A 72,089-nucleotide genomic window follows, 5' to 3' on the forward strand; every position below is an offset into this window, starting at 1 on the left:
AGCCCCACCTCCCATCCTTTGGGAGAGTAAAGGGGCTGGAGATTGAGTTAATAATCCATCATGCCTACGTGATGAAGCCTCCATAAAAGTCCCTGTACTGGGGGGTGCATAGAGCTCCCCGGTTGGTAAACACATCTGTGTGCTGGGAGGATGGTATACCCCAGCTCCCTAGGAACAGAAGCTCTTCCGCTTGCGATCTTTCCAGACCTCACCCTATGTATCTTTTTATCCAGCTGATCTTCCATACCCTTTTTCATATCCTTTATTATGAAATAAATCAGTAAACATAAGTAAATGTTATCCCAAGTTCTGTGAGTCATCCTTGAAAATTATTGAACCCGAGGAGGAGGGAACTCTGATTTATAGCCAGTTGGTCAAAAGTACAGATGACAACCTCCCGGAATTTGCAATTGGCATCTAAGGTATGGGACTAGGGCCCAGGTGCAGTGGCTCACGCCTGCAATCCCAGCACATTGGGAGGTCAGGGCGGGAGGATCACTTGAGTCCAAGAGTTCGAGTCTGCAGTGAGCTATGATCATGCCACTGCACTGAGCCTGGGTGACAGAGTGAGACTCCATCCCAAAAAATAAAATAAAATAGAAATAAATGAAAATAAATAAGTAAAGTGGAGAACTAAGCCCTTAACCTATGGGGTCTGCACTAACTCCAGTTAGTGTTAGAAGTGAAGTGAATTATAGGACATCCAGCTGGGGTTGGAGAAGTGCTTGGTATGGGAAAACCTCACACATTTTAGGGACCGGAAGTATTGTGAGAGTACAGAAGAGGAGAAACAGTTTGTTTTTTCTATATGCACACACATTACTTCATTCAAGTATCACAACGAGCCTTTTCAGAGAGTTACATATATTATCCCCATTTTACAGATGTGGAAAGCTGGGGGTAAGGAGGAATAAGTAAATTTCTTAAGATCACAGACCCAGAAAAGGGACAGACGTGAAGTTTGAAAGTGAGTAAACTTACGCCAGAGCCTGCAAAAACTACATATATATATATAACAATTTTTAATTGCACCCTTATTCAACTTAGTTCATTAAAAATGTATAATACTTGTTTTAAAGATCCTACAAATAAAGTGAACCACCCACGAATGTGGGATATAAGTCACTATGTTTCACCTCAGAACGTTATTTTCTTTTAAAGCAGTATTTCTTATAGGAATCTTACTTATCACACAGTAGTTACAATAATGTCAGCTATAATGATGTATACAAGCGAGACAGACAAGTTAAGAATTTATATAATGGGAGGGAGAGCATTAGGAAAAATAGCTAATGTATGCAGCGCTGAATACCTAGGTGATGGGTTGATAGGTGCGGCAAACCACCATGGCACACGTTTACCTATGTAAAAAACCTGCACATCCCATACATGTACCCTGGAACTTAAAATAAAAATAAAAATTTAAATTAAAAAAAATATACAGCAACAAAATTTACATAATGTAAAAATATACATATGGACCAGGTGCAGCGGCTCACACCTGCAATCCCAGCACTTTGGGAGGCCCAGGCAGGCAGATCGCCTGAGGTCAGGAGTTCAAGACCAGGCTGGCCAACATGGTGAAACCCTGTCTCTACTGAAAATATAAAAATTAGTTGGGTGTGGTGACACATGCCTGTAATCCAAGCTACTCAGGAGGCTGAGGCAAAAGAATCGCTTGAACCCGGGAGGCAGAGGTTTCCGTGAGCCAAGATTACACCTATGCTCTCCTGCCTGGGCAACAGAGTGAGACCCCATCTCAATAATAACAATAATAATAATAATATAGTTGCCAAAAGTGAACATACTCACTGGGAACTCAGTTTTTCCACTTGAAATACAAATCCAACTTCTCCTAGATGGGAGCACTACTGTTTGATGATCTGTGATTAGATGAACTGATCTATGTCAGTTAGTAACATCCCTTTTTTCCCTTGGTAACAGTTTTTAAAATTCTAGAATAGATGCATTTTTCTAGTTGTTTACTGACAATTTCCTTCCAAACATCTCCTGGGAGGCATAGACCATGTACAGGAATCCATCTTCATCCTTCTCACCCTCATACACCTCTGAGGTTGGTGTGGAAATACTCACCATGCTGGGTCCATTCACCAACAGGAAGAAGGCTTGATTAGCATTGAGCCGCAACTGCCTTCAATTATCTTGATGAGTTCACTCACATTGACTCGATCAGGTACAAGAAACTTCGTTTTATCCAGGACAGGAAGCTGCTTCTCACCCTGGTATCATTCTATCGATAGCAACAAGAGGCAGATAGGGGCGGGTCCCCAGTGAAGCCCCACCTCCAAGCAGAAGACAGTTTAAAGCCTGAAAGCCAAGCTGCAAGTTAAATCCCCAGACCTGGTTGAGAAATTGTCTTCCCGTTTGGAGCGCTTGCCTCTGACTGATCCCCACCCTTCACTTATTTTACATATACCTACCCTTTCCTAATTGGTTTTCTACACTGTCATGCCCACCTCTGAGTGGTGTCTTCACTTTTAACTCTTTTGCATACTCACAAACCAATCAGTGCACCCTCCCTATTCTAAGTCCACAAAAGGCCCTGAACCCAGCCACATGGGGGGAAATTTCCCGCCTTTTGATAGGGGGACCAACCCCATGTCCCCTCTCTGCTGAAAGTCATTTTCATCACTCAATAAAATTCTTCTCCGCCCTCCTCATCCTTCAATGTCCAATGTATCCTCATTCCTCTTGGGTGTGGTACAAGAGCTTGGGAACTGCTGTAAGCTGTAATGCAGGCAAGCGGGGGCACATCAGTGTGACTGAGCGAGGCTCAGGCCCGGATAGGGCATCACCATCCAGGGGTCCGTGGCTTGCAAGTTGACCGAGAAGAAAATTCCTACATCACTATTATCACCGGGATTTGGTTTGGATGCTACTATTGGATAAGTCAGACATCTACTCTTTGTTTGAAGGTGCAGCAATGCTTGAAGGTCTTCTCTGACAGCATGGTATGGGGATCTGGGCAGTGGCCACGGATCCAACTGGCAACAGTGACTGCCCTTCAAAAAAAATCTTTTTGGGGGGCCAAAACCTGGGAGCAATTTTTTTTAATTTAGTAAAGTAGCACATCTGTAAGGTTTTAAAAGGAAGAAATAGGGTAGGGCTCAAATGTCAGAATGAGAAAGAGAAAGGAGGTAGCTCTTTGCCCCACTTCTGTCACTTCTTGTTCCCAGGGCAACAGTCTTCAAAACTCTTAGCAGCTTTTATGCCAAATTTTCAAAATGGTTAGGAAGCACTTTCTTTCAGCTAAATATGAAGAAAATCAAGGTGCATTTCCGAGGGTCTCTCTTGGGCTTGCAGATGGCTGTCTTCTCACGATCTCCTCACACAATCTTTCCTCTGCAGATAGATGCCCCTGGTGTTTCTCCTTTGTGTCCAAACTTCCTCCTCCTATAAGGACACCAGTCACATTGGATTAGGGCCCACCCTAACAGCCTTGTTTTAACTTAACCATCTCTTCAAAAGCTCTGTCTCCAGACACACTTACACTCTCAGGTACTGGAGTCTGGGCCTTCAATATATGAACTTTGGGGACACAAAATTCATCCCAAGCCGCATAGTTTGGTGGAAGTCGGCAGAAACTGAAATGGAGCTGACAAGTTGAGCACCTACTGTGTGCCCGCCAAGAGTTGTGGGCCCCATTCCCAGTGTGTCATGTAATTCTCATGCACCCAGAGAAGCGGCTTTGATCGTCCTTCATTTTTAGAGATGAGGAGCTCAGAGAGGTAAAGACACTTGCCTGTGCTCACACAGCAAAGCTGGGCTTTAAATCCAGGCCTATTGGGCTCCAGGTTTTCTGGTCCAAGGTTTTCTTCCGTTTCCAAGCTGGAGAGTGAGACTTGAACAGCCAGGAGCTGGAATGAGGCAAGAGGGTACCAGGCAAGCCGTGGTGGCTGCTTCATTTTCATTTCATTTCTGATCCTAACCAACTCTTCTAGTCTGCTCGGGGTGCCTGTGAGGTACCGGAGATCCAGAGATGGAAGGGCTTGAACAACAGGAATTTATTTTCTCCCCCTGCTGGAGGCTGGAAGTGCAAGATCAAGATGCCAGCAGGGTTGGTTCCTTCGGAGGCCTCCCTGCTTGGCTTGTAGATGGCTCTCATCTTCCCGCATCTTCACATCATCTGCCCTCTGTACCGTCTGTGCCCAGATTTCCTTTTCTTGTAAGGACACCAGTCATACTGGATTAAGGCCCACTTCAGTGACTTCATTTTACCTTCCTTACCACTTTAAACACCCTGTCTCCAAATACAGTTACATTCTGAGATACTGGGGTTTAGGACTTCACTGTATGGATTTGGGGGTTGCTGGCACATTGACACGAGTCACAATTACACATACTCAGGAAGCTGAGGGGAAAGGATTTGTTTGAGGCCAGGAGTTCAAGACCATCTTGGGCAACATAGCAAGATCCCATCTCTAAATTTCTTTTTTAAAATTAGCCAGGAGTGACAGTGTGTGCCTGTAGTCCTAGCTACTTGGGAGGCTGAGGGGGATCACTTGAGCCCAGGAGTTGGAGGCTGCAGTGAGATGTGACTGTGCCACTGCACTTCAGCTTGAGTGACACAGTGAGACTTTGTCTCAAAAAAAACAAAAAACAGAAAAACCACCACATTGAGGAGGCACGTAACACCAACCTTGCTCAAAGCACTTAGCGGTGGAAATGGAGTAGAAATTGGATGGTAACAGCCTCTCTGCTCATCTTCCACCAGTCTTGGTCCCCAGGCATCCACAGGACTCCCAAGAATAACAAAGGACTCAGGTACCTTCCCCTCTATCCCCATTACACCTGACGGCACCTGTAGCCCACAACAGGCAGATTTCCAAGCTTGGAACCTTTCTGTTTTTTCCACAATCACTTTATATTGTTTATTATTACAAAGTTAACAATTCTTGCTGTACAATAAGATATAAATTAGAACAAAATCTGGCACGTGAAAGGTATCTCTCAAATCTTCACCTTCACCCTGTGATAGGCCACCATGAGAGTTTGGTGGATGTGTCTCCAGACTGTCTTCTACGCATAAAACAATACATCCATTGTAACATGGGGTAGTGTGAAAATTCAGAGCTTGGAAATGGGAGTCAGATCTCCTGTCTGGCCCTGAATGGAGTCTGCTACTCATGGTCCCATCTTGGGCAAGATAATTAACTGACGGATTTCACCGTGCCTCTCTTTCCTATCTTACCTTGCAGAATCATCTTGAAAATTAATGAGTGGGGAGATGGAAACTGCTTAGACCAGGTAATTACCCAACAAATATGGGCAACCGTGGAGAAGCACAGCTCAGATAAACCTTATAGAAGGAGCTAGCTGCACAGCAGCGTGGAGTGCAGGGGGCTGACAGGCTCCACCTGCAGCTCCTTGGTACTGTTGACTTCCTCTTCCGCCGTAATTGTAAGTTTCCTGTGGCCTCCCCCGTCGTGATGAACTGTGAGTCAATTAAACCTCTTTCCTTTATAAATTACCCGGTCTCAGGTATGTCTTTATTGGCAGCATGAGAACAGAATAATACCGATATCTTTTATCCAATAGATTTTATTATTTTTCAAAATATGTAACCAAAGTAAATGCATTCAGATATAAGTTTGAATCATATGAAATGGCCTGTCTTCAACCATTTTGCACCTATGAAAATGGCAATTTCATATGGTTCCATTTAATAGTTTAAAAAATAATATAGCACCTAAAAATCTCAAAGTAAAATATAGCACTCTCCTCCCCTATCTGTCTCCATATGGCCCCTTCCTAGAGGCAGCCACATTAAATACCTTTAGCTGATCCACTAGGCAACTACTTCTACATGTCTAAATGAGATGCTTCCACTCCTATTACACAATTTACTAACATTAACTGTTATGTATTGATTTCTGGTTGGGATAGATGTAGATTTAGCTCCCTTTATACCCCACTGTCTCTTTTTTCATTTTCTCACCATTGTTCTATTTTTAGTCAAAACATTAACCAATCTCAACATCACTCTGACCATACAAATGACATGAGGAGATTTTAACCAAGGTGAACCTTGCCAGTAAAGCCCTGAATGGGGACTTTTGAGCAGCTGCAGCTGCAAGAATTCTACTCCTCAGCTCTTGGCTTTGCTGCTCCCTGGTCACCTTTTACATCATGTATGCAGACAGTGCCAAGTTCCCCTGAGAAGATGCTAAGGGGACCAGCCAGCTCGTGGGCCCCTCCCTGTACACGCCAGGTGGTTTTGGAGTGGCCCTGCAATATACTGTGCATCTTTTTAAAAAAACAGTTATACTGAGATATAATTCATATACTGTACAATTTATCCATTTGAAGTGTACAATTCAATTGCTTTTGGCATATTTACAGTGTTGTGCATCCATCAATATGATCAATTTTAGAAAATTTTCACAACCCTGAAAGAAATCCTACCACTCATAGCCCTCATTCCTAAATCCCCACTGCCCTCCCCAGCCCCAGGCACCACTAATCTTCTTTTTCTTTCTATAGCTTTGCCGGTTCTGGACATTTCTTATAAATGAAATCTTATATTGGGTCCTCCTGGCTTCTTTCACTTAGCATAATGTTTTCAAGGTTCATAAATACTGTAGTATATATCAGTACTTAATCTCTATTTATTGCCAAATGATATTCCATTGTATGGATATAGCACATATTATATAACCATTAGTCAGTTGATAGGCATTTGGGTTGTTGCTACTTTTTGACTGTTATGGATAATGCTGCTATGAATATTCTAGTGCAAGTTTTGGTGCAGACTTGTGTTTCATGTCACTTAGGTATATACCTAAGAGTAGAATTTCTGGGCCATATGATTGTTCTATTTTTAACCATCAGAGCGATGTTCAGTCTCTTCCAAAGCAGCTGGACTATTTTACATTCCACCAACAACGTACAGTTAGCCTCCATATCATTGGGTTCTGCATCCAAGGATTCAGCCAACTGCAGATTGAAACATAAACCAATAAAACCAATAAAAATAACAATACAGTAATAACATGATAAAAAGGAAAATATAACAATTATTTACATAGCATTTACATTGTATTAGATATTGTAAGTAATCTAGACATCATTTAAAATATACAAGATGAAGTGTGTAAGTTACATGCGAATGTTGTGCCATTTTATTTAGGGGACTTGAGCATCTGCAGATTTGGGTATCCTCAGGGTATCCTGGAACCAATCCCCTAAGGAGAGGGAGGGACAACTGTATGAAGGTTTCCATTTCTCCCACATTGTTGTCAACACTTGTTATTATCTGACTTTTGGACTGCAGTCATCCCAGTGGGTGTGAAGCAGTATCTCACTGTGGTTTCGATTTGCATTTTCCTGATGGGTAATGATGTTGAGCATCTTTTCCCAGGCTTATTGGATGTTGTGGCAGGTTTTTTTTCCTACCATTTTTACTGGACTAGATGTGGCAGATTTTAACATTTGTCTGAATCAGTTCAAACATTTGCAAGGCAATCGTGACTGTCTTGATTTGCCTCTGCTAACCCCCCATCTAATGACATGACTTGAAGTGGCAGCCCATACTTCCACCCTTGTACCAAGACCGCTTTTCTTACCTTCCTCTCTGGGCTAGTCAGGCATCAAGAAATAGAGACTTTCTTTAAAAAAAAAAAGAAAGATTTTTAAAAAGTTGTTTTATAGTAAAATAAACACAGTTATTTAAAAGACGGGTGTTTGTGTTAGTTTCCTGTTGTTGCTATTTCTCTCTAGCAAAATACCACACACTTAGTGAGTGGCTTCCAATGCCATCCATTTATGAACTCAGAGTTTTGTAGGTTAGAAGTCTGGTACAAAATGACTGGGTACTGTACTTAGGATATCCTAAGGCTGAAATCAAGGTGTCAGTTGGGCTATGCTCTTGCCTAGAGAATCTGGGGGAAAGTCTTCTTCCATATTCATTGCTTTGGGTGGTGGGATTCAGCTTCTTGTGGCTATAGATCTGAGGTGTTTGTTTCCTTGCTGGCTATCAGCTGGGGCTGCCGTCAGCTCCTAGAGGATGTCCCCATTCCTTGCCAGATGCCCCCTCCATGCTCAACCCAACATGGTGCACTGAAACCTTCTTTTTCTTTTGTGAGACAGTGTCTCATTCTGCTACCCAGGCTGCAGTGCAGTGGTGCTATCACAGCTCACTGCAGCCTCAACCTCTCGAGCTCAAGTGATCCTCCCACCTCAGCCTCCTCAGTATCCAGGACCATTGGCACTTGACACCACATCCAGCTAATTTTTGTATATTTTGTAGAGATGGGGTTTCACCATATTATCCAGGTGGGTCTCAAACACCTGGGCTCAAGCAATCTGCTTGCTTCTCAAAGTGCTGGGACTACAGGTAAGTCCCACTGTTCCAGGTCTGAATCTTTCTTAAGCTTCTATTCCCTGACGTCTCTGACCTCTAGACCCAGATTTAAAGAACTTACCGCAGGCCCATTGGGTAACTCTCTTTATTAAAGGTAACTGTACCATGTAATGTGAGCTAATCATAGGAGTGACATCTGTCATATTCAAAGGCCTGATGAGTAAATAAGGCATGTACACCTGGACAGGGGTGTCTTGGGGAACCGTCTTAGAATTCTGTCCACACAGCCAGCATATGTATGCATTTTAGAATGATGTTCATAAGAAAATATAATTGAAATGTAGGAGTGGCCTTTGAAAGAGCTAACTTTAGTTATCCGGCAAATGTACTTCCGTGGAAGTCTTCACCTCCTGATAACATAAGGCAGATGAAGTGTCATCACAAATGAGAAGACCCAGCATTTCAGTGAATTGATGAAGTTCATTAGGCAGCAAGTGTATTGACAGAGCTGTTTCCTTTGGCAAGAAATACCAGCAAAAATGCGCAAGAAGTGAGCATGTACAACAAAACTGAAGGTTTAATTAAGCATAAATCTTTTTTGACCCTAGGGACTGAATATTTTCCTAAAATATGATGCACTTTTCTGCTTTCATTTACTAACTCTGAATGATGTTTTAGAATTCTGCAGAGCCTCTGGGTGTTTGCTATTGGCCATTTAGGCATCTGTCAAATTCCTAAAGATGCAAAGCATTAGGGAATTACAAAACACAGGCATAAACTCTGTCCAGCAGAGGTGCAAGGTTGCCTGGATGCGGATAGACAAATTTATAGAGATAGAAAGAAGATTAGTAGTGGCCAGTGCCTGGGAGGAGAAAGGAACAGGGAGTGGCCGTTAATAAATATGGAATTTTTGAAAGAGAGGATCTAAATTAGACAGTGGTGACAGCTGCACAACTCTTAAATACATTAGAAATGATTGAATTATATATATATATTTAAATTTATTTGTTTTTTTCAGACAGGGTCTCACTATGTCGCCAAGGCTGGAATACAGTGGCAACATTTTGGCTCACTGCAAACTCTGCCTCCTGGGTTCAAGCGATTCTCATGCCCCAGCCTCTGAGTAGCTTGGATTACAGGTGTGTGCCCACTCCCGCTTAATTTTTGTATTTTTTAGTAGAGAGGGATTTCACCATGTTGGCCAACCTTGTCTCCAACTCCTGGCCCCAAGGGATCCACCTGCCTCAGTCTCCAAAAGTGCTGGGATACAGGTGTGAGCCACCACACCTGGCCTAAATTATAAACTTTAAAAGAGTGAATATTAACAGTATGTAAGTTATATCTTAGTAAAGTTGTTATTAAAAAAGGAAAATTAGCTGGATATAGGAAAAGAATAATTCCAATAACAACTTTCTAAAATAAATTCCCAATCCAATGTAAATTCTGCAAAAGCAAGGCAATTGTAAAAAATGCTTTATATGTACCTATCTAGCCTGTTACCCATCTGCTTAGTACCTAGCACATTGCTGAGTACACAGGGACTTATATGATTGTAAGTATTTATCAATGATCTGGACCAAAATGATACCTAATAAGTTAACCCTTGTTGTCAAATTGCATATGGAACAATTTGTTTGGGGGAGGAAAGGCTATCACTGCTATGATTTTAATGGGCATCATTTATTTATTTAGTCACTTAGCAAATATTTATTGGGCACCACCATGTGTCAGGCTCTGGGGATACCATGGTTGATAAGACAGTGTGGTACCTGCCTAACAGGGGGCCACAGGGTAGGTGGTGAAAAACAAGAAGGATATTCTAGAAGCATTCTATAAGCAAGTATTTCATAATATTAAATGATGCCATCTCATGATGGGGGATAGAATAACTGGTCCTCTGATGAATTGCAGGTGAATGGGCAAATGAACTTTGTGGTATAAATAAAAATCCTTAAAAGCACCTTTTGCTTTAACAAAATTCCTTTTGGAAATCAATTACTAGAAAGTCAGCTGTGCTCAGTACTATACCACTGACCACTTGGAGACAACTTATCAGAAAATGGCATAAGGATACAGAAATGAACAATCAAAGAGTTCAAAAATATTCTTGACAGAAACAAACCAGTGTTGGCCAGGTGTGGTGGCTCACACCTATAATCCCAGCACTTTGGAAGGCCACAGTTGGCAGATTGCCTGAGCTGAGGAGTTCGAGACCAGCCTGGGCAACATGGTGAAACCCCGACTCTACCAAAAATACAAAAATTAGCCGGGCGTGGTGGTATGTGCCTGTAATCCCTGCTACTCAGGAGGCTGAGGCACGAGAATTGCTTCAAACCAGGAGGCGGAGATTGCAGTGAGCCAAGATTGCACCTCTGCACTCCAGCCTGGGTGACAGAGCAAGACTATGGCTCAAAAAAGAGAGAAACAAACCAGTATTCGTTAGGGAATTGGTTAAATATGTTTAATAGATCCATGCGATGCAGTACTAAGTAGCTGTAATATTTTCTGAGGGCTTGCATAACAAATGACCACAAACTGGCTTTCCAAAAACAATGAAGATTTCTTCTCTCCCAGTTCTGGAGAGCAGAGTCTGAAATGCAGATGTTGGCACGGCCAAGTTCCTTCTGACAGCCTTGAGGTAGGACGTATTCCACGCCCCTCTCATAGCTTTAGGTGGTCACCGGCAATCCTTGGCATTCCTTCATGCTGTAGTTCGGTTTGTGTGTCCTTCAGTTCTCGTGTTAAAATTCTATCCCCAGTGTTGGAGGTAGGGCAGAATGGGAGGCTTCTAAAGCAACCTGATTTCTAAACACCCATGACCATCGGTCACGGGGATGGATCCCCTCATGAATGCCTTGGTGCTGTCCTCGCAGTAATGACTGGGTTCTTGCTCCATCAGTTCCTGCGAGAGCTGATTGTTCCAAAGAGCCTGGAACCTCCCTCCTCGGTCTCTTTCTTGCTCTCTTGCCGTGTGATCTTCACACATTTCAGCTCCCCTTCACCTTCCACCATGAGTGGAAGCTTCCCGAGGCCCTCATCAGAAGCAGGTGTTGGTGCCATGCCTCCCACACAGCCTGCAGAACGGTGAGCCCAATAAACTTGTTGCCTTTATAAACTACCCAGCCTCAGGTGTTTCCTTACAGCAACATAAATGGGCCGAGACACCTGGCTTGTAGCTGTATCGCTCCAACATCTGCCTCTGTCTTCATAGGGTCTTCTTTCTCCTATGTCTCTGTGCCCAAATTTTCTTCTCACAGGAACGCCAGTCACTGGATGTAGGGTCCACTCTAATTCAGAGAGACCCCATCTTAGCCTGATTCCATCTGCAAAGACTCCATGTGCAAATACGGTCACAGTCACAGGTTCTGGGTGGACATAAATTTGGAGGAGACACCATTTAACCCAGTACAGTAATTCTCAAAATGATGTTGAAAAAAAGTCCAGTTTATTAAGTGAAAAAAGCATACTACCACATGATATAATTTTGTGTAAAAAGAAAAAAAGTTGCTTGTGTGAGCGAGCATGTTACTTGCTGTGTTCTCCCAGTGCCTGATCCTTATCATCCGAACTCAAGGACACGCTTCATGAGATAACAGAAAATTCAGGGTCTTCTGATAGTCCCGAAAAAGCGACCACATTAAAAGCTATAGGCCAACATGCTGAATCCCTGTCTCTACTAAACATACAAAAAATCAGCTGGATGTGGTGGTGGGTGCCTGTAATCGCACCTTCTCTGGAGGCTGAAGCAAGAGAATCGCTTGAATCCCAGAAGCGGAGGTTTGCAGTGAGCTGAGATTGTGCCATGGCACTCCAGCCTGGACAACGAGAGCGCAACTCTGTTTCAAAACCCACCTCTAATAAAACTATAGGAGATCCTTTAATACAAATGAATTATGTACTGGGAAATGATTGATTCTGATGGGGAAGGTGTGGGCATATTCAGAATAGACAGCTAAGTAAAAATTTTAAAATCAAGAAGGGGCAATAAAAGTGACAGGACAGGCCACGCGTGGTGGCTCATGCCTGTAATCTCAGCGTTTTGGGACACCAAGGCAGGTGGATCACCTGAGGTCTGGAGTTTGAGACCAGTCTGGCTAACATGACGAAATCTCGTTTCTAGTAAACATACAAAAATTAGCTGGGAATCACGATGCATGCCTGTAATCCCAGCTAATTGGGAGGCTGAGGCAAGAGAATCGCTTGAACCCAGGAGGTGGAGGTTGCAGTGAGCCAAGATCGTGCCATTGCACTCCAGCCTGGGCAACAGAGCAAGACACCATCTCAAAAAATATGTAAATAAATGAAAAACAAAAGTGACAGAGACATTGATGGATAGCTAAATAAAGAGGAGCTAATGAAGCATCTTTGGATGATGTAAGCAGAAACAGGAGTAAATGACAAGGCCTGGGCATTGTCGTAGGGGTTTGACACGAGGCCAGCTCTGGATGTCTGCGCTACCTGACATTTGGGAGGAACTTCCCCTCCCTTTGCAGTGTCAAGCTGAGTTGGGCAGCAGGCACTGGAGCCTTCAGTTGGAGCTGCCAAAGTTCTGTCACTTTTTGGTTCCCTGGTGGCATAATGGGAGTTTCCTGAGCAAATTAAATTTCTCCAGTGGAGGAAGGTAGGAGAAACACATAGCATTAGAGGAAAGTTGCTGAGTTTTAAACCCAAATCTCATTTCTATGATGGCCTTAGCAGACATGCAGACTTGAATTTTGAAAGACACACACCTGTGTATATGCACGTACACACACACACACACACACACACACACACACACACACACACGTCATCTTGTGTGATTAGTATGTGCTTAGCCCAGCATTAAGGAACCCTCATGGGCCAGACCATGTGGGTTCTAATCCCAGCAGAGCCACTTGCTAGGGTTTACCCCTGGGCAAATTACTTAACCTCTCTGTGCTCTAATTTCCTCACTTGTAAAACAGGGTTAAGATTATTACCCTCTGCACAGGGTTTTACAAGTCCTCATTAGCTTCCAGTATTAATGATTTTAAGTGGCTTCATATATTTAGTTAATTTTTTCTTTACAGCAAATATTCAGCAAGGACAAAACAATTGGGACTGGACATGGTGGCTCACACCTGTCATCTCAGCACTGTGGGAGGCGGAGGCAAGTGGATCACTTGAGTCCAGGAGTTTGAGATCAGCCTGAACAACACAGTGAGACCCTGTCTCTACAAAAACTACAAAGTTAGCTGGGTGTGATGGCACCTGCCTGTAGTCCCAGCTACTCGGGAGGCTGAGGTGGGAGGATCTCTTGAGGTTGGGAGGCAGAGGTTGTAGTGATCTGAGATCACATCACTGCACTCTAGCTTGGGTGACAGAGTGAGAGCCTGTCTCAAAAACAACAATAATTTAGATTTAGAAGAAAGAATCTTAGGCTGAAAATCTGGAGTGTTGAGATGAGGCTGAGTCTTCAGCCCTGTTACCCCCTCACTGTGTAGTGAGCACAGGTCACCCTCCATCTCTGGGTGGGAGCTCCTCGTTGCCAAATGCAGGTCTTGGAGTTGACCTGAGGTTTCTTCATGGTGCTCTAAGGTACTCACTTCAGGGAGAAGAAAACAAGGAGGAAATGAGTCCCAAACAACTTCTAAGGCAATTCTGATTTTTTTTTTTTTTTTTTTTTTTTTGAGATGGAGTCTCGCTCTGTCGCCCAGGCTGGAGTGCAGTGGCCGGATCTCAGCTCACTGCAAGCTCCGCCTCCCGGGTTCACGCTGCAATTCTGATTTTTAAAAAAGCTTTCAACTTTGAGATCAGCATTGATTCACATGCAGTTGTATAAAATAATACAGACAGATCCCATATATACCCCTCACCCAGTTTTGCATATTTGTACAACATCACGACCAGTAAATTGACATTGATGTGATCCACTGACCTCTTCAGATTTCACCAGTTTTCCATGTGCTCATTTGTACGCATGTGTGTGTTCAGTTCTATGCAATTTTATCACGTGTAGATATGCGGGACCATCACCGTAAAGATACAGGACAATCATTACAAGTATACCTTGGTGCTACCCTAGTAAAGCCACACGTATTTCCCAGTGTCCTCGCCTCCCTAATCCCTGACAATCCCTATTCTGTTCTCCATCTCTATGATTTTGTCATTTCAAGATTATATCAATGGGATCCTGCAGTACAGGACCTTTTGAGATTGGTTTTTCCAGTTAGTTAAGTTCCCTTGAAATTCTTGCAAATCGTCTTGTATTTCAGTGCTTTATTTTTCCTTCTTATTGCTGAGTAGTATTCCAGGAGCTCTTATTTTTACTGCTACACATATTGGTCTTGCTTGAGAGATTTCATTTAAAGAAAGGCTTCCTCAGCTCCAAAGAAATGTTTGAGAACCATTGAATAGAACAATTAGATTGCAAAATTCTAAGACCCTGGTTATGAAGATAAAGATAATCTCTACATTAAAATTTGTATAGCTGTTTCCATTTAACAGTGAAATAAATCCCCTGACCCTCATAGGCATAATTTTATCTAACCTTGGACAGAAACGAGAGAGAACAGGATTGAGAGAGAGAGAATTTATTCCTGGCAGAGAATTTAAGACTTCCCGTCTTTTAAACTTAGGAGAAAAGAACATCTTTAGTTATCTCTGTTAGTATAACTTATGTTCAATTTTCCTTCTCTTTTCATTCCATCATTGCCTGGTGGCATTTTCCCTCGATTCCCCAAACGCTGTTCCAAAAAAAAAAAAAGTCACTTAAAAAATTTTTTATCTCTTTTTTTTTTTGAGACAGAGTCTTACTCTGTCAGCCAGGCTGTACTACAGCAGCACAACCATGGCTCACTACACCCTCAACCTCCGGGTGCAAGCGATCCTCCCACCTCAGCTTCTCGAGTAGCTGAGACTACGGGCATGCACCCCCACGCCTGGTTAATTTTTGTATTTTTTTGTAGAGAGGGTTTTACAATGTTGCTCAGGCTGGTCTCAAACTCCTGGGCTCAAGCCATCCTCCCGCTTCAGCCTCCCAAAAGTGCTGGGATTACAGGAGTGAGCCACTGCCCCCAGCCTCAAAATGTTGAATTGTAAAAGCCAGGAATACATTTCATTTCTTGACCTTCCAGTAAGAGAAAAGCCTGCTGTGTATTTTGGACGGGGAAATATAAAGACATATTCTTTTCATGGAAATGAAGCCTGGGCTTCTTGTTAATCACTTGAGATGACTGCAGAGCAAATTATAAGCAATAAAAATAAAACTATTAAGTGTTTATGTGCCTTGGTTCTTCTCAAGTTCCTCTCCCGAGCATTTAAGCTCTCCAAAGTCTATGAATGAGGATTCAGCATTTGATTGTGCAAACACCAGGACATCAGATGCTCAGATAGAAAAGGAATGGTGTCCCAGAGGTCAACGCAATTAATATGCACTTCATAACACCTCATGCCTACACATTTCTTGTGGCCATTATGACTGCTTGTCAGAACACGAATTATGGGTTAGGCCTAGTGTTGTGAGGAAGACAGATCATTTCTCCCCAAGGTAAGATTTCTGCTCTAATTTCTTTCCTTTGGTGCCTCTGAGTTATCACCCTCTTCCTCCATGTGTGCCAGCTCTTCTGGACTTTCCTCTTTGTCTTTCACCTCCCTGTTCTTCCTTCCTCCAAATGCCCTGAAAGGCAAACTTGAAAGAAATTAACAAGTATTCAAGAGTTTAGAGATGCCTGCCTCCCTTTTATTTTTATTTTTTATTTTTTTGAGATGGAGTCTTGCCTATTGCCCAGGCCGGAGTACAGTGGTGCGGTCTCGGCTCACTGCAACTGTTATGAGTTTGCAATTTGCCTAAATTTGGATGGGTTTCACCATTGGCTCCCAAGGGCAGGAATTGTTGTGTGTATACACACACACACACACACACACACACACACACACACACATATATATAGAGAGAGAGAGAGAGAGAGAGAGACAGAGACAGAGTTTTGCTCCTGTTGCCCAGGCTGGAGCACAATGGCATTATCTTGGCGCACTGTAACCTCTGCCTCCTGGGTTCAAGCGATTCTCCTGCCTCAGCCTCTTGAGTAGCTGGGATTACAGGCGCCCACGACCACGCCCAGCTAATTTTTTGTATTTTTAGTAGAGACAGAGTTTCACCATATTGGTCAGGTTGGTCTAGAACTCCTGACCTCAGGTGATCCACCTGCCTTGACCTCCCAAAGTGCTGGAATCACAGACATGAGCCACCGTGCCCGACCTGTTGTCTTTAAATGTATTGCCCTATTTTCAGTGTTTATATGCTTGTCACATCGTAGGCACTAAATATTTATTACATGAATTTGTTCAATAAATTTACCAAAAAACATGCAGTTTTGAAAGAATGTTTTGGATGTGAAAAGAGACACTTTCTATCAAAAATATCAAATCATTTCTCGACACATTTCTATTTGACCACATATTCTGTGCCAGGAATTTTAAATGATAGAGCAATAAATAAACTCAGTCTAGTACAATTAAGAATATATATTTTAGCACTCTATTTCATATGGTAACCTTGATGCAGGGCAGGCCAGCCCCAGATTGGAGCTCAGCCCTGATGTGTTCTTTGCTTCGCCCAGGAAAGAATTCAAGGGCGAGCCAGCGGTAGAAGAAAAGAGCTTTACTGAAGCAGCAGTGTTATAGCCCAGGCTGCGTCACAGCTCTGTCACTCCTCCTGCAGAGCAGGGCCACCCCATAGACAGCGTGCTGAGACTAGCAACTCAGTAGTTCTATAGTCATACTTATACCTACTTTTAATTACGTGCAGATTAAGGTGTGGATTATGCAGAAATGTCTAGAAAAAGGGTAAGAATGTCTGAGGTGTGGAGTCATTGGCATGGAAAGAATGGTAACTCCTGGATGTTCCCATGGCAATGGTAAACTGAAACGGCACCCTGGTCAGTGTGTCTTATGGAAAGCTGCTTCCGCTCCATCCCTGTTTCAGCTAGTCGTCAACTTGGTCCAGTGTCTAAGCTCTGCCTCCAGAGTCGAGTTCCACGTCTTACATCATCCTCACTTAACTTAATATAAGTTATTCTAATCTGCGTCTTCCAAGTCATTCCTCAAGGTGGGAATGACTCTCCCCTTGCCTTTTTTCCTTCAGATGGAGAAACTGTGACTCCGAGAGACTGTCCCCTACCAGCAAGTGGCAGAGACTTCCACCCAGGTATTTAGAGACCAGGCAAGTGACAGGGACTAATTTAGAGCTTTGCTTAAATGTTAGAGCCCCGTATACAGCCAGTTCCTTCCCATATTGGAACACATGCAGATTGTGATGGTTAATTTGATTTGTCTACTAGACTGGGCGGAGGGGTGCCCAGATACCTGCTCAAACATTATGTCTGGATGGGTTGTGAGGGTGTTTATGAAAAAGACTGTCATTTGAATTGCTGAACTGAGTAAAAAAGATTCACCATCGGTCACGCACCATCCAATCTGTTGAGGGCGTGAATAGAACAGAAAGGTAGAGGAAGAACCAGCTTTCCTGGTTCTCCAGCTTGCAGACAGCATGTTGTGTGATTTCTCGGCCTCCACAATCACATGATAAATCCCCTGCTATGTGTCTGTCTATATCATATTAGTTCTGTTTCTCTGGAGAACCCTGTATACTCTCAGTACAGCCTCCTGGAATTATCACGCAGATACCAACTGAACATTCACTAAAGGGTTAGGTGCTTCGTGGAAATTCATAGATAAGTAAGACATGACCCGTGCTCCCAAAAAGCTTACAGACGAGTAGTGAACCTGACAGATTCAAAGGCAAATTTGCTACAAAGACAGGATCGACATGGAGGGGAAAGTGAATATAGCTTGGTGTTTGTAAACAATGTCTTGAAGGTCGGATGGCTCTGTGACTTTAGGTGAGAAGCTCACTCTCTGAACCTCAGAAAAGTGGACTTATTGAAAATGCATAACCCCTATGGATCACTGAGATGATGATGTCACCCACTACACAAGCTGATGTAAGTGGCACACTTAGCACAGCACCAGCCATACTTATAAGCTCATGATAACTGGTATTAGAAGTAGTCTGGAGAAAGAAGCCCTCCCTCTTTTTTTCTATCAGCAAACCTAGTGTGTATTAGATTGAACTATATATAAACGTGCTGCTTTTGTAGCTTAAAAGCATTCAAATGTCAAAAATTTCATGTGGTTCAACCTAATCAGATTATTCATTGGGAGCAATTGATAGACAAGTCTATAAACAGGGAACGAAGTGTCTTAAAACTCAGGAAAACCAGGGCACTCTGATTTGCTGTGACCATTTGGCTCAGTGTCCCCTGGACTGGTCACTACCCTGCCTCCCTCTCTGAAACCTCCCTCTCTGCTCAACTGGTGAGTTCCCAGCTACAAAACTTCAAGAAAGGAAATACCAGTAGCTGTAAGAGTGTCACAACTTGGTTTTATGTGGCAGTAACCAACCCCTAGCCAATTGTAGAGTTTGGCTAGCAGTATACTCCACACCTTGTTAAAAAAATCATATAGAAACTTCTGTGTGAGTTCATTGTACAGCACTTGCTACTTAGGAGGACCACTTGCTGACAGGGCAGGGAGGTTGGGCTTTTAAAAGCAAGTTTCAGTAAGGGGTTGGTTTCTAATTGACCAGCAAGTATCCCTACTGAGGTCAAAGAACAGATGTTGGGCAAAGAAGGTACCTAGGGTGGAGAAAAGGAAAGGAAGTGGTGCACCGTTTGCTAAAACTTTAAGAAGCATAAAGGTCTATTTTCTCATCCTGGCTTTCCCTGGCTCACTGGGTGATTTGAACAAGTTGTTTCCCCTACTTGAGCCATTATTTTCTCTTTTTCGTAATGGAGCTAAAGAGTAAAATAGCTACCACAAAGGGCTGTTGGAAGAATTAATTAAAATAATGTGTGTAAATTACATGGCACATTCGTGGTTAATATCATTTTTCTAGTGTCTGATGTATGCCAAGAATCATACTAGGAACTTTACATTTATTTTTTCAATTAATTCTTGCAGCAACTCTATGAGGTGAACACACTTATATCCATTCTGCAAGAAGAAACTGCATTCAGGCTGGGTGCAGTGGCTTATACCGATAATCTCAGCACTGTGGGAAGCCAAGGTGGGAGGATTGCTTGAACCCAGGCATTTGAGACCAGCCTCAGCAACAAAGTGAGAACCCCATCTCTACAAAAAAAATTAAAAATTAGCTGGGCATGGTGGTACACACCTATAGTCCCAGCTGCTTGGGAGGCTGAGGAGGAAGGATTACTTGAGCCTAGGAAGTTGAGGCTGTAGTGAGCTGTGATCACACCAGTGCATTCCAGCCTGGGCAATAGAGCAAGACCCTGTCTCTCAAAAAATAAAAAATAAAAAATAAACTGCATTCAAAAGGTTAAGCCACCTATTGGAAGTCATACAGCAAAAAAAAAAAAAAAAAAGAAGAAGGAAAAAAGAAACAACTAACAACTAGAATTTGAATCATAAAGGAAGATTTGGATTTGGATAACTTGGAGGGTTAACAGAAATTGCTGTTTGATTGTCTCTTTAAATCCCAGTTCCAATTCAGTGACACTTGGCACATATTTATCATGCTCAGACTCATTGCCGGGTGCTCTGTTAGGTGAACGCAACATGATCTCACACTCACCTGTTGAAACTTTCAGTGACTTGTGACTAAAATTTTTAAAAAGTTAAAGACAGCACCTAAATGAAAATAAGCATGAGGGATGTCCCGACTTATTTCTACAGCTGCATGAAAGAGCTTCTGGAACATTCTAGGAAGGGAGTGTCTGGTGGCCTCTGCCACCCACCTGCTCCCTATGGACAGATAAGAACAACTCTCTGGGCTAGTGGAGAAACGTGTAAGTTTCAATTAGCTCACTTTTATAGAGCATATTTCCAGAGGCATACTTTTCGACACAAGTGGGGCACCCCCCATGTGCATGTGCAGACCCCGGGTTTTGGACGGTCGTTAAGGGAGGAAGCATTGCCCAATGCAGGCACTAAAACAGGCGGAGACACACGGGCTAATTCTCCTGCCCTGACCCCCACTTCTTGCACCTGGAAAATTATAACCTAGAAACAACTGGCTCTTTAGTTGTGGGGAACCACCCACAGGTTGAAACAGCTTCCTATGCCCAAGGCTGACCAGTCACCCCCTCTTTCCCCAGCCCTCGCCCCCAAGCAAGGAAGCAGACTAGCTGACTCTGAACTTTCTTTTAGGTGTCCGAAGCTAAGATACACCCTTCTAGCATTAGGAAGAAAGACCATTTCCCTCATCACCTGTATCACACCTCATCACCTGTATCACACTGCTGTAAAGAACTGCCTGAGGCTGAGTCTCGTAGCTCACACTTGTAATCCCAGCACTTTGGGAGGCCGAGGTAGGCAGATCACATGAGGCCAGGAGTTCCAGAACAGCCTGGCCAACATGGCAAAACCCCATCTCTACTAAAAATACAAAAATTAGCCAGGCATGGTGGCTGTAATCCCAGTTACTCATGAGGCTGAGACACCAGCACTGCCTGAACAAAAAAGAAAGAAAGAAAGAAAGAAACTGCCTGAAACTGGGTAATTTATAAAGGAAAGAGATTTAATTGACTCACAGTGCAGCATGGTTGGGGAGGCCCCAGGAAATGTACAATCATGGCAGAAGGCGAAAGGGAAGCAGGCACCTTCTTCACAAAGTGGCAGGAAGGAGGAAGCAAACAAGCAAAGAGGGGAAGAGCTCCTTATAAAACCATCAGATCTCTTGAGAACTCCCTCACTAACAGGAGAACAGCGTGGGGGAAACCACCTCCATGATCCAAACACCTCCCACCAGGTCCTGCCCTTAACACTTGGGGATTTTGGGGATTACAACGTGAGATGAAATTTGGGTGGGGACACAGAGCCAAACCGTATCACCACCCAAAGATATCAACCGTTAGAATGCTACCACTTCTAGGTTTCTATATTTTCTTTTTAATTTTGCAATACATATTTTCACAAGTCATTGTCTTTTTTCTTTCAAGATTGGATATTCTTTCACAAAGATAGTATCTCTGTTTCTGATTATTAAACATTGCACTCATCCCCACTAACAATGACACAACATCCATTACATGATGTGATACTACTTGGGGCCCTACAATATTAACAGCAAACACTTAAATTCTTTATATTACTATGTTGAGCATGTTCTCAGCACTCTACACTGAACATAAGGACTTACTTAATCCACACGGCAACTCTATGATATGACTTTTACTATTATACCTAACTTACTGGTGAGAAAACCGGAGACAAGGTGATATATCCAATACGTGACAGAGCTGGGATTTGAACCCAGGGAATCTTCCTCCAGACACCATGCTGTCAACTAGGATTAGACTACCTCTCAGATTGGCAAACTTAAACTAGTGATGATAACTAGAGTTGATGGGGGTATGGAGCGACATACCTTCGTGAATACAGATGAGAGGACAAAGTGGTAGAAATTTGTGCAGGGCAGGACAGGCACAGTAGCTGACGCCTATAATACCAGCACTCTGGGAGGCTGAACAGGGGGTGGATTGTTTGAGCTCGGAAGTTTAAGACCAGCCTGGACAACACGGCAAAGCCCCAACTCTACAGACAGTACACACACACACACACACACACACACACACACACACACACACACAAAGTAGCCGGGCATGGTGGTGTGTTCCTGTAGTCTCAGCTACTCAGGAGGCTGAGGAGAGAGGATCACTTGAGCCTGGGAGGTTGAGGCTGCAGTGAGCTGAGATCCTGCCACTGCCCTCCAGCCTGGGCGACAGAGTGAGACCCTGTATCCAAAAAAGAGAAAAGAAATTTTTGGAGGGCAATTTGGGAGAATTTATAAAAAATGTATACATTTGTTTCACCTAGCAACTTTGCATTTTAGACTCAACATCTAAATCATAGATATCCACCAAAAAAATACACACACACTGTCAAGGTTCACTGTAGCATAGTTTGTATAGGGAAACTTTGAATAATTAAATTAGTGAATATATGCCATGAAAAATTGATGGCTAAATCTTGACAAACATATATCAAAACAAAGAACTCAGGTATAAAGAAAAGGACTGATGCTCAGTGCTGTGCCCATTTAAATATAAAATTAAGATCAAAGAACTATGCTAAGAGTAGATTTTAAGTGTTTTCACCTCAAATAAATCAGTGAGGTAACACATATGTTAATAATTAACCTGGTTTAGCCATTTCACAATATATACATATTTTGAAACATCATGTTGCACATCATAAAGAGATATAATTTGTATGTATCAAATAAAACTTAAAAACTTTAAAACTTTAAAAAGAGCTATGAAAATCATGATTACAAAAAATAAAATATTCATGTTACAAACATTGACAAAATAAAACAATATAACTAAGAGGTCAGGATGGAGGGAGGGAAAGTGAGAAGTAATAAAGAATACTCACTTCTTAATCTTTTCAGGGATTCAAACTGTCAAATATTGCAATTCGTCCTATTTATTTATTTATTTATATTTTAGAGGCAGGGTCTTGATCTGCTGCCCAGGCTGGAATGCAGTGGTGTAAACATGGCTTACTGCAGCCTCAATCACCTGGCTTAAGCCATTCTTTGGCCCCAGCCCCCTGAGTAGCTAGGACTATAGGCATGTGCCACCACCGCTGGCTACTTTTTTTATTTTTGTTTTTATTTTTATAGAGATGGGCGTCTCTCGATGTTGCTTAGCCTGGTTTCCAACCCCTGGCCTCAAGTAATCCTCCCACCTTGGTCTCCCACAGTGCTGGGATTACAGTGTGGGCTACTATACCCATCCTGAAGTTTGTTTCAAACATGATTCTAAGAACTCAATATTTTTCATGACCTTATTGTCTTTATGTAGATTTTTTAAAGAAAAGGCTATCTTTTGTGGTAAAGAAAGTTGTACTAAATTTCTTCCCTTTTCTTTTTCTCCTGTACAAGGAATTATTTTTCTTTAATTAATTAAATAAAACATATTGAATGTTTTGTATTGAAAAATTTCCCATTATGCTCAGATTGTGGTCTCCAAATACTAATTTACACTGAAAGGAACCAAGGCTTCTTGGCTAAATGACTGATTACAGGTTGGGGGAAGGAAATGGATGGGCAGGGGGCATATTTTTATACTAAAAGGCTGGGAAGCTGTTAAAAACTCCTGAGATCTGGACAAAGGACTCGGAAGCTGATAGGATAGGCTCTCACTGGCTAAAAACGAGAGAATTTGAGCATAAATAAGGATAACACATTGAAATACATTAAATACATTTGAATTCAAGAGTTCATAATGACACTCAAGAATTCACTAATTCCTTTTAGGGGATGCTAGGAAACCAACTCATTATTTTGAAAATTGGAAAATAAAGGAAAAGAAATGATCATTTACCCTGCTTTTCATGTAAGAATGATACCTTAAGGTAACAAAAGAGTGTATGTTCATGACAAGCCAGAGCTACACAATGAAATCACTATCTGTACAAAAAATACAAAAATTAGCGAGGTGTGGTGGCACATGCCTGCAGTTCCAGCTACTTGGGAGGCTGGGGTGGGAGGATTGCTTGAGCCCAGGAATTTGAGGCTGCAGTAAGCAATGATTGCACCACTGCAATCCAGCCTGGGTGACCAAGTAAGAGTGTCTCTCTAAAAAAAAAAAAAAAAAAAAAAAGGACATGAACAGAAGTTTCTCTTCACAGAAGTACTCTACACAATTAATGAAGATGCAATGGTGCAATTAGAATATCACCATTTTGCACCTTATGAAGTAATGAGTTTTGGCACTGATGGTCAGTGTCCATTAACATCACAAAAGATACACAAGCAGGTGTAATGTACCTTCTAATGGAAGAACAGACACCACCTGTGAAGTAGTTTTGCAAACAAAAACAAAAATTGGACTTGAACCTGATCAAGCCACTAGGCTTAACTATCAATTCATAAAACACGTGGGGGTGAAATGACAGCGCAGAGATTCAGTCAGGAACGTCCAGACTGGGGAAAACTCTATGGACAAAAAGAAAATAACACAATAAATACAAATAAATGGAATCGTATTTCTATGTAGGCCTACATCTTTGTATCTAGCTATAGATAAATACAGAGCTATAGAAACAGATAGCAAGCATCTATAGATCAAAAGTGTCTTGAGAGATATATTAACCAAAAACAACATCTGACTTTTATTTGGATCTTGATTCAAACAGGTTGTTAAAAAATAAAAAAGCATGTAGAAATTTTTTTTCTTGAGACCGGGTGTTGCTCTGCTGCCCAGCCTGGAGCACAGTGGCACAATCATAGCTCACTGCAGGCACGGCCTCCCGGGCTCAAGCAATCCTCCCACCTCAGCCTCCCAAAGTGCTGGGATTACAGGTGTGAGCCATGGTGCCCAGCTGCATTTAAGAAAATTTAAGGATTGGTTAGAAACTTGATGTTATTAGGGAATTATTAGGATAATGACACTGCAGTTATGTTTTAAGAGTTCTATCTAGCTTTTGGGTTAATTGAAGAAAAATAAATAAATAATAAAAGAGTTCTAGAGTAGCAGTCCCCAACCATTTTGGCACCAGGAGCTGGTATTGTAGAAAACAATTTTTCAATGGACAGGATGGAGTGGTGGGGGTGGTGGATATGGTTTCAGGATGATTCAAGCACATTACATTTCTTGTGCACTTTATTTCAATTATCATTATGTTGTAATATATAATGAAATAATTATACAACTCACCATGTTGTAGAACCAATGGGAGCCTTGAGCTTGTTTTCCAGCAACTAGATGGTCCCATCTATGGGTGATGGGAGACAGTAACAGATCATCAGGCATTAGATTCTCATAAGGAGCATGCAGGCTATAACCCTTGCATGCACAGTTCACAATATGGTTCGTGCTCCTATGAGAATCTAATGCAGGCTGGGCACAGTGGCTCACGCGCGTAATCCCAACCCTTTGGGAGGTCGAGGTGGGCAGATCACCTGAGGTCAGGAGTTTCAGACCAGCCTGGCCAACATGGTGAAACCCTGTCTCCACTAAACATAAAAAAATTACCTGAGCATGGTGGTGCACACCTGTAATCCCAGTGACTCAGGGGGCTGAGGCAGGAGAATTGCTTGAACCTGGGAGGTGGGGATCGCAGTGAGCCGAGACCACACCACTGCACTCCAGAGCCTGGGCGACAGAGCAAGATCTGTCTCAAAAAAAAAAAAAAAAAAAAAAAAAATCTAATGCAGCTACTGCCCTGACAAGAGGCAGAGTCAGGTGGTAAGGGGAGTGACGGCGAGCAGCTGAAAATACAGATGAAGCTTTGTTTGTTTACCCTCTGCTCACTTCCTGCTGTGTGGCCCATTTTCTAACAGGCCACGGACAGGAACCAGTTCATGGCCCAGGGACTGGGGACCCCTATTCTAGAGGATTATTAAGGCAGCGAAACTTCTGATTATGATACTATAAGGTGAATACATGTTGTTACACATTTGTCCAACCTCCATAGGATGTACAACACCAAGAGTGATCTTAAAGCCTTTATTTTAAAAATGAGTTCTTATCTTTTAGAGATATATACTAAGATATTAAGTATAAAAACAATATGACATGTGGGATTTGCTTCAAAATAATTGAAGGAGGAGAGGTTGGAAGTATCAATGAAGTAAGATGGCTGTGAGTTGGTAAGATGGATGATGAATAAATGGGGATTTATTTAGCTATTTCTTTATCTTTGATTATGCTTGAAATATTTTATATTAAAATTATACAGAGTTTTAAAATTATACAGAGAATGAAGCCAGGTCCGGTGACTCATGCCTGTAATCCTAACACTTTGGGAGGCCGAGGCAGGTGAATTACTTGAGGTCAGGAGTTTGAGACCAGACTGGCCAACATAGTGAAACCCCATCTCTATTGAAAAGATGAAAACTTAGCCAGGCGTGGTGGCGCGTGCCTGTAATCCCAGCTACTCAGGAGGCTGAGGCAGGAAAACCGCTTGAACCTAGGAGGCAAAGGTTGCAGTGAGCCAAGATCATGCCACCGCACTCCAGCCTGGGCCACAGAGTGAGACTCTGTCTCAAAAAAAAAAAAAAAATACAAATAAATTTAAATAGATACACATATAGAAAATGACTCCATCTATATAAAATTAGTCTATTTATCAGCTAGCCATGGCAGCTCACACCTGTAATCCCAGCCCTTTAAAGGGCTGAGGCAGGAGGATTACTTGAACCCAGGAGTCAGAGACAAACCTGGGCAACATAGTGAGACCCCATCTTTACTAAAAATAAAAATGATAAAAAAAAATTAGCCGGGCATGGTGGCAAAAAAAAATTAATTAATCTATCTATCTATATACCCATACACATACACACACAGACACACACGCACAAATGTTTTATAATTGTATACATGTACATATACACGCATTGCTGTCTTCCCATTCCTGAGCCTTATCACTCATTCCTGACACCCCATTCCATTTCAAAACGCCATGCATCTGTAGGAACACTCAGGCATAAGTCTAAAGAGGTAGGCAAGAACCGGATTACAAATACGGTGTTTCTGTTTGCCTTGCTAAAGAGTTTGAACTTTATCCAGATGTCCATGAAGATCCCGTGAAGGACCAGCAGCCTTAGTGGCTGACTATGAGAACAGAGGAAATACGGTGGTAAATTGGGGGCAGCTGAGGAAGAGAAGACTCTGTAATCTGAGAACAAGTTATGGCAAAAAGTGTTCTTGGGTAATCCCACAAGAGGGTCTCAAAATTCATTTAGAACTGGCCTTAACAGAAACCCCAGAACAGAGGTCAGCTCAGCTCATTCTTTCTTGTTTTCTCTGTGGTAAACTCCAGCTGGTGGTCTCAGAGGGAAGAGGCTTGTAAAATTAAAAATGAAGAGTGTTGAATCCAGCAGTTCCACTCTAGAGATATGCCCAAAAGAACTGAAAGCAGGACTTGAAGAGGTATTGATACATTTATATTCATAGCAGCATTGTTTGCAATAGCCAAAAGGTGGAAGGAAGACAAGTGTTCCCCAGTGGGTAAGCGGATAAACAAGATGTGGTATATCCATACAATGAAATATCATTGAGAGCCAAGGGTGGGCGCCAGTCCTTGAAGGCAAATAACTGTAAACCAGACAAAAAGTAACCTTGAGGTGTTTGGAGAGCCAGGTAGCAGGCAAGCGGGGCTTTTCAGCGTCATCTTTAGAATTTGCAGCTCACTAGCTCAAGGAAGTGAGATGTCGAAGCTGCCACCCAAACCAGTCAAACCAGGGTAAGATAAAGTCTTCAGAGCCCTCTATACGTTTGAACCCAGAACTCCAGATGAACTATGCTTTGAGGCAGGTGATATCATCTACATTACTGATATGAATGATGTCAATTGGTGGAAAGGCACCTCCAAAGGCAGGACTGGACTAACTCCAAGCAACTATGTGGCTGAGCAGGCAGAATCCATTGACAATCTATGTCTGAAGGAGCAAAAAGAGGCAACTTGAGTTGGTTGCGAGAGTGTTTGGACAACCGAGTGGGTGTTAATGGCTTAGACGAGGCTGGAAGCACTGCCTTAGACTAGGTTTGTCATGGGATTTCAGAGATATAGTGGAAATGCTATTTACTCAACCGAGGATTTAACCGAGCCAACAGAACAAGTTGGGAGACACAGCTTTGCATGCTGCTGCCTGGCAGGGTTATGCAGATATTGTCCAGTTGCTTCAGGCAAAAGGTGTCAGAACAGGCTGAAGAAACAATGAGAAGAAGCTGGCTTTGGGCATGGTTAACAACGCCCATGGATCTCTCCTGTAAAAGAAACAGGAGACAGATGCAGTTCGAACATTAAGCAATGCTCTTGCTATTCCAAAACTTTGTCTGCCAGAAGAGGGTTGGTAATTATTTTTTAAGTACATATGAACATGGCAGTGTTGTACTGTGTTGGAGTAGAACAGGTAAATGAAGGGTTCTTACCTTTGGTTTGCCAATAAATGACTGGATTCTTTACTGTATAAAATACATTTATGTTCACCAGAGTAGAACAAGAAGAGATGATTTCTATTTATCAAGCTAAAGGAATTTTATAATTTTTTTCTTTAAAAAAATGAGTGCCGGGCGCAGTGGCTCATGTCTGTAATCTCAGCGCTTTGGGAGCCCGAGGCAGGTGGATCATGAGGTCAGGAGTTCGAGACCAGCCTGATCAACATGGTGAAACCGCGTCTCTAGTAAAAAAAATACAAAAATTAACCGAATGTGGTGGTGCACACCTGTAATCCCTATTGGGGAGGCAGAGGTAGGAGAATTGCTTGAACCTGGGAGGTGGAGGTTGCAGTGAGCCAAGATTGCATCATTTCTCTCCAGCCTGGGAGACAGAGCAAGACTCTGTCTTGGGGGAAAAAAAATCAGGATGGTATTTTGGTTAAACTTCTTTACCTCAAGGATTGACATATTTTGAATGGATTTTTCAAAGGAGGGAAGGCTTACTATAATAATAAACCAAAATACATAACAGAAAATCATCAGCTATTCTGACAAGAATAAACATTTTAAGAGTCTTTAAAAAGAAAAGAGTAATATGATTCAGTGTTAAAAAGACAGGGATTTCTCTCTCTCTTTTTTTTTTTTTTTTTTTGATACACAGTCTTGCTCTGTCACCCAGGCTGGAGTGCAGTGGTGCAATCTCCGCTCATTGCAACCTCCACCTCCCAGGTTCACGCAATTCTCTTGCATCAGCCTCCCAAGTAGCTGGGACTACAGTCACCCATCACCACACCTAGCTAATTTTTTTCTTTTTAGTAGAGACGGCATTTCACCGCGTTGGCCAGGCTGGTCTCAAGCTCCTGACCTTAAGTGATCCGCCTGCCTTGACCTCCCAAAGTGCTGGGATTACAGGCGTGAGCCACTGCACCTGGCCAGGAAGGAATTTCTGACACATGCTCTAACACAGATGAACCTTGAGAATATTATGCTGAGTGAAATAAGCCAATCACAAAAGGACAAATACTGTATGATTCATATGAGGTATCTGAAATAGTCAAATTCATAGAAACAGAAAGTGGAATGGTGGTGGCCATTGATTAATGGGTATAGAGTTTCAGGTTTGCAAGAGGAAGATTTTCTTTTTTTTTTTTTCTTTTTTTGAGATGGAGTCTCACTCTATCACCCGGGCTGGAGTGCAGTGGTGTGATCTCGGCTCACTGCAACCTCCACCTCCTGGGTTCAAGCAATTTTCCTGCCTCAGCCTCCTGAATAGGTAGGACTAGAGGCACCCGCCACTGTGCTCAACTAATTTTTGTATTTTTAGTAGAGATAGGGTTTCACCATGTTGTCCAGGCTAGTCTCAAATTCCTGATGTCAGGTGATTTACCCGCCTCAGCTTCCCAAAGTGCTGGGATTACAGGTGTGAGTCAGCGCTCCTGGCCAGATAAAAATATTCTGAAGATCAGCTGCACAACAATGTGAATATACTTAACACCACTGCACTGTATGCTTAAAATGGTTAAGATGGTGAACTTTATATTATTTGCATTCTATGACAGTTAAAAAAATTTTTTTAAGGGTGTTGAGTTTTTTATAGTTTTCTAGCCTTCCCTTCATTTTAAATTTCTATATTTTTAAAGGCCTTGGTGCCAACCCAAGATGATTGTGGGGAATGTTATAAATATACATTGGGCTGGGCACCGTGGCTCACACCTGTAATCCCAGCACTTTGAGAGGCCAAGGTGGGCGATTGCTTGAGCTCAGGAGTTCAAGATCAGCCTGGGCAACATGGCGAAACCCTGTCTCTACTAAAAATACAAAAACTAGCCAGGTGTGGTGTCACATGCCTGTGATCCCAGTGACTCGGGAGGCTGAGTTGGGAGGATCACCTGAGCCCAGGGAGGTCGAGTCTGTAGTAAGCCAAGATCATGCCACTGCACTCCAACCTGGGTGACAAAGCAGGACTCTGTCTTAACAAAAAAAATTTAAAAATGATAAAAATAAATATAGATTAAATATATAAAACATCCTAGCAAGAGAAAAAAACTATATGTAATATAAAAACATATATAAACAGATTATATAATAAATATTCTTATATATGTATATATGATATATGTCACATATACAAACATGCACTTACTTATCCATATATTTATATCAATACAATAATCTAAACAGCACGTGGTTGGTGTGTGCTGTCTTTAGTACTGGATTATAAAATCATCAACATTTATTAGATTTGGTTGGAGCCGTTCATTGAGACATCTCTTCCTGTGAAGAGCCAAATGTAACACTAAAAGGGGGCTGTCTAACTGGGAAGAGGCTTTTGAAAGTTTTCCAGGTCCCATGTCCCCAGTCCTCCATTGTCAACCATCATCCCGTCTTCACCTAACCTGCAGTAAGTCTGACATTTCAATCCAACTCCTGAGTCTAGGCGGGTAAAGTTATTTACCAGAAAGAAATAAAAATCATGTAACAGTAATAAGTCTATGTTTGAGAACCAGTATTAGAAGTGGTAATATTTCCGATTTCTGTGTGTCTTGTTTGCTACATTGAAAAAAAAAGAAACATTTCATATGTTAAATTTGTGGTTTGTCTTAGACAGAATTCCTCCTGAGGGACAAAGATTTGAGGGCATTTAATCCATTTGGGAGGTGACCCCTGAAAGTACCACTAGTAGAGCTGGGGAATGAGACAGAGAAGAAAAGAAGCCAATTAATGAGTAGGTGACCAGTGTGGGCAGCTGGGACTCAATCCTCCTGTGCTGGGGATAGGCCCCCAACTCTGGCCATAAACTGGCCCCGAAACTGGCCATAAACAAAATCTCTGCAGCACTGTGACAAGTTTGTGATGGCCATGACGCCCACACTGAAGGTTGGGGTTTACTGGAATGAGAGCAGGGAACACCTGGCCCACCCAGGGTGGAAAACCGTTAAAGGCATTCCTGAACCACAAACAATATCATGAGCACTCTGTGCCTTATGGACATGCTCCTGCTGCAGATAACTAGCCAGACCCATCCCTCTATTTCAGCCCATCCCTTTATTTCCAGTAAGGAATACTTTTAGTTAATCTAGAATCTGTCGAAACAATGCTTATCACTGGCTTGCTGTCAATAAATACGTGGGTAAATCTCTGTGTGGGGCTCTCAGCTCTGAAGGCTGTGAGATCCCTGATTTCCCCCTCCACATTCTGTATTTCTGTGTGTGTGTCTTTAATTCCTCTAGCGCCGCTGGGTTAGGGTCTCCATGACCAAGCTGGTCTCAGCAAGCGGCTCCCAATGTGGAGGCTCGAACTCAGGCCAAAGGGTCACTGGGGTGACGGTGGGAGAACGTGGAACTAAGCTGGAGGACGCCCGAATACTCTTAAGCTATCCCCGTGGTGAGTAAGAAGGGGCACTTGGAAGCATCAGAGTAACAATGGGACAAGTGTGGGCTCTGGTTCGTTCTACCTTGGAACCTTTTCACACTGATGATGAGGAGGAAGGAGAGTAAAACGAAGTAACAGAAGAGGTAACAGAGCAGGTTTGTTTGCCAGCTAAAGCTAAAGCAGCTAAGGAGGAAGAGGTTCATCCCTACCATTCTGCACCCCCTCCTTATTTTGAAGAAAAAATGTGGCCTGACCCCCCAGATCTTTCTTTTCCGGAGGACACTGGGCGAAAAGTAGTTGCGCCAGTGACTGTTCAAGCAGTGCCTCAAGCGACCGCTCTCAGTTCTACTTAGGCAGGAATTCAACAAACTAGAAAAGAGGGTGATTTAGAGGCTTGGCAGTTCCCCGTTAGAATACACCCCCCCAGACCAACAGGGAAATGTTATAGCTACATTTGAGCCTTTTCCTTTTAAATTACTCAAAGAATTTAAACAAGCTATTAACCAGTATGGACCAGGTTCTCCTTTTGTAATGGGACTGTTAAAGAATGTTTTAAAAACTGTTAAAGAATCTCCAGTCGGATGATTCCTACTGACTGGGACCCTCTTACTCGAGTTTGTCTAACTGCTGCTGTGTTCTTACAATTTAAAACTTGGCGGGCAGATGAAGCTTCCCTTCAGGCTGCTCACAATGCCCAGGCCCAACCTCAAATTAATATAACTGCAGATCAACTTTTGGGGGTCGGCACTTGGACTGGTTTAGATGCACAAGTGGTCATGCAGCAGGATGCCATAGAGTAGCTTAGAGGAGTGTGCATTAGAGCTTGGGGAAAAATCACTTCAGGTGGAGAACAATACCCTTCCTTTAGTGCTGTCAAACAGAGACCAAAAGAACCGTATGCAGATTTTATAGCTCAGTTACAGGAGTCTCTTAAAAAAGGTGATTGCAGATTAGGCTGCTCAGGATATAGTGTAGCTTTCGACAATGCTAATCCCGATTTCCAGGCTGCTCTGCAACCTATTAGAGGGAAAGCACATTTAGTTGATTATATCAAGGACTATGATGATATCAGAGGCAATCTGCATAAGGCTACTCTGCTAGCCCAGGCAATGGCAGGACTGAGAGTGGGTAAAGGAAATACTCCATTTCCTGAAGCTTGCTTTAACTGTGGGAAGCAAGGTCATACTAAAAAAGAAAGTAGGAAAAAATCAGCGAGTCAGGCCACCAGATAGGGGAAGAAAGAAAACTACTGAGCCTGAAATATGTCCAAAATGTAAAAAAAGAAAAACATTGTGTTAATCAGTGTCACTCTAAGTTTGATAAAGATGGAAACCCGATTTCGGGAAAAGCCATGAGGGGCCTGTCCCGGGCCTCATTCCAAACCAGTACATTTCTGGCTCAGGCCATTCCCTCCCCCCTGTGCGATGTCTGTCCCCTGCCGCAGCCGGTAGTGCCGCAATAGATTTATGCTGCACAAAAGCTGTGAGCCTTCTGCCTGGGGAACCCCCGCAAAAGGTCCCAACAAGGGTCTATGGACCCTTGTCAGTGGGGACAATAGGATTACTTCTAGGAAGGTCTAGTTTAAATTTAAAAGGGGTGCAAGTACACACAGGAGTCATTGGTTCAGATTACAATGGGGAAATTCAAATTGTTGTATCTACTTCTGTCCCCTGGAAAGCAGAGCCAGGAGAGCACATAGCACAGCTCCTCATTGTGCCATATGTGGAAACGGGAAAAGTGAAATTAAATGAACGGGAGGATTTTGAAGCACAAATAAACAAGGCAAAGCAGCTTATTGGATAAATCAAATTACTGATAAACGTCCTACCTGTGAAATAACTATTCAGGTAAAGAAATTTAAAGGTTTGGAAGATACAGGAGCGTACATTTCAATCATTTCTCTACAGCACTGGCCGTCGGCATAGCCAATTCAGCCTGCTCAATTTAACATAGTTGGAGTTGGTAAAGCCCCTGAAGTATATCAAAGTCGTCATATTTTGCATTGTGAAGGGCCCGATGGACAACCTGAGACTAGTCAACCAATTATAACTTCTGTACCTATAAATTTATGGGGAAGAGATTTATTACAACAATGGGGAGCACAAATTCTAATTCCAGAGCAATTATATAGCCCTCAAAGTCAACATATGATGCATGAAATGGAGTATGTCCCTGGTATGGGACTAGGAAAAAATTTGCAAGGTTTGAAGAAACCGCTTCAAGCAGAAAGACAAAGTTCCCCCGAGGTTTAGGATATCATTTTTGATGATGGCCATTGTTAAGCCTCCAGAACCTATATCTTTAAAATGGTTAACAGATAAACCAATTCAGATAGAACAATGGCAGCTAAGTAAAGAGAAACTGGAGGTTTTAGAAGACTTCGTTAATGAACAATTAGAAAATGGACACATAGCTCCAACATTTTCCCCTTGGAATTCCCCAGTTTTCATAATTAAGAAAAAATCAGGTAAATGGAGAATGGTGACAGATCTTAGAGCCATTAATTCAGTTATACAACCTATGGGGACATTATAGCCAGGATTGCCTTCTCCTGCCATGATTCGGAAAAATTGATCTTTAGTAGTCATAGATTTAAAAGACTGTTTCTTTACTATCCCCTTAGCTGAACAAAACTGTGAATGGTTTACATTTGCAATACCTGCAGTAAACAACCTGCAGCCTGCTAAGTGTTTTCATTTAAAAGTGTTGCCACAAGGCATGTTAAACAGTTCAACAATCTGCCAGACTTATGTAGGGCAAGCAATTGAACCTACTCGTAAAAAATTTTCACAGTGTTACATTATTAATTATATGGATGATATACTTTGTGCTGCTCCCACTTGAGAAATATTACTCCAATGTTATGATCACTTGAAAAATTTGATTTCTCATGATGGTTTAATTATAGCTCCTGACAAAATTCAGACTACTCCTTACTCCTACTTGGGGACCTTAGTAAATGACACTACCATTGTGCCACAGAAGGTAACCACACGTACGGATCAATTGAAAACATTAAATATCTTTCAAAAATTACTAGGGGACATTAATTGGATACAATCTGCTCTAGGCATTCCTACCTATGCCATGAATAATCTATTTTCTATTCTTAGAGGAGATCCTAGTTTCACTAGCCCTTGGCAATTAACAAAAGAAGCTGAGGCAGAGCTGCAGCTAATTGAAAAGCAAGTCCATAAAGCTCAAATAGATAAAATAGATCCAGAGAAGACTCTAGATTTTCTAATTTTCCAACTCAGCATTCACCTACTGGTGTAATTGTTCAAGAGCAAGATCTTGTAGAGCGGCTTTTTCTTCCACGTCCTAATTCACAGACTCTAACTCCTTATTTGGATCAAATCACTACTATGATAGTTAATGGGAGAACTTGGATTGTTAAATTACATGGATATGATCCTGGAAAAATTATTGTCCCTCTCACAAAGGCACAAATACAGCAAGCTTTTATAAACAGTCTTACTTGGCAAATCCATTTAGCTGACTTTGTGGGCGTTCTCGATAATCATTTTCCTAAAATGAAACTGTTTCAATTTTTGAAATTAACTAATTGGATCCTTCCTAGAATAACTAAATTTAAACCAATTGAAGGTGCTGAGAATGTTTTTACAGACAGGTCTAGTAATGGTAAAGCTTCTTATTCTGGTTCGAAAGGTAAAGTTTTTCAGACGCCCTATACTTCAGCTCAAAAAGCAGAGCTTGTAGCTATAATTGAGATATTGACTGCTTTTAACATGGCTGTTAATGTGATTTCTGATTCTTCATATGTGGTTCATTCCACACAATTAATTGAATATGCTCAGTTACGATTTCATACAGATGAACAACTGATGACTTTATTTACCCAATTGCAAACAGCAGTTAGGAGTAGAATGCACTCTTTTTACATCACTCACATTAGGGCTCATACACCTCTTTCAAGACCCTTAACTGAAGGGAATCAAATGGCTGATCACCTAGTTGCTAATGCAATAACTAATGCTAGACACTTTCACAATTTAACCCATGTTAATGCTGCTGGTCTCAAAAGCAGATAGAGCATTACCTGGAAGGAAGATAAAGCTATTATCCAGTGATGCCCAACTTGACAAATGGTACATTCCTCATCTTTTACAAGAGGAGTTAATCCTCGAGGATTGCAACCTAATTCTCTTTGGCAAATGGATATCACACATGTTCCCTCGTTTGGGAGACTAGCTTATGTACATGTATGTGTGGACACCTTTTCTCACTTTGTCTGGGCTACATGCCAATCAGGAGAGTCTTCTGCCTGTGTTAAATGTCACCTTTTGCAGTGTTTTGCAGTGATGGACATTCCAGCTTCTATTAAAATAGATAATGCCCCAGGCTATACTATCCAAGCTCTAGCTACATTTTTCTCTATATTGAATATTAAACACATTACTGGCATCGTGTATAATTCTCAAGGACAAGCCACAGTGAAAAGAGTGAATCTCTCCCTGAAACAGCAGTTGCAAAAGCAGAGAGGGTAAAACAGGGACTGTGGGACACCCCAGATGCAACTGAATCTAGCATTATTAACTTTAAATTTTTTGAGCCTGCCTAAAGGCCAGATGTTATCAGCAGCTGAACAGCAGCTACAGAAACCAGCTGCAAAGACTGAAGCAGAACAACTGGTTTGGTAGAGAGATCCAATACCAAAATTTGGGAAATAGGTAAAATAACAACTTGGGGTAGAGGTTATGCTTGTGTTTCTCCAGGACCAAATCAACAGCCAGTTTGGATACCATCAAGATACCTTAAACCTTATCATGAACCAGATGCTAAGGAAGAGATTCAAGGAGGATCCCGAGGACCGCCCATGTCGAGACTGATGCTGAGGAGGAGCCCAATTGTTACGAGCAACACCCGTCGAACACAGCCACCTACTTGGGGACCGATCAAGAAGCTGTTGCAGATGGCAGAAGAAAACCTGAGGAAAGCAGGACAACCAGCCACAATGAGTAATTTAATGGTAGCTATGATAGCGGGGATCACCATTGCCGTGAGTATAGGCTGACACAGAACAATTATACTTATTGGGTATATTTATCAATCTTGGCTGGCAATAATGTCTGGATGTAATCACTCTATGACACAGTTACACATGCTTTCTAATCTCAGTATTCACCATCATGAATCTGCTCCTATAATTGAGGCATACCGCCCTCAAAAACCTATTTGTAAACAAAATTGAACCTGGCCAGAAAACATGAACGTACTAGTTTGGCAAGACTGCATTGCAGAACAGGCAGAGGTGCTGAACAATTATTCCTATGGAATCATTATTGATTGGTCTCCTAAGGGAATGTTTAGCTTGAATTGCACCTCTCATTGTGTGTGCCACGGCCACACTGTGTTCAGCTGGTCTGAACAAAATGGTCAGATGGTAGAAATGATAAGAAGTATGGCAAGACTTCCTGTTATCTGGAAATATGGTGGTATAGTGGCACCTCAACCTCAAATGATATGGCCTGCTGTAGGAGCTAAACATAAGGATTTGTGGAAACTATTAATGGTTCTTAATAAGATCAAAATTTGGGAAAGAATAAAAAAAAATCTAGAAGGATACTCTGCAAACTTGTCTTTGGATGTTGCAAAATTAAAAGAACAAATATTTAACGCATCCCAGGCACACCTGACCTTAATGCCAGAAACTGGAGTGCTTGAAGGAGCTGCAGACAGATTAGCAGCTAGTAACCCATTAAAATGGATAAAAACACTTGGAAGCTCTGTGATTTTAATGACGATTGTGTTATTAATCTGTGTTGTTTGTCTTTGTATAGTCTGCAGATGCAGATCCCGAGTCCCGCGAGAAGTAGCTCACCATGACAAAGCTGCCTTTGCTTTCACCACTTTCCAAAACAAATAACAGGGACATGCTGGGGATAGGCCCCCAAATCTGACCGTAAACTGGCCACAAAACTGGCCATAAACAAAATCTCTGCAGCACTGTGACATGTTCGTGATGGCCATGATGCCCACGCTGAAGGTTGTGGGTTTACTGGAATGAGGGCAAGGAACACCTGGCCCACCCAGGGCAGAAAACCGCTAAAGGTGTTCTTAAACCACAAACAATAGCATGAGCGATCTGTGCCTTAAGGACATGCTCCTGCTACAGATAACTAGCCAGACCCATCCCTTTATTTCAGCCCATCCCTTTATTTCCAGTAAGGAATACTTTTAGTTAATCTAGAATCTATAGAAACAATGCTTATCACTGGCTTGCTGTCAATAAATATGTGGGTAAATCTCCATTTGCGGCTCTCAGCTCTGAAGACTGTGAGACCCCTGATTTCCCCCTCCACACTCTATATTTCTGTGTGTGTCTTTAATTCCTCTAGTGCCACTGGGTTAGGGTCTCCATGACAATGTTTGTCTCAGCACTCCTGGAGACTTCTGGGAAACTCTGTAAGTTGATGTCTTGCTGAGAAATGAGGAACTGGGGAATTTATCCTTGAACTCCTGCTTGTTACTAATTGAGGGCTGTCCCTGGGATACCATCTCCCAGCCACTTCTAGCCAGCTCCTGACACCATCCAAGCACACACCTACAACAGATGAATTCCCAGGCAGAGACAAGGCACCTGTGGGTAAGAACCTATTAGAGATTGTGGTACTGCTGAGCATCTGAGTCACAACTCACTTGGTAAAGCTTAGCACTAATGATTATGAAACTTTAAAATTGCATTATTATAATTCACTGTGCAGCCAATAACCTCCATGTATTGATGAGTATGCTTTTTATCCATAACAAGTAGTTGAATATAAAAGAGCCTAACAATGACCCCACAGGCTGTATAAGAACCTCTGGGGCCCCTTTGCAAACAGAGCCTGCCCTAGAATGACACCAACACAAATTCTCAACAGCCAGGAATTGAGAGAGAGATGGAATTCTGATTACATCACTTGAACTCAATACAACAAAAACCAAAATCTTGATCTACCCTTGGGAGCTCCCGGTTACAGACAAAAATTCTCTGTTTTGATTTCATTTACTCAACTCAAACTAGCTGAGCTGAGTAAATGAAAATCATACTGACATCCTGTATTATGGCTTGGGGAAAGGAAAAGGCATCTTTATCAAGGTCTCTCAGCTGGTCCAGAGATGAGACTCAGACAAGCGTGGGTAGAGAGGGACACGGCATGTTCCACAGTGAGCCTTGGCTGACAATGTCACCTAAACCGTTGGGAAATGCCTAGAGGACTTCAAACAAGGGTCCAGCCATACCATCTGATTTGAATGTGCCCTGTGGAAACGATTTTGAGCTTCCTTCAAAAATTAGAATTAAAATATAAAAAATCATGAATTTACAATAATACTGAAAAAAATCTCTTTGGTCCTCTTTTGAATTTGCTATGGCAGCAACTCATCCTACTAGACACTAGTAAATAACAAAAAAGAAGTAACAAAGCATTTATCCTGTCTTCTCTGTTCAAATGGTATATTTGTTGTTGTTGTTTATGAGACAGGGTCTCTCTGTCACCCTGGCTGGAGTACAGTGGTGCAACCATAGTTCACAGCAGCCTCGACTTCCTGGGCTCAGGGAATCCTCCCACCTTAGCCTCTGGAGTAGCTGCTACTACAGGTCCATGCCACCACTCCCAGCTCTGCCCAAACTATATTTCATGGTAAATAAATAGGTGAGGAGGGATAGTTCTTCTTTATGTAAGAATTCCATTTCATAGATGCAGAAGAGATATATATATATAAAATCATTTCGCATCTCCTAATGGAATAACAGAACTAGGCAATAATCAGCAATGACTGATAAAATAATTCAATGAACATTTGATTGTAAACTTCATAATAGATGAGTCGGACTTTTTTTTTTTTTTTTTTTTTTTTTGAGACGGAGTCTCGCTCTGTTGCCCAGGCTGGAGTGCAGTGGCGCGATCTTGGCTCACTGCAAGCTCCGCCTCCCGGGTTCACGCCATTCTCCTGCCTCAGCCTCCCGAGTAGCTGGGACTACAGGCGCCCACAACCGCGCCCGGCTAATTTTTTGTATTTTTAGTAGAGACGGGGTTTCACCGTGGTCTCAATCTCCTGACCTTGTGATCCGCCCGCCTCGGCCTCCCAAAGTGCTGGGATTACAGGCGTGAGCCACCGTGCCCGGCGAGTCGGACTTTTACCAACCAGACAGTAGGTATTTCTGATGTAATCAACCAGTAATATATCATACCACCTATGAATTACTCTTGCCAAAAAATAAATTAAACTTGGGCCTAGTCAAGTTTCACATTCAGACTTTGGATCCTGATAAATAGAGAGGACAAAGGAAACAAGAATGCAATCAACCTAGTCCAAAATGTGGAAAATTTAGAATAAATGACTTGGTTCCTTATAAGTGCATGACATTAAAGAGTGGAAGAGGAAGGAAAATTATTATTGATTAAAAGAGACTTAACTGACATATTAACTAAATACCACATGTGGTTATTTTGTAGATTCTGACTCAAATAAACCATAGAAAGGCACTTTAGATTAAAAAACATATTTGAGTATTAAATGAGAGCAAAATAGAAGGCAATTAGAACTCTCATACACGGCTGGTAGAAATGAGAAATGGTTGTGGAAGGCAGTGTGGCAATTCCTCAAGGATCTAGAACCAGAAACACCATTTGACCCAGCAACGCTATTACTGGATATACACCCAAAGGATTATAAATCATTCTACTCTAAAGACACATGCCAATGTATGTTTATTGCAGCACTATTTGCAATAGCAAAGACTTGGAACCAACCCAAATGCCCATCAATGATAGAGTGAATAAAGAAAATGTGGCACATGTACACCATAGAATACTAGGCAGCCACAAAAAAAGAATGAGCTCATGTCCTTTGCAGGGATGTGGATGAAGCTGGAAACCATCACTCTTAGCAAGCTAACACAGGAACAGAAAACCAAACACTGTATGTTCTCACTCATAAGTAGGAGTTGACCAATGAGAACACATGGACATGGGGAAGGGAACATCACACACCTGGGCCTGTCGGGTGGTAGAAGGAAAGGGTAGGGAGAGCATTAGGACAAATACCTAATTCATGCAGGTCTTAAAACCTAGATGACGGGTTGATAGGTGCAACAAACCACCATGGCACACGTATACCTATGTAACAAACCTGCACATTCCGCACATGTATCCCAGAACTTAAAGTAAAATTAAAAAAAAAAGAAAATGCAAAATAGTTTAGCGACTTTGGCAAACAGTTTGGCAATTTCTTATAAAGCTAAACATATACCCGCCATAAAAACTGGCAATCCCACTCCTGGGTATTTGTCCAAAAGAAATGAAAATCAGTGTTTACTCAAAAAATCCTCTATGTGTATGTTTATACCGGCTTTATCTATAATTGCCTAAGTTGAAACGATTCAAGTGTCCCTCAACAGATAAATGGGTAAATGATCTGTACTACAGCCATACAATAAAATGCTACCCAGCAATATAAAGTAACAAACTACCAATAGACTCAATAACATGCACGAATTGCAAAAGCAGTATTCTAAGTAAAGGAAGTCACATTCAAAAGCCTATACATGGGTCAGGTGCAGTGGTTCATGCCTGTAATCCTAGCACCTTGGGAGGCTGAGGCGGGTGGATCACTTGAGGCCAGGAGTTCAAGACCAGCCTAGCCAACATAGTGAAACCCTGTCTCTACTAAAAATACAAAAATTAGCCAGGTGTGGTGGTATGCACCTGTGGTCCCAGCTTCTCAGGAGACTGAGGCACAAGAATCTCTTGAACCCGGGAGGCAGAGGCTGCAGTAAGCTGAGATCATACAACTGCACTCCAGCCTGGGTGACAGAGCAAGACTCCATCTCAAAAACAAAACATACAAACAAACAAAAACCCTACATGCTTTAAAAATAGACACATAGAACAATGAACAGAAAAGAGAGACAAGAAATAAATCCAAGCATATACCATCAACTAATTTTCAACAAGGCCACCAAGAAGACACGATAGTGGAAGAATAGTCTCTTCAATAAATAGTGTTGGAAAAACAATATCCACATGGAAAATAATAAAACTTGACCCTTATCCTACATCATAAACAAAAATCAACTAAAAATTCATTAGTGACCTAAACTTCAAAATCTGAAATTGTAGGCCAGGTGTGGTGGCTCATGCCTGTAATCCTAGCACTTTGGGAGACTGAAGCAGGTGGATGGTTTTAGCCCAAGATTTCAAGACCAGCTAGGGCAGAATAGTGGGACCCCCGTCTCTACAAAAATACAAAAAATAACCTAGTGGGAAGGCACATGTTTGTAGTTTCAGCTACTGGGGAAGCTGAGGTAGGAGGATTGCTTGAGCTCAGGTGGTCGAGGCAGCAGTGAGCACTCTAGCCTGGGCAACAGAGTGAGACTGTATCTCAGAAACAAAGAAAATCTGGTGGGGCACGGTGGCTCATGCCAACACTTTGGGAGGCCAAAGCAGGTGATCGCTTGAGGTCAGGAGTTCAAGACCAGCCTGGACAACATGGTGAAACCCTATCTCTGCTAAAAATACAAAAATTAGCCAGGCTTGATGGCACATGCCTGTAACTCCAGCTACTCAGCAGGCTGAGGCACAAAAATTAGCCAAGCGTGGCGGCGCACACCTGTGGTCCCAGCTACTCAGGAGGCTGAGACACAAGAATCGCTTGAACCCGAGAGGCAGAGGTTGCAGTGAGCTCAGATCACGACACTGCACTCCAGCCTGGGTGACAGAGTGAGGCTCCATAAAAAATAAAAAAATTTAAAAAAAGAGGGAGAAATGATAAAACACACGTGGCAAAATAATGATTATTACTGAAGCTAGGTGATTGTTACCTGGGGTTTGTGGTGCTATTCTTTCTACTTTTGTGTATGATTGAAAATAATCATAATGAAAGGTAAAAAGACATTGAAAAGTGTGGAGGACTCCGTAGTCACTCCACCTGGCTTCACCACTTACCACCTATGTTGAACTTGGACACGTATCTCAGCTTCGTTTTTCACCACTTAGATGTTAGCAATATTTTGACTTATGGGATTTTATGATGACTAACTGAATTAGTATAGGTGAAGTGTTTAGGTAATGAAGAAACTGTATACTCTCAATAAATAGAAGTTATGATTATTAGAAATTGGATTGGCTGGGTGTGGTGGCTCATGCCTGTAAGGCCAACACTTTGGAAAGCTGAGGCTGGTGTATCACATGGAGCCAGGAGTTCAAGACCAGCCTGGCCAACATGGTAAAACCCCATCTCTACTAAAAATACAAAAATTAGCCAGGCATGGTAGTGGGTGCCTGGCTACTCAGGAGGCTGAGGGATGAGAATCGCTTGAACCCGGGAGCCAGAGCTTGCAGTGAGCCGAGATCACGCCACTGCACTCCAACCTGGATGACAGAGCGAGACTGTCTGAAAAAAAAAAGAAAGAAAGAAAGAAAGAAAGAAAGAAAGAAAGAAAGAAAGAAAGAAAGAAAGAAAGAAAGAAAGAAAGAAAGAAAGAAAGAAAGAGGCCGGGCGCGGTGGCTCAAGCCTGTAATCCCAGCACTTTGGGAGGCCGAGGCGGGCGGATCACGAGGTCAGGAGATCGAGACCATCCTGGCTAACACAGTGAAACCCCGTCTCTACTAAAAAATACAAAAAACTAGCCGGGCGCGGTGGCGGGCGCCTGTAGTCCCAACTACTCGGGAGGCTGAGGCAGGAGAATGGCGTGAACCCGGGAGGCGGAGCTTGCAGTGAGCTGAGATCCGGCCACTGCACTCCAGCCTGGGCGGCAGAGCGAGACTCCGTCTCAAAAAAAAAAAAAAAAAAAAAAGAAAGAAAGAAATTGGATTGAGGTATATACAGGCATGTCTGATAGACCTGGGGCAGGGGAGGCAGGCAAAAGAAATCAGATTTTCAAGGGAGCAAAAAAAGTTCCTATGCATGAGAGAGAAGACCAATATGTTTACCACAAGGCCTGCATTTTGGGAAGGCAGCAGTGGTTAGTCCTGAGTATGACATGCAATGGGTCTCGTATGTCCCCCAACCAGCCTCTCTTACCTCTAATCCCAGTGTGTCCTGAAGAGAGAGTAGTGTTAAAAGTAAAGGTAAATGTCACTAGCAGTCCATGTCACTCTGCTAGGTGGTAAATGTGAAATAATTAAATAGGCCAGACACAGTGGCTCACACCTGTAATCCCAACAGTTTGGGAGGCCAAGGTGGGAGAATCACTTGAGGTCAGGAGTTTGAGACCAGCCTGGGCAATATAGTGAGACCCTCTCCGTACAAAAAATTCAAAAATTAGCTGGACATGGTGGTGTAAACCTGTAGTCCCGGATACTTGGGAGACTGAGGTATGAGGATAGATTGAGCCCAGGAAGTTGAGACTAGCCTGGGCAACATGGCGAGAGCCTATCTCTATTTAAAAAAAAAAAAAAATGTAAGAAAAGGAAAAAAGAATTAAATCATCAGCATCAAGGGCTCTCTGCCATGAAATACCATCTAAAAGAAAAGAAAAGAAGGCATTTCCTTGTGTCTCTACTCACAGTAGGTGGAAAGTATAATAAATGAAGGAAACTGAATGCAAGTTAGCTTAGGCAAAAGTAGGAATAATGAGCTCTGTTACTGGAAAGATCGATGCAGGAGCTGGTTGCAGACAGTGAATGCAAGTCAACTGATGGCATGAGGATCTCTCTCTCTCTCTCTCTCTCTCTCTCTCTCTCTTTCTCTCTCTCTCCCTCCCTCCCTCTTTCTCTCTCTCTCTTTTAGCTTTGCTCCTCCCTGGAGGCTGCTGGCTTATCCTCATCTTCTTCACATATGTGTCTTCCATGTGGTGGAGGAGGGGTAACTATGGGTGTAGAAAGCTCCAACTCAACATCCTCTCAACACGCAACCACAGTGTAAAAGGAAGTCTCCTACCTCTTGGTGTCTGTATAAAATCTCAAGGAATAGTTCTGATTGGCTGTATTGGATCATGTGTTCACTCCCTGGGCCAATCACTGTAGTAGGTAGATGGGTTACTATGCTGAGTAGGCCTGGGTTCTGGGAACTAATACCGTGCCTGGTCACCAGTAGAAGCACAGGGAATTGGGGAGGACCACAGGGAAAGGTTATCAAACAGGTAAAAACAAGAGAGAAGTGAATGGTTGGATCAGGAGGCAGCAGATAGAATAGTTAACTCCATGGCCTAAGCTGCTCAAGGACATCAGATGGAATAGTTAACTCCATGGTCCAAGCTGCTCTAGAACATTATGTGTGCATTAGGGACACAGTTAAGTAGGCTGAGTGCAATAGCATGACATCAGGACAACTTTGAATGTTCACTCCAGCAGTGAGTATCAGCAGTGTGGTGGAGGAGTTCAGGGGACATTGAAGCACAGAGGACATCTATGGATGGCAGTTCAGGGAAACGCTGAGGGCAGGATCTAGAACAGAAGGACTTCATAGCTGCATGTATCTATCTGATTATAGTCAGGAAGACCCTATATCCACATAGACTTGTGGAGTGTCTAGAAATAGACCTTGGTGAGTATAGCAGGCACTATTGCTTCCTTCCATACTCCCAACCACTCACTTCTAGTTACCCAAGGCTGCTGATATGGTTTAGCTCTGTGTCCCCACCCAAATCTCATCTTAAATTGCTATCCCCACATTTTGAGGGAGGGACCTGTAATCTCCATGTGTTGAGGGAGGGTGGTGATTGGATCATAGGGGTGGTTCCCCCATGCTATTCTTGTGATAGTGTGTGAGTTATCATGAGATCTGATGGTTGTATAAGTGTTTGGAAGTTCCTTCTTTGTTCTTCTCTCTCCTGCTGCCTCGTGAAGAAGATGCTTGCTTCCCCTTTGCCTTCTACCATCATTGTAAGTTTCCTGAGGCCTCCCAAGCCACGTGGAACTGTGAGTCAATTAAGCCTCTTTCCTTTATAAATTACCCAGTCTCAAATAGTATCTTGATACCACTGTGAAAATGGACTAATATAGTAAATTGGCACTGTGGAGAGTAGGGTGCTGCTATAAAGATAACCTGAAAATGTGGAAGTGACTTTGGAACTGGGTAACAGGCAGAGGTTTAAACAGTTTGGAGGGCTCAGAAGAAGACAGGAAAATGTGAGAAAGTTTGGAACTTCCTAGACACTTGTTGAATGGTTTTGACCAAAATGCTAATAGGGATGTGGACAATGAAGTCCAGGCTGAGGTAGTCTCAGATGGAGATGAGGAACTTGTTGGGAACTGGAGCAAAGGTCACTCTTGCTATTCTTTAGCAAAGAGATTGGCAGCATTTTGCCCCTGTCCTAGAGATCTGTGTAACTTTTGAGACAGCCAAATGCCTAGGCAGATAAAAAGGGGTCCCCAGAGAATCTCCAACCCACCAATCTGCACAGAAGTATCTGATGTAAAGACTTGTAAAAGGAAATCTCAGGGAATTGGGGAGGACCACAGGGAAAGGTTATTAAACAGGTAAACACTTGTTTACATCAGATACTTTTGTGCAGATGAGGGAACCTGCCCAGGGCCTTGTCTGAGCATGCCCACCTACACACTGTGGGAAGCGGGAGAAGCCTGGCATCTTCAGTTCCTGTGTGGTGGCCTAGAATTCAATCTGAGAGGTGGGAGGCCTGTTAGCAGGACTCTGAGTTTTTTCCTTTCTGCCCAATAAAATCCTGCTCTACCCACCCTTCATTTAGTGTGTCTAAGTGCCTAAATTTTCCTGGTTGTGTGATAAGAACTCAGGCTTTTTTTTTTTTTTTTTAAGATGGAGTCTTGTTCTGTCTCCCAAGCTGGAGTGCAGTGGTGCAACATCAACTCACTGCAACCTCCGCCGCCTCAGTTCAAGCAATTCTCCTGTCTCCACTTCCCTAGTAGCTTGAATTACAGATGCTCAGCTGAACTAAGGAGCAAAATTTTGCTACACTTTGAACTTGAAAGAGGTGATCTGAAGTTGGAACATAAGTTTAAAAGGGAAGCACAGCATAAAAGTTTGGAAAATTTGCAGCCTGACAATGTGATAGAAAAGAAAAACCCATTTTCTGGGGAGAAATTCAAGCCAGCTGTAGAAATTTGCATAAGTAATGAAGAGCCAAATGTTAATTGCCAAGACAATGGGGAAAATGTCTCCAGGGCATGTCAGAGTTCTTGGCAGCAGCCCCTCCCATCACAGGCCTGGAGGCCTAAGAAGGAAGAATGGTTTTATGGGCCAAGTCCAGGGCCCCACAGCTGTGTGCAGCCTCAGGACTTGGTGCCCTGTGTCCCAGCCACTTCAGCTTCCAGCTGAAAGTGCAGGGGCCAAGGTGCAGCTCAGGCCATTGCTTCAGAGGGTGCAGGTCCCAAGCCTTGTCAGCTTCCAGGTGGTGTTGGGGCTGCAGGTGCACAAAAGTCAAAAGTTTAGGTTTGGAAACCTCAGCCTAGATTGCAGAGTGTGTATAGAAATCACTGAATGTCCAGGCAGAAGTGTGCTGCAAGGGTGGAGCCCTCATGGAGAACCTCTGCTAGGGCAGTGCAAAGGGGAAGTGTGGGGCCAGAACCCCCACACAGAGTCCCCACTGGGGCACTGTCTAGTGGAGCTATTAGAAGAGGGCCAATGTCCTCCAGATCCCAGAATGGTAGATCCAGTGACAGCTTACACCATGCACCCAAAAAAGCCAGAGACACTCAATACCAGCCCCTGAAGGAGCTGTCCAAGGCTGTGGGAGCCCACCCCTTGCATCAGTGTGCCCTAATTGTGAGATGTGGAGTCAAAGGAGATTATTTTGGAGCTTTAAGATTTAATGACTGCCCCACTGGATTTTGGACTTGCATGGGGCCTGTAGCCCCTTTGTTTTGGCTAATTTCTCCCATTTGGAACAGGAGCATTTATCCAATGCCTGTACCTCCACTGTATCTTGGAAGTAACTAACTTGCTTTTGATCTTACCGGCTTCTAGGCTGAAGGGACTGGTATTGTCTCAAATGAGACTTAAGACTTGAACTTTTGGGTTAATGCTGGAGTGAGTTAAGACTTTGGGGGACTGTTGGAAGGGCATGATTGATTTTGAAATGTGAAAAGACATGAGATTTGGGAGAGGCCAATGCAGAATGATACGAATCGGCTCTGTGTTCCTACCCAAATCTCATCTCCAATTGTAATCCCCATGTGTCAAGGGAGGTACCTGAAATCCCCATGTGTTGAAGGAGGGAGGTGATTGGATCATGGAGGCAGTTTCCCTGATGCTGTTTTTGTGATGGTGAGTGAGTACTCATGAGATTAGGTGGTTCTACACAAGTCTGGAAGTTCCTCCTTCAGTCTTCTCTCTCCTGCCACCTTGTGAAGAAGGTGTCTGCTTTCCCTTCACCTTTTGTCATGATTGTACGTTTCCTGAGGCCTCCCCAGACATGTGGAACTGTGAGTCAATTAAACATCTTTCCTTTATAAATTACTCAGGCTCAGACAGTGTCTTTATAGCAGTGCAAAAATGGGACTAATACAGTTGCTTAGTGCAGCTTATGATGCCCTACTTGAGGGCTATTTTATTAGGAATGCTGAAGAACTCAGCCTGTGCAAAAACCAAGCCAGAATGTGTGGACAAGACAGGAAATCAAGTGCACTGATGCTTCTGGAAGCAGCCCTCAAACAATGATGGTAGAAAGTTAGTGGATAATGACCCTCCTTTCTCGCTCCCCACTTGGAATGACTCTGAGTCTCATGCTGACACTGCCTTCCAGCATCCCCCAGCAGGATGGAGCTGCAGCTGTTCATAGGGGTAATTGGTATGATTATGCACCATTTATTGACCTTCTTCCTTGTCTCACTTTCCCACCTTCCTGCTGGTGTTTCTTAATATCCTCCTCCCAAATAAACTTGGTACATTTGAATCTTTGTCTTAGAATCTGATTTTCAGGGAATTCAGACTGTAAGAGTAACACACTGGTAGGGCAGGAGGGGTTGTGAACAACTGAGCATTTCTGAGAAAGTTTTCAAAAGTCAAGTAGGTGAAGTTAAGAAGATTAGGATAGAAAGGAAAGTAAAGAGGAAAGGAGGGAGAAAGAGAAGGAGTGATGGAGAGAGAAAAGGAAAAAAGGAAAAAGAAAGGAGGGAAGAAAGGAAGGAAGGAAGAGTGAGAAGGAAGGAAGGAGAAAAGGAAAGAGGGAAGGAAGGAAGGAAGGAAGGCAGGCAGGCATGGTGGCTCACACCTGTAATACCAGCATTTTGGGAGGCCAACCCGGGTGGATCACCTAAGGTCAGAAGCTTGAGACCAGCTTGGCCAACATGGTGAAATCCCGTCTTTATTAATAATTAAAAAAATAAGCTGGGCATGATGGTGTATGCCTGTAATTCCAGCTACCCAGAAGGCTGAGGCAGGAGAATCACTTGAACCAGGAGATGGAAGTTGCAGTAAGCCCAGATCTCTCCACTGCACTCCAGCCTGGGCAACAGAGTGAGAATCCACCAAAAAAAAAAAAAAAAAAAAAAAAAAAAGGAAAGAAATAAAAGCCTAGACAACTGAATAATGAACCCGCTGTTTAGTGTATAAAAAGCGTATAAAAAGCACATTACAGATACATGTTGATAAGTGAATTAATTATCAGATAAATGAATAAGTTAAAGCCTCCTCCATTTTAGCTTTGTAAGTAACATAACCCTGTTCTTCTCAGAACATTTTTATACCATTTAATACCAACAATTCAGAAGAGGTGCTAAGTAAAGTGATACCAATTCCTTAACATAAAAGCACTTCTTGGAATTTCATTTTTATACCCTGTAATATAGGGTTAAGCATCAGTAACAGTGATAATACCACTACCTTTCTCAAGAGGACTTCAGAGGCTAAAATAAAATGATGCTTTGCATAAGAGAAAGAACTCTTCTACTAGGCATTTTTGGTTTTGGTGGTGGTTATTATAACAGAGCTATGTCACTATGATGGTATAAACAACATAATTGCCATTTTCCAGTTGTACTGTAATAATGAGACTGTGCCTGCCTGGTACCTACCATATAATAGAGGCTCAGTTAATGATGAATGAATAAATGGTGAAATCTACAAGTGATTCTTACTTCATTCATGTATCATTAACTCCTTCTCAAGAAATCACCAAACAAGGCCAGGCATGGTGGCTCGCATCTGTGATCCCAGCATTTTGGGAGGCCAAGATGGGAGGATTGCTTGAGGCCAAGTGTTTGAGAACAGCCTGGGTAACATAGTGAGACCCAGTCTCTACAAAATATATATATTTTTAAATTAGCTGGGTGTGGTGGTGCATACCTGTAGTCCCAGCTACTTGGGAGGCTGATGCATGAGGATTACCTGAGCCCAGGAGTTGAAGGCTGCAGTGAGCTATGGTTGTACCACTGCACTCCAGCGAAAAGAAAAGAAAAGAGAGGAAGAGGAAGAAGGAGAAGGAGAAGAAGGGAAGAAGAAGAAGAAGAAGAGAGAAGAGAAGAAATAAATCACCAAATAGATTGTCTAATTGCCTATTTTATTAGAAATGTTGACACCCATCCACTTTTCTCTTAGATTTCTCCTTTCAAGTATGCAATGTGACTTGACTTCAGAATTCATGAGACTAAATCCCTGCTTCCACACAAATCTATTATTATGTACTCCACCTGCATGCCCTTTTCTCTCTCTTTCTTTCTTTCTTTCTTTCTTTGTTTTTCTTTCCTTCTTTCTTTCTTTTTGCTTTGATGGGTTCCTGGGAGATGGTGATTGTCAAACAGTGGTTACTGAGGGTCATGGAGAAAAATACAAGTTTGCAGGCTTTTGGCGGAAACTTCTGGGCATAGTAATAGGTGAGCCTCATTCCTGGGCAGTGAATGCAGGCAAGTGGATGGTGTAAATGTTTATTTTAAGGGGGCAGTCATTTATTTTTCAGGCAGAAAGTTTATACAGCTTGAGAGAGTTATTTGGAAGGAAATGAGAGTCATGGCCTATAGTACTTATGGGCCTGGTCCGCCTTCCTTCTCTCTGCCCAGCAATGAAAATGAGGTTTACCCCTTTCCTGCAGCCCCCACAGCCACCACACACCTCCAGGTCTCACCATGCAGACCTCTACACAAGGACAGTTGTTTTTGGAAAGAGTTCCACGTTGCAGCCTCAGATGGTCCCCACTGAAGGATAAACTTAAACAAGTTCTGTGGATGTAATGAAGCTGGCCCTTGAAGCCAGGGAATTTAGCAATGTGGCTGAGAATACAGGCCTTGGTTTCTAAGGCAGAAAACCAAGCCTGGACTTTGTCACTCATCCACGATGCGACCCTGGCCTCCCTTTCCCCACTTGTAAATAGATTGGTAGGCTAAATGCTCCCACAAGGTCCCTTCCAGCTCTAATGTGATATTTCAGGAAAGATGTGTGGCATATTTTAACTCACAGCTCTGCCAGCAGAAGTTCCTTGGTGCATCCTGTGCTCCTCCCTGGACCATGTCTCTCTAACTCCTTTTCTCAGCTCTTACTCCTTTATTGATTCATTCAAAATATTCATATTGTAACAGCTGGAACAAGAAAACAAACAAAATTTTCATTTTAGCTTAATTTAGTTGAAAAATTCACACATTACAGGAAAAGGGTACGTACAATTCTAAATCTCTGACTTGTAAATTTGAATTATATATTCTGCCTTTTCAGGAAAATATTGCCGTTGATCTAGTAATATTATATTTGAATAAAGCTTTTTGGTTTTGTTTTTTGTTTTTGTTGAGATAGTCTTGCTCTGTCGCCCAGGCTAGAGTACAATGATGTGATCGAGGCTCGCTGCAACCTCCGTCTCCCAGGTTCAAGCAATTCTTTTGCCCCAGCCTCCCAAGTAATTGGGACTACAGGTGCATGCTACCACACCCAGATAATTTTTGTATTTTTAGTAGAGACAGGGTGTGAGCCAGGCTGATCCTGAACTCCTGACCTCAAGCAATCCACCCACCTCGGCCTCTCAAAGTGCTAGGATTATAGGTGTGAGGCACTGTAATGCAATGGGCTCTTGGAATATAGCCCTCAAGAAGACAAAGAACTTTCTAGAGTGGAATTTCCATTCTAGTGGAGAAGGTAGACAATACTTAAGTAAGCAAGAAAATAATAAGTTAACTTTAGGTCATCGTTAATTTTTTTTTTTTTTTGAGACAGAGTCTTGCTCTGTGGCCCAGGCTAGAGTGCAGTGGCATGATCTCGGTTCACTGCAACCTCTGTCTCCCGGATTTGAGTGATTCTCCTGCCCCAGCCTCCCGAGTAGCTGGGATTACAAGCGTGTGCCATTATGCCTGTATAATTTTTGTATTTTTAGTAAAGACGAGGTTTCACTATGTTGGCCATGTTGGTCTCGAACTCCTGACCTCATGTGATCCACGTGGCTTGGTCTCCCGAAGTGCTGGGATTACAGGTGTGAGCCACCATGCCTGGCCCATTGTTAATGTTAGTCCAAGAGGCAGTAGAGCGTAGTCATGCTTGACTTTGAATGGTCACTGATGAGCTGTGTGGTCTTAGGAAAGTTACTTAAACTTTCTGTGCTTCAATTTCTTTATCTGTAAAATAGAGATAAGATTATCTGCCTCAGTGTTGTTGAGAGAATTAAGCAAGTTAACATGGAAAGCTCTTAATGCAGTGTCTATATAAGCTTTAGCTGCCATCTTTATCATCATCCTCACCACCACCATCATTATCATCATTAATCTGCCACTATTTTCACCAATTCTTCTTTAATTTATCTCTTTTTTTCCAGGCCTTTAGAGTCAGGTAGCCCCAGATTTGAATCCCATCCATCACCTACTAGGTGTGTGTATTAGTCTGTTCTCATGCTGCTAATAAAGACACACCTGAGACTGGGTAATTTATAAAGGAAAAAGTTTAATGGACTCACAGTTCCACATGGGTGTGGAGGCCTCACAATCATGGTGGAAGATGTAGGAAGAGCAAAAGGACGACTTACATGGCAGCAGGCAGAAAGAGAATAAGAGACAAGCGGAAGGGGAAACCCCTTATAAAATCTTCAGATCTCATGAGACTTATTCACAGCCACCAGAACAGCAAGGGGGAAACTGCCTACATGATTCAATTACCTCTCACCAGGTCCCTCCCACAACACCTGGGAATTGCAGGAACTACAATTCAAGGTGAGATTTGGGTGGGGACACAGTTAAACCATATCAGTGTGTGACTTTCAATAAGTCACATCACCTCTCTGATCTTTAGTTTCCTTATATACAAAAAGGGGATGACAATAATAATGACAGTAATACTTCCTTCTTCTACAATAGGGTATTGTGAAGATTAAATCGTAACGTGGTTCTGGTGCCTAGTGGAGCCTCATAAATATTCATTTTCTTCCTCTTACTTCACATATTTCTGTTTGGGCTTTTTTTTTTTTTTTTTTTTTTTGACGGAATTTCGCTTCGCTGTCTCCCAGGCTGGAGTGCAGTGGCGCGATCCCGGCTAACTGCAACCTCCACCTCTCAGGCTCAAGCGATTCTCCTGCCTCAGCCTCCTGATTAGCTGGGATTACAGGCACACGCCACTACCGCCCCGGGCTAGTTTTTTTTTTGTTTTTTGTTTTTTGTTTTTTTTTTTTTGAGGTGGAGTCTCGCTCTGTCGCCCAGGCTGGAGTGCAGGGGCGCGATCTCGGCTCACTGCAAGCTCCGCCTCCCGGGTTCACGCCATTCTCCTGGCTCAGCCTCCCGAGTAGCTGGGACTACAGGCGCCCGCCATGGCGCCCAACTAATTTTTTGTATATTTTAGTAGAGACGGGGTTTCACCGTGGTCTTGATCTCCTGACCTCGTAATCCGCCCACCTCGGCCTCCCAAAGTGCTGGGATTACAGGCGTGGGACACCGTGCCCGGCCCGCCTGGGGCTAGTTTTTTCTTTTGTATTTTTAGTAGAGATGGGATTTCACCATGTTGGCCAGGCTAGTCTCAAACTCCTGACCTCAAATAATCCACCTGCCTCGGCTTCCCAAAGTGCTGAGATTACAGGCATGAGCCATTACGCCCGGCCACGTATTTCTATGTACAAAATTTCTTTCCATTTTGATGACTGTATTTTTTAAATTTTTGATGACTTTTTTTTTCCCAATAGAACTGGTTTCTTCTAAGCATTTTACATCATGAAAAACATTATCCTGAAACGGGGTTGGAGCTTTCCCAATTGCTAAAGGGGTCCGTAGCAGCCACTGCAAATGTCTTGGGTTTGATCAGCTCAGTACTTTCTGATGGTGTTTGTAAGCTTCTTCACCTGTTTGATACTTCTCCAGCCTTAAAAATCCTTCATTAAAATTGGTGAAAAGAAAATGTGTTGTTTTTTCTGAATGCTTAATGTTAATAATATTTATGCACTAAAACCAAACACATTTAATAACCACAAGATAGAAAAAAGAGATTGTTTTGAAATTTTCTGGTATAATATTGTGCCATTTCTTTTCTATGAACACTTTTGGTGAAAACAAGAGTTATAAAGTTGTTTTTTTTTTTTTTTTAAAGAAGTATAAAATACAGGTGGGGTGGTTCATACCTATTGTCCCAGCTACTCAGGAGCCTGAGACAAGAGGATCGCTTGAGCCCAGGATTTTGAGGTTTCAATGAGCCACGATCGTGCCACTGCACTCCAGGCTGGGTGACAAAGTGAGACCATGTCTCAAATAAATAAATAAATATAAAAATAGGAAAGAGAAATGTTCTCATTACATAAAGAATATAGTACAAGCTAATCTTAGAATGATAGATTGTTATTAGTACAACAGATGGTTTAAATGGTCTGACTCCATTCCCAGAAAAAAATATTTGTTGTTGTTGTTGTTGTTGAGACAGTGTCCCTATCTGTCACCCAGGCTGGAGTGCAGTGATTTGATCTTGGCTCACTGCAACCTCCGCCTCCTGGGTTCAAGCAATTCTTCTGCTTCAGCCTCCCGAGTAGCTGGAATTACAGATGCCTGCCACCAGGCCTGGCTAATTTTTGTATTTTTGGTAAAGACAGCGTTTCACCATGTTGGCCAGGCTGATCTCAAACTCCAGACCTTAAATGATCCTCACATTTCATCCTCCCAAAGTGCCGGTATTACAGGTGTGAGCAACCATGCCTGGCCAAACATGTATTCTTAACATGTTATTTTTCTGACAACCTCTATCTCTCCCTGCTTCTCCCAGATCTGATTTTTTTTTTTTTAATTACAACCTTTTTGGCCTTGTTCACACAAAATCTAAAACACGTACCTCATTGACCTATTGCTTAATTTCCCCTCACCTGATTTTTTAAAATTGTTGTGAGACACATATAATATAAAATTTACAATCTCAACCATTTTTAGGTGTACATACAGTTTAGTAGCATTAAATACATTCGCACTGCTGTGTCAACACCATCACCATCAGAGTGAGATGGAGACTCACTCTTTTGCCCCAAGCTGGGGTACAGTTGCGCGATCTCAATTCACTGCAACCTTCCTCACCTACGGGGTTCAGAACTTGTTGCATCTTATAAAACTCAAACTTTGCACCCATGAAACAATAACCTTTCATTCACTCTCCAACCCATCTCCTGGCAACCAGCATTCTACTTTCTATCTCTATGAGTTTGACGACTGTAGGTACCACCTATAAGTGGAATCACACAATATTTGTCTCTTTATGTCTGGCTTATTTCACTCAGCGTAATATCCTCAAGGTTCATCCCTGTGGTAGCACCTGTCAGAATTTCTGTGTTTTCTAAGGCCAAATACTGTTCCATTACATAGATACATTGCATTTTGGTTATCCACTCGTCTGTTAATGGACACTTGGCTTCCTTGCACCCGTTGACTACTGTGATACGTGCTGCTATAAACATGGGTGCGCAAATATCTCTTCAAGTCCCTGCTTTCAGTTTTTTGGGGTAGACACCCAGCAGTGGAATTGCTGGATCATATGGTCAGTCTATGCGATGGTTAATATCGAGTGTCAACTTCTTTGGATTAAAAGATGCAAAGTGTTGATCCTGGGTGTGTCTGTGAGGGTGTTACCAAAGGAGATTAACATTTGAGTCAGTGGACTGGGAGAGGCAGACCCACCCTTAACCCAGATGGGCACCATCTAATCAGCTGCCAGCGAGACCTGAATAAAAACAGGCAGAAGAACATGGAGAGATTAGACTAGCTCAACCTCCAAGCCTACATCTTTCTCTTATGCTGGATGCTTCCTGCCCTTGAACATCAGACTCCAAGTTCTTCAGCTTTGGGACTCGGGCTGGCTTCCTTGTTCCTCAGCTTGCAGAAGGCCTATTGTGACCTTGTGATCATGTCCTTAATAAACTTCCCTTTATATATACATCTATCCTATTAGTTCTGTCCCTCTATAGACATAGCAGTCTATGTCTAGCTTTTTGAGGAACCATCCTACTGTTTTAACAGTTGTACCATTTCACATTCTCACTAGTAGTGCACAAGGGTTCCAATCTCTCCACATTTTTGCCAACATTTGTATTTTCTTTTGAGAAGGGATCTCACTTTGTCACTCAGGCTGGAGTGAAGTCGTGTAATCACAGCTCATGCAGCAGCCTCAACCACTCGGGCTCAGGCAATCCTCCCGCCTCAGCCTCCTGAGTGGCTGGGACCACAGGCACCTGCTACCATACCAAACTAATTTTTTTTGTTATTTGTAGAGATGGGATCTCCCTGGGTTGCCCAGACTGGTCTTGAATGCCTGGCCTCAAGCAATCCTCCAGACTTGGCCTCGCAAAGTGCTGGGATCACAGACATAGGCCACGGCACCCAGCCAACATTTGTGTTTTCTGTTTTGTTTTATTTTTAATAGTAGCCATCCTACTTGATGTAAAGTGGTACGCCTTTGTGGTTTTGATTTACATTTGCCAGATGATTATTGATGTTGAGCAGGTGTTCATGTGCCATGACTTTCTTTTTTTCCAGTGGATAGCAGCTGCCTTTATTGGGTTCAGTTTGGGAACAAGGAGACCTGGGTTCAACTCTATTACTTACCAGGTAGCACATCATTGGGCAGATAACTGCCCCTTCTTTAATCCTGACACCGTTTTTTGTTTGTTTGTCTGTTTGCTTGAGATGGAGACTCACTCTGTTGCCCCAAGCTGGGGTACAGTTGCGTGATCTCAATTCACTGCAACCTTCCTCACCTACGGGGTTCAAGCGATTCTCCTGCTTCAGCCTCCCGAGTAGCTGAGATTACAGCTGAGATTATAGGCACCTGCCACCACCACCGACTAATTTTTTGTATTTTTAGTAGAGACAGGGTTTCAGCATGCTGGCCAGGCTAGTCTCGAACTCCTGACCTCCAGTGATCCGCCCACCTTGGCCTCCCAAAGTGCTGGGATTACAGGCGTGAGCCACCATGCCCTGCCTAATCCTGACATATTTTTAAGGGGACAAATCTAGTTTTACTTTTCTGTCTATTTCATATTTGCTTTTATTATTTCAATTACACAGGAAATTCAACTTTGTTGCAGAAGAAATAGAAAATACACATATGCAGTTAGGAAAAAAAGGACTCTTTTAAGCCCACACCCAGAGATAAAACATTGTTAACATTTGCAAGAATATTAAACATGCTATCTTCTAACCAATCTTTTTACTGAAAATATTACAGCTGTCTTCCTAGGTCAATCATACAGGTAAACAGATTGTTTTTACTGTCAATATAATATTCTTTACAAACATGCTATAAGGCTTCAACTCAGCTCAGATAGATAGATAGATAGATAGATAGATAGATAGATAGATAGATAGACAGACAGACAGACAGATAGATAGATAGATAGATAGATAGATAAATGGTTTCAACTCATCCCCATCTCCTGGGCATTTCTTTTTGTTTTGTTTTGTTTTGAGACAGAGTCTAGCTCTGTTGCCCAGGCTGGAGTGAAGTGGCATGATCTTGGCTCACTGCAACCTTTGCCTCCTGGGTTCAAGTAATTCTCCTGCTTCAGCCTCCCAAGTAGCTGGGACTACAGGTGCCTGCCACCACGCCCAGCTAATTTTTGTATTTTTAGTAGAGACGTGGTTTCACCATGTTGGCCAGGCTGGTCTCAAACCTCTGACCTCAAGTGATCTGCCTGCCTTGGCCTCCCAAAGTGCTGGGATTAAGGGCATGAGCCACTGTGCCCAGCCTACTTAGGTTATTTCCATTCTGCACATTTTAAGTCACTTATGAATGGGGTGACTGCTTTACTTAGTGGTTTCTTTATGCTGTGCCTGAGTGATTCCTGAAGCTTCAACAGAGTGGCAGGGACGCTGTGTAGATATTTATGTTGAGTGAATGAAGATTTGGGCTCTGACCCTGCACAGAGGTCCTCACTGTCAGCCTGGAAGTTTTTTGTTTTTTGTTTTTTTCCCACACTCTGAGCTCATTCCCATTGCAAAAATGGAAAGTCATCAAGAGGTCACAAGATGACACGAGATGATAATACCTGTAGGGGAATGTTGACTTCTAAAGAAAAGAGAAGGGATCATTATTTACCGACAACCTACCATTTCATGGCATTTCCCAGCACAGTGTAGGACAACTCCAGTTCAATGCCCCCTTATATTGAATATAATAAAGAGTCTCGTGGCCCCCTGAGGTTACATCACACAGGAAGAAGACAAACACGAGCATAAACAGGAAGATTTTATGTGTCTCACTGAATCTGTCTCCCAGTGTCCCTCTTCTCTGCCAGGTACCAGGTGCCAAAAAATCTCCCACCTCCCTTGTCCCGGTAAAGGAGAAAGCATTCGGTGGCCCCTGGTAGCTCTTTTTCGGGCTCTCAGAGATCTCAAACGCCCTATACCTTCCCTTCCACCGGAGCACCGGACGCCCCACCCAAAGCACCCTCCGACCCACTTCCCACACGGCGGCCAGAATGGGAAATCAGCCTCAACCCACTTCGGAACCATGATGAGTGCGGCTGACACTCACCACGTGCTTCATGTACATCAGTCACTGGATGTGCACGTACACAGGCCCTGCACATAACATCCTGTTTGTCGTGCACAAAAATCCCAAGAGGATGGTATTTCTACTCCCACTTTACAAAAAGAAAAAGGAACAGAGGCTCAGAGTCCCAACACCCCATGGCTTGTCAGCAGGGAGAGAGTTTTTAACCCCAAGTCTGTGAGATCCTGGTGCTTCCAACTAGTATATTTTAGTGACTCTTTGAACCATGACATTGGCCATGAAGAAGATGGTAGCATCTCTAGATGCTAGACAGGCTGCTGGAACATCTTCTAGACTTTCTAAAGAGAGAGTTAACCTCTTCTTCTAATCAACACATAAGAACCATGTGTCACATTAAAAAAGTTAATCATGTAATTGCAGATATATGTATACATGCATACACATATATACATATGTATATGCATTTATATATATACCTATGCACATTAGATGCATACATATATGTATACATTCATAGATATATGAATTTACATACACAATTGCATATAGACAAACATTATATACATGCATATATATAAAGTATAAGATAAGAAACTACATACAGTATACAGGTGTGTGTATATATGTAAATGTTATTTTATATATGAAGTCATGTATATACATTCACATATATATGTACATATAAGTCAGGTCATAAATTAAACACATTTATTTTTCTTGTTTATGTGTTTCTTCCTCAGTGATACATCCCCGCCATTCTGTGAGAATGGTTGGAAATTCTGATCACTTCACACCCTAAATTCTCTGGTTTGTTACAATTTTTTTCTCAAAATAATACTACTCAAATTTTAAAATATATTTATTGTTAAAAGAATTGGGCATATCTGCTATAACTTAGGCTAAGCTAAGTGTTCATGGTTTCTATCCAGTCAAAGATGAGTGAACAAGAGTTTGGGGAGATTTCAGGATGAATTCATATGCAGCCATTAGAATATTCCAGAATACCTACCTACTAGAAGCAGAACTTATAATATATTACGATCATGCTTGTGGAAATTTACGCTGATTTACTCTGGCTAGCATTTGGGGGACATCACCTGGATCAAGGCCAAGGTCACACTTGTCTCTAGCACACATGCAGATATGCTTTGCATCACAGTCGATACCTGAATTCAGAATGATCCTACAGAAGTAGACATCCCTGCCAGATTGCTATTGCTGTGAATGCAACTCGGGAGGGGACTGGACCACAGGCAGCTGGACTTTATACAGGTTACAACAGGAATTTCTGTCCAGCGGAGAAGCTTGGCCTTTATGACATACACATCAGAGGAAAGAGTTAGCCAACAGGTAGGAGCTACTGGGAGGCTGATTTCAAATATGGTGCCTTTTTCCTATCTTCAGCCTTTAAGATAAGGCAAATCTTTCTATTTTCTCCTTACCTCCAGCTTTAAGTCCCTTCCAGTGATTGACAAAATCTGAAGCCCAAAAGTGAGTATAGGAAGAAAGCTTGACCCAAAAGTGTCCTTGGATGTTGTGAATACAATGCGTTCATAATTTTTCTTTGCCACACTGTATCACACGCTAGTTCTAGCTTTTATGTCTCATGATCCTCCACCAGAATGTATAAAATTTAAAAAATACTGTCAGTACTAACAACTGGTAAGGCTGTAGAGCAATAGGACACAATGCTTTGGGGAATGTGAATAGGTAATATCACTTTGGAAAACTGCTTGGCAGTATCTAATAACATTGAACACATGTATGTCCCCATGATCCAGAAATTTCACTCTTAAATGCATACTCCCCTCAGAATGAGTGCTTATGTACACCAAAAGACACGCATAAGAATATTTTAAGCAGATTTATTTGCTATAACTTGAAGCTGGGAAACAAAACAAAACAAATGTCCATTGAGAACAGAATGGATATATGCGGTATGGTCGCGGAATGGAACATTATACAGTCATGAAAAAGAAAAAAACTAAAGCCACATGCGATAAGATAGATTAATTCACAGACATGACTGAAAGAAACCAGATGTAAAAGAGAACATAGTGTGTGGTCCTATTGCATGAAGTTCAAAAATAGGCAAAATACTCTATGGCAGTAGAAGTCAGAATAGAAGTCAGAATTCTTTCCCTTTGTAGGGAGAGAATTTACTGGCAGGGTGGGGCGTGATGGCTCACACCTGTAATCCCAACACTTTAGGAAGCTGAGGTGGGAGGATTGCTTGAGCCCAGGAATTCCAGACCAGCCCTGGCAATAAGGCAAGACCCCATCTCTATAACTTTTTTTAAAAAAAATTAGTGGGACATAATGGTGCACGTCTACCATCCCAGTTACTTGGGAAGCTGAGGCGGGAGGATTGCTTTAGTCCAAGAGGTCGAGGCTGCAATGAGCTATGATCACACCACTGCACTCTAGCTTGGGTGACAGAGCGCAAGACCCTGTCTCAAAAAATAAAAATAAAGAAATATGTGTGTGTTTACTATGTGACAGGAACTGTTTGTAAATAAAGGACTTTCTAAGAGACAATTAGAAAGGGGGCACCTTCCAGCCTGGCTCAGCATCTCCAAAGTGCAGATGAAGATATTATTCTCCCTCGTGAAGTTCAGAGATACCCTCCCTGCTCTCATTCTGGGGAGACCAGTGGGAAAAATGGACCCTTCCTTGGCCCCAGTGTCCTCTGCCCACCGCCTCCTCCCCGAAAGCAGACATCCCAGGCACTTCCGCTGGAACCCGACAAGCTGTCTCCCTCTGCCACAGGACACTCAGCCAGAGAGTCACTGGTCACTCTGCGGAAGGTTAATTGCTGGTCCCACGACAATAATTACACCCACGGCTAGAACATGGAGCAAAGCAACAAATTTCAACATCACAGGGTGGAGAGGGCAGGGAGAATCACAAAGCTGCTGAAACTGAGGTTCTCAATGCTTGCGATTTATGGCTGAGCAGCTATCTCAGTCTGTAGCACCAAAGCCTTAGGTGAGAGGGGAGGTGACGGGAACACCCAGTGCCTCGGTGGCCAGTTCTTGCTCAACTTGAGGTCACAGGTCACATGAGATCTATCTGTTGACTTGGAAACCCTTCAAGTCTTGGCACGACTCCCTGTGCCCACAGATAACTCCATTCTTCTCACACGCTTTTGGGTATCTCGAGTGGTGATGGAGAATGCCTCCTGCTCCTCTCCTTCTCTGCCAGCTGCTAGGGGAAATGTCTCCACTGTGAATAGTAGGAATTGTGTTTAATATTTGCGAGATTTCCTTCAAAATGATCTGGATAGGCTGGGTGCGGTGGCTCAGGCCTATAATCCCAGCACTTTGGGAGGCCGAGGCGGGCGGATCACGAGGTCAGGAGATCAAGACCATCCTGGCTAACATGGTGAAACCCTGTCTCCATTAAATATGTAAAAGAAAAAAAAAATTAGGCATGGTGGCAGGCGCCTGTAGTCCCAGCTACTCGGGAGGCCGAGGCAGGAGAATGGTGTGAACCCGGGAGGCTGAGCTTGCAGTGAGCGGAGATCATGCCACTGCACTCCAGCCTGGGCGACAGAGCTAGACTCCGTCTCAATAAAAAAAAAAAAAAAGGTCTGGATAGCGGTTACTCTTGGTAGAGTTATGGATAACCCCGCGATTAGCCATTAGTTATAGGTCACTTCAAAATCAGTAATTAATTTATCAGTAGTGAGTACCTGGGGGTCCATAAAGCCATTCACTCTAGTTTTATATTTGTTTGAATTTTTTCATATTAATATCTTCTTATTACATTTTCATATTAATGCAAAAACAAAACATGTTTTTTGAAGGAGCATGGTGGCTCACATCTGTAATCCCAGCACTTTGGGAGGCAAAGGTGGGAGAACTACTTGAGCCCAGGAGTTCAAGACTAGCCTAGGCAACATAGCGAGTCCCCATCCCTACACACACACAGACACACACACACACAGACACACACACACACAGACACACACACACACAGACACACACACACAGACACACACACACACAGACACACACACACACAGACACACACGCACAAAATTAGCCACGCAGGCATGGCATGGTGGTGTGCATCTGTGGTCTCAGAGACCCCATGGGCTGATGTGGGAGGATTACTTGAGCCCAGGACATCGAGGCTGCAATGAGTCGTGATCGTGCCACCACTGACCTCCAGTCTGGTGACAGTGAGAGCCAATCTAAAAAAAAAAGGAGGCCAAAAAAAGACAATTGACTAAGGTGAATGAAATAAAATCCAAAGTAAGAATTCAGTAAAAGGCCTTCAAAAAAGACATTCCAGGCTGAGTGCAGTGGCTCACACCTGTAATCCCTGAACTTTGGGAAGCTGAGGGTGAGTGGATCACCAGAGGTCAGGAGTTTGAGACCAGCCTGACGAACATGATGAAACCCTATCTCTACTAAAAATACCGAAATCAGCCGGGCATGGTGATGGGTGACTGTAATCCTAGCTACTTGTGAGGCTGAGGCTGGAGAATCACTTGAACCCAGAAGGCGGAAGTTGCAAAAAGCCAAGATCACTGCAAAAAGTTACCTTGGCTAACTTTTTAAATTTCTTTATTTGTAGAGACAAGGTCTTACTATGTTGCCCAAGCTAGTCTTGAACTCCTGGGCTCAAATGATCCTCCACCCTTGGCCTCCCAAAGTGCTGGGATTACAGATGTGCGTCACCACACACAGCCCTTATGTTTAATTTTAAACAAAAGTGCAGCTTTAGGTGATCTCATCTTAACCACCAATAAGACCAGGCATTATGTAAGGGGGAGAACTGAGGCTCAGAAGAAATGAGTGGCATGCCTGAGATCCACCAGCTCACGATAAAAGAGCAAGAACGGGAATCTAGGCCTGCCAATATAGTCTTATATTCTCCCTCTGTGACTACATCCTGGAAGCCTCAATGCCCATCCTTGCTGCTTGATAGGTCACTTCCAGCACTGACACTGGAGAGAAACCAAGAAGCAGCACGGGGGTTGGGATTAGGAGGTGCATCCATGTCATCTGTGTGTTCGTGGGAAAAAACTGTCCAGGAAGAGTGTTCCCTTGGGCTGGGTTTTCCCAGAAGCAGACCCTGGGACAAGGACGTGAGGGCAAGTGGTTTATTTGGGAGGTGACCCCAGGTAGCACTGGTAGGGGAGTAGGGAAGGGAAAGACCCTAAATTGGGTGTGTTAAGGAGCAGGTGGTTTTTGTTGATTTTTAGTTTTTTGCTGTTCTTGGTTTTTTATTTCTTTTTTCTTTTTTTTTTTTTTTTGACAGGGTCTCACTGTCACCCAGGCTGGAGTGCAGTGACACAATCACAGCTCACTGCAGCCTTGACCTCCCAAGCTCAAGCAATCTTTCCACCTCAGCCTCCCAAATTGCTGAGATTACAGGTATGAGCTACTATGCCTGGCCTATGTCTTTTATTTCTTTTTTCTCTTTTTTCTTTTCTTTTCTTTTTTTTTTTTTTTTTTTAAGACAGAGTCTCGCTCTGTCACCCAGGCTGGAGTGCAGTGGTACGATTTCGGCTCACTGCAAGCTCCACCTCCCGGGTTCACACCATTTTCCTGCCTCGGCCTCCCGAGTAACTGCGACGACAGGCAGCCACCACCACACCCGGCTAATTTTTTTTGTATTTTTAGTGGAGAAGGGGTTTCACCATGTTAGCCAGGATAGTCTCGATCTCCTGACCTTGTGATCCGCCTGCCTTGGCCTCTCAAAGTGCTGGGATTACAGGCGTGAGCCACCATGCCTGGCTTTTATTTCTAATAATCCATCCTTCCCTACCAAAAAGACACCTGCACTCACATGTTCATCACAGCACATTCACAATAGAAAAGACATGGAACCAACCTAGGATTGGATACAGAAAATGTGGTACATATACACCATGGAATACTATGCAGCCATAAAAAAGGAGAATGAAATCATGTCCTTTGCAGCAATACGGGTGCAGCGCTGGAGGCCATGATCCTAAGCAAATTAACATAGAAAACCCCAAAATATCCCATGTTCTCTCTTACAAGTGGGAACTAATCACTGGGTACACATGGACATGAAGATGGGAACAACAGACACTGGAGACTCCCAAAGTGGTGGGGGAGGGGAGGAGGCAAGGGCTGAAAAACTACCTATCAAGTACTATGTTCACTGTTTGGGTGACGGGTTCAATTGAATCTCTAACTCAGCATCACATAATATACTCATGAAACAAATCTGCGCATGTACCCCCTGAATCTAAAATTTACAGCATAATTGAAAAACAATCTATCCTTCAGAAATACTCACCCAAGCATACAACAATGTAATTGTTGCAGCATTAGTTATAACCAACAAAAAGTGAAAATAACCTCAGTGTCCATGAACTGGGGATTAGTGAAATAAACTGGAGCACAGCTGTATTATGGAGCACTCAGCAGCAGTTTAAATGTACTATTATGGTAAGAGGTCCCTGATACATTGTTAACTTGAAGAAGAAGAAAAAGCAAATTGCAAGAAAATAGGTTTTGCCTTATCTAATGTTTTCTATATTTTAAAAAACGAAGGGCCAGGTGCAGTGGCTCATGCGTGTAATCCCAGCACTCGAGGAGACCAAGGTGGGTGGAATGCTTGAGTCCAGGAGTGTGAGACCAGCCTGGGCAACATAGCAAAACCCCATTTCTACTAAATATACTAAACATTAGCCCATCATGGTGGCATGCACGTGTAATTTCAGCTACTCAGGAGTCTGAATGGGAGAAACGCCTGAGCCCAGGCAGTCAAGGCTGCAGTGAGCCATGACTGTACCACTGCACTCCAACCTGGGCAACCAACCTGAGTGAGACCCTGTCTGAAAAAAAATTAAAAAATAAAAAAAGAATGAGAAAGACTACTCACTAAACTACAGATGGTGATTTCCTCTGGGGAGTGACATTGTAGGATAAGGGATTAGAGAAAACTTTTACTTTCTTTTTCTTTTTCTTTTTTTTTGAGACAGGGTCTCACTCTGTCATCCAGGCTGGAGTGTAGTGGTGCCACCATGGCTCACTGCAGCCTCAGCCTCCTCTGCTCAAGTGATCCTCCCCACTCAGCCTCCCGAGTAGCTGGATCTACAGCCATGTGCCACCATGCCCAGCTAAAATGTTTCCTTTTTTCTGTATGTACTTTTGCCTTTTCATTTTTACAATGAATCCATATTACTTTCATCAGAAAACCAAGGCAAAATTAGGTATGTAATAAAAGCTGAACTTCTTGGCAGGGCAAAATGGTAGCTGAGCAGATACTGGGAAAAGACTACTTCAATGGCTAGCTGTATTCAACCAAGAGTGACCAGGAATCCTCATGTCTACCTGCTTGGGGTGTCATTTGTAGGCTGTATTGATCATGGTTGTGTAAGGCACAAACCAACCTCAGCCTTCACCTCACTGGCACTAGATGTCCATCAAGTCTCAGCCTTCAATTGCCTTTTCTACTTTACCTCCTGTCTCTTGGGTCTATGGTTTTAGTCTCTTGGGTCTTAGGATTTCCACTGGGTCACACTGTAAACCCTTGTACTGAGAACAAAACATCACCACTAAGAGGAAGTATGGTGTTGTGTTTGAAAGCATTCATGCTCTAGCGGCGCTGCCTCGGTTTGAATCCTGGGAGTCCTAACAACTAGCTGTGTGACACTTATGCATGTTGCTTAACTCCTCTGAGCCACAGCCTCCTTATCTGTGAAACAGTAATAATAATACAACCTATATAATAGGGTTCTTGTGAGGATTCAATAAAACAAAACACAATGAAGTGTTCAGAAAGTAGTGCCTGGTACCTGGCAATGGCTCAATAAATACGAGTTACTTTATTTCATTTTACTTTAAGTTCTGAGATACATGTGCAGAATACCCAGGCTTGTTACATAGGTATACACGTGCCATGGTGGTTTGCTGCACCTGTCAACCTGTCATCTAGGTTTTAAGCCCCGCATGCATTAGGTATTTCTCCTAATGCTCTCCCTCCTTTTGCCCCCGACTCCCGACAGGCCCCAGTGTATGATGTTCCCCTCCCTGTATCTATGTATTCAAATGTGAGTTACTATTTTATTTGTTTGTTTATTTATTTATTTATTTATTTATTGAGACAGTGTCTCACTCTGTTGTCCGGGCTGGAGTGCGGTGGCATGATCATAGCCCACTGCATCCTAGACCTCCTGGGCTCAAGCAATACACCTACCCCAGCCTTCCGAGTAGTTGGGACTATAGCTATGCACCACCACGCCAGGCTAATTTTTGTGTTTTTTTTGTAGAGACAAGGTCTCACCATGTTGCCCAGGCTGGTCTTGAACTCTTGGGTTCAAATGATCCTCCCACCTCTGTCCCCCAAAGTGCTGGGATTACAGGTGTGAGCCGCTGTGACTGGCCATGAGTTACTAGTTTAATCACTCTTTATTGAGCACCTACTACCTATCGGGATATTTCATATGCTATTTGTTATTTTTCCAACTTATCTGCAAAGCAGATATTATTTACTCCTGTCTTTCAGGTAAGAGAATATGTATGTCTTAGAAAATACATATGTAGGCCAGAACCTGTAATCTCAGCACTTTGCCCAACGTGGGCAGACGGTCTGAGCATAAGAGTTTGAGACCAGCCTGGACGACAGAGGGAGACCTTGTCACTACAGATAACTTAAAAATTAGCCGGGCACGGCGGCGCGCCTTTGGTCCCAGCTATTCACAAAGCTGAAGTGGGAGGATCTCTTGAGCCTGGGAAGTCAAGGATGCAGTAAGGCATGATCGTGCCACTGCTCTCCAGCCTGGGCAACAGAACAAGACCCTATCTCAACAAATAAACAAAAACAACAAAAAGCAAACAAAAAAGAAAATATTTTTGTAATGCTCAGAGAGTGAGTGATCTTAAGAATTGCTCTTTCTTTGGCACTCATTAAAAGATGCGATTTAGTCTAGGCACAGCAGCTCACACCTATGATTCTAGCAATTTGGGAGGCCCTGGTGAGCAGATTGCCTGAGCTCAGGAGTTTGAGACCAGCCTGGGCAACATGGTGAAACCCCATCTTTACTAAAATACAAAATATTAGCTGAGTGTGGTGGCATGTACTTGTAGTCCCAGCTACTGGGGAGGCCAAGGCAGGAGAATCGCTTGGACCTGGGAGGTGGAGGTTGCAGTAAGCCAAGATCATGCCACTGTACTCTAGCCTGGGCAACAGAGTGAGATTCTGTTTAAAAAGACAAACAAACAAACAAAAACAACAAAAACAAAGGCAATTTGTATTTTCCAAAAGTGATTAAAGCAATATTTCTGATGCCATAATCTCTTCCAGAAACTTGGCACCCTCCCATCGAGAGATAGAGCTACTTCTCCTCTTGAACCTAAGCAGGCCTTGGTGACTGGCTCAGTGAATGGAATATTGCAGAAGGAAGGCTGTGTGACTTCTGAGTCTAGGTCATAAACAATGATATGGCTTCCATCTGAGCCATTTCTCGCTTGGGACATTCACCCTTGAAATCCAGCTACCATGTTGTAAGGCAGCCCAAGCTACACGGAGAGGCCACATGGTAGATGTTCCGGCCAACGGTCTCAGTTGAGTTACCAACCAGCGGCCCGCATCAACCAGCAGACACATGAATGAGTGAGCTCTCTGATGATCTCTGCTCATAACCGTTGAGCTATCCCAGCTGTTGCTGAGTGGAGCAGAGAGAAACAGTCTTCACCAAGCCCTGCCCAGGTTGTACATCTATGAGCAAAATGCATATTGTTGCTATTTGAAGTCACTAAGTTTTAAGGCGGCTTGCCACAAAGCTAGGGATACCTGGAACACTATGTGTCAAGTCACTGGGCAGAGATATAATCTAATTTAATATTTAAAACAGCTGCTTTGGAAGATATCCCTGCTTGATAGACGTGGAATTAGGATTTGAAGGACCAAGTTCACATTGCAGGTAAGCGGAGAAACCAGAATTCCTACCCATGTCTCTCTGGCCGCAGAACCCACATGCTTTTGATAAGGAACACTCACGCCAGGTAAAGCTGGGAAGAATCAAAGTGATGTATCTGCTATCAGAACCATGACACCCAAAGGTCGGTCCCCAGAATGAATTACCCAGACAGAGACATTTCAGCTTATCGAGAATTATTTTCCTAAATAAGAGTCCTGCATGGGCATCTCGCAAAATGCCTCTCCACAATGGGACTCATTCATATCTTGCCTGCTGCTGCTGTATTCCTTGGAGAGACCCCAGATTGTGGGAATGGGATGTGCTGAGTGTGGGAAGATGTTTGCTTGGAAGCCTAGGGTTTTATGGGAATTCCTTTATCTCTGGGGATAAATGGTAGCTTACGCTAAGTCCCTGATATACATGCTGATTAACCTAGATTGAAATTTGTGATGGGAAAATTCAAACAGAGGCATTTCCTCCAGTCCACCCCCATCTCCATTGAACTTTGGCCACAACCCCAAACACCACCAAGAAACAGTCTTCCATAATAAAATAATATTAAAGAATTCACGGCCAGGCATGGTGGCTCACCCCTGTAATCCCAGCACTTTGGGAGGCCGAGGCGCGTAGATCACGAGGTCAGGAGATGGAGACTGTCCTGGCTAACACAGTGAAATCGTGTCTCTACTAAAAAATACAAAAAAAAAAAAAAAATAGCTGGGCATGGTGGCGGGTGCCTGTAGTCCCATCTACTCAGGAGGCTGAGGCAGCAGAATGGCGTGAACCCGGGAGGTGGAGCTTGCAGTGAGCCGAGTTCGCGCCACTGCACTCCAGCCTGGGTAACGGAGCGAGACTCCATCTAAAAAAAAAATTCACTAGCAATTATAGATAACTTCCAGAATTTAACCAAATCACATCAATCTTGTGTACCATGTACTGTTAGAATATCCATTTTTATGGATGATAAAACTGAGGCTCAGAGAGGCTCAGTTTAAAGAGCTGACCCAGGTCAAAGAGCTAGGAAGTAGAAGAGGTGGAATTTGAACCAAGTTCTGTTTGATTCAGAAACTGGTCCTCTTTATAACTGCAAAACAGATTTCTTACAGATGGGGAAGCAGAGAACAAACCAGTTGGAAGAAACAGAATGGGCAAAGTCAAGAAGACATAAAAGCAAGGTGTATATGACTTTACAGTTCAATAGAATAAAAAACACAACAATGATGAAAATGATGTAAAATCCGTTCATTATAAAGTCCCTCCAGCAAGGGTTCACAGCGGGTATAATGTTTGAGTCTTGAAGACCATGTCAAATGCCAATCATCTAGAAGGACATTATTATTAATATTATTGTGTTGGTGGCCATAACTATTAGCATTATTTGTGTATGCGCTGATATGGTTTGGTTCTGTGTCCCCACCCAAATCTCATCTCCAATTGTAATCCCCACATCGAGGGAGGGATTACGGAGGGACCTGTAATTCTCAGGTGTGGAGGAGGGAAGTGATTGGATCATGGGAGTGGTTTCCCTGATGCTGTTGTCGTGATAGTGAGTGAGTTCTCACAAGAGCTGATGGTTTTAAAGTCTGGCACTTCCTCCTTCTCACACTCACTCTCTCCTGCCACCTTGTGAAGAAGGTGCCTGCTTCCCCTTTGCCTTCCACCATGATTGTAAGATTCCTAAGGCCTCCCCAGCCAGATGGAACTGCGAGTCTATTAAACGTCTTTCCTTTATAAATTACCCAGTCTTGGGTATTCTTTATAGCAGCGTGAAAGTGGACTAATAGATGTGCATTGGTGAGAGCCAATAGTTGTAAGTGACAGAATTCCAACTCAAACTAGCTTTAAGAGAAAAACGAGATTCACTGGTTTACGCATGTAGAAAGGAAAAAGTGGTTACAGAGATTCTAACAATATTGACTGGTCTTAACTCAGCCCTCTTTATCTTGCCTCTCAACGCACTGGTCTCATTCTAAAGCTGTTTAGCTGGGTTTTCCTGGCTACAGAGTGGCTCCAGGCAGCTTCAGGTGATTGCCTGACATCAATCACCTTAGCACCCCAAAGCTAAAAGAAAAGCCTTTTGCCTCCAGCATTCAGGTACATAACGCCTAGAAATGATCCGATTGGTTAGGTTGGGGTTTTATGGTTCTCCCTGAGCTAATCACTGACGTCAGCACATAGGAATCTGTGATTGGCCAACTCTGGGTCACTTGGCCCGACATCACCCATACCGGCCGACCAGTAAAATTGCTTCCCTTATAAAGCTGATGTGAGTATTAAATGAGTTAATATTTGTGAATGCTCAGAAAAGTGCTTGGCAAATATTAAATATTAAACCTTCAACAAATGTTAGTCATCAGTTCACCTCTTTTCATTCCCTCGAGACATCCAAGCTTCTCTCCTTGACTGCTGAGACCAGAGCTCATGTACCCCTTTTATTAACAAAACAGCCACTTGAGGGGCACTATCATATTTGCTGCCTCATAAGAATACTGAGAATATGGCTGGGCGCAGTGGCTCATGCCTGTAATCCCAGCACTTTAAAAGGTTGAGGCGGGCGGATCACTTGAGGCCAGGAGTTTGAGACCAGCTTGGCCAACATGGTGAAACCAGGCGGGGTGGTATGTGCCTGTATTCCTAGCTACTTGGAAGGCTGAAGTGGGAGAATTGCTTGAACCTGGGAGGCGGAGGCTGCAGTGAGCCAAGATCATGCCCCTACACTCCAGCCTGGGCAGCAGAGTGAGACTCTGTCTCAAAAAAAAAAAAAATTGCTGTGAATAGTTGTATATTTTTTGTTCTCATTTTAGAAATGAGAAAATTGTGAGACTCAGCATCTGCTTTGGTCCAAGAGCAGCGGCTGCACCTCAGTAAGTAGCTGTAGAAAGAATGCCTTTGACAGGGGAAACGGAGTCCCAGAGAGCAAAGACACCTCTTCACATTGTGTCAGTCTCAGAGCCTGGTTCCAGCTCGACTCTCCCAAACTCTCTCCGCTTCTCCTCTGAGTGAACTGGCCTCATTCTCGTGCTATTTCTCAGTCCTGGCCTCATGCTATTCCCCTGATATGAAGTTTTAGTGCACTGGCTGCCTCTTCAATGCCAGCGCCTGGGCTGAGCCCTTTTCTTGCATTGCTCATCTCATCCCTGTTTTCACATGGCCCTCTGAGAGGTCAAGTGACTTCCTCAAGGTCATAGCGCAAGAAAGTGTCGGAGGCAGGATGAAGATTAGGACTATCAGACCCTGGAATCCATACTTGAAGTCTCTGTACCAAACTGTCTTTGGCTCAGATTAAGTTTACTGAAGGATTTCCGGGATCCTGCTTTGTGCCAGACCAGGAAGACGTATGGGGCAGTAGAAAGGGTGTACGCTTAAGGACCAGCGAGAACTGGAATGGAACTCTAGCCAACTAGTAAGCCGCTTGACCTTGGAGGGGTTAACTTCTCTGAGCCCTGGTTTCTTCTCTCTGACATGGGGATAACTCTTGTGTTGCAGGGCTTGGATTAATAGTGTATGTAACTCTCAGTGAAGAGTCTCAGAAAATATTTAGATAATCACTGTTACGTTGCTAGTCTTACTATTACCTAAAGAGCATGAATTTAACTACAACTGGCCGCTGCCAAGGGACTAACCATTTAAGCAATGAAAGAGCATGGTCACCAGGGGGCAGCAGAGCTCCAGCAGAATCTGCAAGGCTTCACCACGCCCACCTCAATTCTGGTCATGACCTTTGGGGGACCTCAAAAGTCTAATCAGCCTG

The 72,089-nt window shown here is 43.0% G+C and overlaps 1 pseudogene; it reads left to right on the forward strand.

The window, feature by feature from the left end:
• The first annotated feature begins 27,527 nt into the window (after nucleotides 1–27,527).
• Nucleotides 27,528–37,466, forward strand: LOC102119726 (osteoclast-stimulating factor 1 pseudogene; annotated as a pseudogene).
• Nucleotides 37,467–72,089: the final 34,623 nt, after the last annotated feature.

This window comes from Macaca fascicularis, chromosome 11 (genome assembly GCF_037993035.2).
Source record: "Macaca fascicularis isolate 582-1 chromosome 11, T2T-MFA8v1.1".
Taxonomy (NCBI): domain Eukaryota; kingdom Metazoa; phylum Chordata; class Mammalia; order Primates; family Cercopithecidae; genus Macaca; species Macaca fascicularis.